The 72,089-nt window shown below is 39.1% G+C and overlaps 1 protein-coding gene across 3 annotated transcripts; it reads left to right on the forward strand.

Moving 5' to 3' along the window:
• Positions 1-22,889: 22,889 nt before the first annotated feature.
• Positions 22,890-50,645, forward strand: DYRK2 (dual specificity tyrosine phosphorylation regulated kinase 2). Of its 3 annotated transcripts, XM_070947852.1 has the most exons (4): positions 22,890-23,404; positions 24,194-24,339; positions 24,669-24,701; positions 41,723-50,645. In XM_070947852.1, the coding sequence occupies exons 1-4, from the start codon at positions 23,323-23,325 to the stop codon at positions 43,316-43,318; spliced, it is 1,857 nt and encodes a 618-aa protein (XP_070803953.1). In that variant the 5' UTR covers positions 22,890-23,322; the 3' UTR covers positions 43,319-50,645. The 3 variants fall into 3 exon arrangements, with proteins under 3 accessions (XP_070803953.1, XP_070803954.1, XP_070803955.1); XM_070947853.1 differs by lacking the exon at positions 24,669-24,701 and having other exon boundaries at positions 22,891-23,404; XM_070947854.1 differs by lacking the exons at positions 22,890-23,404; positions 24,194-24,339; positions 24,669-24,701 and adding an exon at positions 24,712-24,781.
• Positions 50,646-72,089: the final 21,444 nt, after the last annotated feature.

The following is a 72,089-nucleotide window of genomic DNA, read 5'->3' on the forward strand; positions in this document are numbered from 1 at the left end:
ATTGTAGTTTAAATCTTCCGCCAAAACTATATACATAACACCCTTCCCCTCCCAGAAGGCACTTAGTCTATACATTTGCATACAAAATTGCGCAGGTGACCAGGGCGTGTCCGGCCCTAGTTGACCTGCGCAGTTCAGTCTGAGGCGTGGCATTGAGCAGGTCGGAGGGACCTTTTGTTTCTCCCAGCTCTGCCAATGGAACCTCCTGGATCTCATCGGGGGTGTTGATGTCCTCGGCTGGGAGTGGCATCTCGCTGGGGCGTTGCTGGATCCCAGAGTTTGCAGCCAAGTCTTCCGACCTTCTCGGTCTTGAGCTAGCTCTTGTGGGAAAACTTGGTTAGTCAGGGCTTGGTATTTCTGAGTACACTTCTGGCTGTCCGGTCAACCTTTTTCTGAGTTGATTGATGTGCCTACGCCAGATCCTTCCATCTCCCACATCTACTGTATACGATTTTGGACCCTTGATGTCAGAAATCACCCCAGCCACCCATAGGGGCCCCTCTGAATAATTCCTTGCGAACACCGGTGTCCCTATCTGAAACCCCCGTAACTTCTGGTTGGCTCCTTTAAATCTGTCCGGGGAGTAATTGGGGTGTAATCGGTCCAAGGTTCACCTGAGCTTCCTACCCATGAGGAGTTCAGCCAGACTGCGCCCCATGGCTGTACAAGGGGTGGCATGTTGGACTGCTAAGAATTTGTCTTTTCGGGCCTGCCAGTCTCCCGCGTCCAGCCGAGCCAGTGCCTCTTTGGCCGTTTTCACAAATCTCTCAGCCAATCCATTACTAGCCAGATGAAACGGGGCCAAGAGTGCATGCCTAGTTCTGCCAAGCATCCCTCGAATTGGGTGGCAGTGAATTGGGGTCCATTATCCGATACTAGGGTGTCAGGCAATCCGTGGGTGGCAAAGAGTTCCCGGAGTGCTTTTATGACCGCTTCGGCAGTTGTGGATTGCATGAAAATGATCTCGAGCCATTTTGAAAAGGCATCGACAATCACTATAAAGGTTTGGCCATGAAATGGTCCTGCAAAATCTATGTGTATCCTTGACCAGGGCCCCTGGGGATGCTCCCATTCCATGACCGGTGCTGTGGGGGGATCTGGCCTGGATTCTTGACAAGGGTTACACTTCCCCACCCACTCGGTGATGCCGTTATCCATTTGGGGCCACCACACATAGCTTCTAGCTAGACCCTTCATTCGTACAATTCTGGGGTGTCCTTCATGTAACATTTTAAAAACTTTTTCCCTTTAGCATAAGGGCACGACGTGGTCACCCCGTAACAAACACCCCCCTTGCATAGACAGTTCATTCTTTTTGCTGGCAAACGCTTTGAACTCCCCGCCCTCAGTCTTTGCCAGCCAACCCCTCGTGACCCAACCCATTACAGTCCTTAACATGTGATCTTTAGTGGAGGCTCTCGCCACTTCCATGGAAGTGAGAGGCCCTGAGACCAGAACATCAATCAGGAGTACTGGTGTCTCTGGAGTTGGGTCATCTAGGAGGTATGGTAACGGACAGCGGCTGAGGGCATCAGCGTGTCCCAAACTTAGTCCCAGGCAGTGGACAAGTTGGTAGGAGTAAGCTGTCAGGAAGATGGTCCACCATGTCATGCATGGAGACAAGGCAGCAGGTGTGGGCTGATCCCCGGCCAGGAGGCCTAAAAGAGGTCGATGGTCTGTGACCAGGTCAAAGTGTCATCCGAATAGATATTCATGACATTTTTTGACCCCTGAGATGGCTGCAAGGGCTTCTCTGTCCAGCTGGCTGTAATTCCGTTCCACGCTGGACAGGGTTCGTGAGTAATAGGCAATGGGTGCCTCTAGCCCGTTCAGTAGTCTATGGCTCAAAACGGCTCCCACACCAAAAGGGGATGCTTCACAAACTAAGACAAGCGGTAGCACCGCATTATGCTGAATCAGGAAACTGTCCGCAGATAGCAGTTTTTTCACTGTGTTGAATGCGGCAGCTTCAGCCTTCCCCCAGACCCAAGGTGCATTTTTGGTCAGTAACTGGTGTAGTGGTTTGGCGACCGTTGCCTTGTCACTCAGGAATATGGCGTAAAAATTGAGGAGACCCAAGAAGGCCTGTAGCTCCAATTTGTTTTTTGGAGTGGGTGCATTTTGAATGGCCCTTATTTTGCTCTCGGTGGGGTGTATTCCCAATCCGTCCACCTGGTACCCCAGAAACTCCACAGAGGGGACTGCAATCATGCACTTATTCCGTTTAACACGAAGTCCAGCCTCCTTGAATTTGGCCAAAACTCGCCTTAGTCTGTCCCCTAGCTGTTCTTTGTCTGTTGTGCTAATGACTACATCATCAAAGTAGGGCACTACCTCTGGCAGTCCCTGTAACAGACGCTCCATGGTACTTTGAAAAAGTCCGGGGGCTATGCTGACTCTGAATTGCAGTCTGGCACATTTGAATGCACCTCTGTGGGTGACTATAGTCTGTGCTTCCAAGGTAGCGTGATCTACCAGTAGTTGCTGGTACACCTGCACAAGATCGAGTTTTGCGAAGATCTTGCCAGGGCCTAGTGAATGGAGCAACTGATGCACAATTGGGACAGGGTATGCGCTCTGCTGAAGGGCCTTATTTAATGTGCATTTGTAGTCCATGCAGATGTGCACAGACCCATCTGATTTGACCGGAGTCACTATTGGGGTCTCCCATTTAGCATGATCTACTGGGACTAACACCCCTTGCTTGATTAGCTTATCCAATTCCAAGTCAATTTTGGGCTTGATCGCAAAAGGCACTCGTCTAGCCTTCAGTCTGATCGGAGCTATGCTGGGGTGTAGGTTAAAGGAAATAGGGGTCCCCACGTACTTGCCCAGCTGGTCGTCAAAGATGTCCTGGAACTCCTGCATGAGGTCATCCTTCAGGGTGCTGCCGCTGGCGCTGTGGACGCCGGTGAATCCCATTCCTAGGGCCTTGAACCAGTCCAGCCCTAGGAGGCTTGGTAGTGTCTCGCTGACCACGGTGAGGGGTACCTCCTTCCAGTACTCGCCATAGGTGACCTAGAACGTGCTGACTCCTACCACAAGGATGCTGTTCCCCTGGTAGTCTCGCAGCCGAATACGTTGCATCTGGAGCCGGCTCTTCTTGATGTTGGGAAGGGCGGCCTTCAGGGTAGCCCAGGACATGATGGACAGGGATGACCCAGTGTTGATCTCCATCTCACAGAGTTGTCCTTTGATCTCGACTGTTGTGTGGACTTTTTTCTCGATAGTCGCGCTGGCCTGGCCGATCCTGGTGCTGCAGGTCTCATGGCTTTGCAATTCACGCCTTTTCCTCTGGTCGCCATCTTTACTGGTCCGCTTGTGCCACGCTGGCTCTGATTGGCTGAAGTTGTCCCGGGGCTTGTGGTTAACTGGTAGGCTTGCCCTGCAGACTCTTGCCAAATGCCCCTTCTTCTCACAACGCCTGCAGATGGCATCCCTGAACTTACAGGTTTGTCTCTGGTATGCCCCTCCGCAGCTCGAACAGCTTCTGTGTCGCTCTTTCTGCCCCCGAGTCTGCCTCTCGGTTTGGAAGACGTCCTTCTCCGACTCTTCCTCGCTGCTGGTCTGGGTGGCTTCTCGGTGTACTGGCATCGACAGCGGCATTCCTTTTGGGTTGACTGGTTGTTGCAGTGTCTCCACAGCCTTAGTCGATGATTCGTGCACCCTGGCCTCATCGAGAGCGATGGGTAGCATCAGATTCTGTCTCGCGAGCAACCTTCTCTGTAAGTGTATATCTCTTACGCCACAGATTACTTGCTCTAGGAGTGTCATCGAGGTCCCGGTATTCGCAGTGCATCGCAGCCTTACGCAAGGCAGCCATGTATGCACTGATTGGCTCTCCTTCACGCTGTACTCACTGCCGGAGCTTGTAGCACTGCACAAACTTCGATGGTACCAGGGCATAGTGTGCCTTGAGCATGGCTTGTAGCACTTCCCACGAGACGGTCTGGACCAAGGTCGGTTCTGAAAGTGACTCCGCCATGTCAAAGACCTCCGGTCCGCAGTGGCTCAGGAACAGAGCCCTCTTTCAGTTCTCAGGGAGGCCCTGCATGTCGCTGGCTTCCAAGGCACACTCGAACCGGATCATGTACGATCCCCACTTCTCTCTGGCCGGGCCGAAAGGCTTTGGCGGTACGAATGCAGACATTGTGGCAGTTCTGCTATGTCCGGCTCGTCAGCCTGGCTGAATCTGCTGTAAGTAGCTCTTCCTCGGCTTGCTTCTCACCGCCTCAATCACATCCTCGTCGCCAATGTTAAGTTGGGCAATTGAGGAGGCAGAAGCAAGGTAGTGACAACAGCTCTTTAACGTATAGTGAGATTTCAACAAAGGTTACAGGCAAACAGCTCTCCTTATATACCCGGGCAGCCGGGGAGGTGACCAATCACAAGTGACCTATTGTAGTTTAAATCTCCCACCAAAACTATATACATAACAAAAACCATGTGGTAAGACTTCATTTTGGTAAATAATGTCATTTCATTTCAATAGAAATAGACCCATATGAACACTGGGTTAAGTCCTGTGCAGCTGATGGCTAGTCCAAAAGATGACAGGACCTAAAAGAAAGATGGATACACGGAGTTCCATTTTAGTGTTACTCTATGCATCAACTCTAGCAGATGCAATATGGCAGAAGTTGATTTTCAACTTATTTGACTTCACTATCAAAGAGAGTTTCTTAACCACCATGAATGGAGTTACATAAGTTGAAGGAAGAGATGTAAAAATGGGGCTAAGCAGATGGCTTTTGTGATTAATCTTTCTTGTAAAAGCTTTCATCAAAGAAAAACATTCTACCAGGATCTCAGCCAATTACTCTCATCCTCTTTTTTTGTAGGGATTTTTAAAAAAGTTTAGAATGCAATTATGCGTCTCTATTCTAAAATAGGACAGTCCAGTCTATTAAAAATTATGCTATATTTATAGATCCCAGTACAGAAATGAAAGAGATGGAAATGTATCATTTCTGCTGTTTGAAACTATGCTATCATGATCATTGTCAGATTAGTAGTGCAAGTTAACAGGAAATGGATGTTGCACATGCATTACCTCAAAAGAAAAAATGATTCAGGCTGAGTAGCATATTCCTATTCTAGATAATTGTAATAGCTCCAATCACCTACTCCAGAAAGGGGGGTGGGGAAATTGGCAGGTTAGACCAGCTGTCCATTTCACCTTTGAGAATTAATATTGTCACATTGATGGATTATAGCCTAAATTTTCAAGCAAATTATCTACTAATACTATATCAGTACCATTTTTTAAAAAAATTGTGTATGTTGATTTTTTTTAAATTTTATTTTTGTTTTATCAAATAAAAATGACAATGCTTTAACCACTGATTTAATCATTTTGTTTTTAAATACTGCTTGAGGGAAAAAATTCACAGCAAAAATCAGAGCTCACATGATACATATGATTTTATATTTAAGAGGAAAATAATCCTAAGAATATCTAAAGCAATCTTGTATCTAAAAAAAAAAATCTCTGAGGATCTGTTTATCACTGAGACAGAACAATATCTTCTTAAATTTTTACTTTTTGCATAAAATTGTCTTGCAAAGCTCTTTTAAATACAGACCATGAATAAATGAACATTAAAAATGATGTTTAATTATAACTGTTGTTCTGTATTTTAGCTGAAGACCAGAGTATTTTCATTGAAAAAAAAGAACAAATTTATACTATGCAAGTGTCTTTAAATAATTTAAAGGTGATTTGTTTACAAATTGTCAACAGCTTGTATTTGTGGAATGAGGAAGAAGAATAACTTGCTTGTAGTTTTACACACAAGTTTTCAAAGCCATAGCAGCTACTTGCTGTGTATCATTTTCAGAGCCATTAAACCCTTAGGGCCAAGTCTTTGGCAATGCCCTTGGACTGTTTTTTTTTTTTTTTTTTTTTTATTCTTCAGCAATTACTGTCACTTCAAGGCCTTCACATCAGCACTCAAGGGAAAGGAAGGTGATGGAAAGGCTCCCACTTGGGAGATTACACTACTCAAGGTTAGATTCCTCTCTTAAATTAGCATAGCTTTCACTCAAAATATACATCCAAACTTTCCTTTGCTTCCCAGTTTTGCAAGATTTTTTACTAGTTTACTAGTTTGTTTATATTTCAGGATTCCCTCTTAATCTGAAAACTAAAATACTCATAGTTTAATACTGTAAATTAGGAGTTTAGCTCAGACTGTGGTTATGTATTCTACAGATTTATAATACAGACCTCCCCAATCAAGCAATCTCTTAAATACAATGGACTATAACACAGAGAATTCACAATTGGCACGTCGCAAACTGGGTATGATGGTACATTAAAAACATCATACCCATCATTGAGGGGGCCCACAAGTGGAAGATAAACTAGGCCTCAACAACCAAGTGGCACTTCTTGGCATATCCTGGTACATCCATAATCTTCTACCAATCCTCTGTCTCTTCAACCTAACACTTGGAAAAGTAGAAAGGAATATGGTTTTGGATCTTTTACCCAGGGTCAGCAATACTGAACTGAACAATCTTCTGCAAGTCCTGAAACACAAAGGATAATTTTAAATATACAGGCTTCCTTGTAATGAAATATATCATTATTAAGTCAATGAAACCAAATCAGTAAATATGGAAAAGTGTATTATGGAAAAGGGAGTTAGGAGAAAAGGAAGAGAAATAATCACAGGCACACAGACACAGACAGACACAGACACAAATTCCAGATAAGATTAATACTGTCTATCTTTCCTGTGTGCATAAAATTTCATATTCCAATACAACTTTGTAACCATCTAGAACAGGGGTGTCAAACTGGCAGCCCGCTGGCTGGATGCATCATGCGCAGGCCACGCCCACCCCAACTCTGCGAAGGGAAAAAATATCACAATACGTCACGCAACGGCAATGTGATGCAGTGAGTTTGACATCCATGATCTACAACATGCATATATCCCAAACCACAATGATAAAGTGACATTACAATGCAAATTCTTCCCTTTAGTACCTGTGCTGCAAGTCTATCCTTACATGAAAATATGAAAAGGTGAACATTGCTTCACAATGGCTCAACATACATTTAATCACTTGCCCTACCACCATCCTCATGGATGTTATGATCTGGTTCTTGTTGCTTCAGTACTGTCTTGCTTCTCCTTTTTTATTTCTTTCCCTTGAGCACTAAATCCAGTTTTAATCTAGTATAGAGGATATTTGACAGCTAGCTTCTAGTGGAAGACCAGTGATTGTTTGCTCAATTAACCAGTTTTCACAAGTTGGCTATTATATACAAACATTCTACACATGAAATATTACTGGGGAAGTAGAATATGAATTCTGTTTTTTTTCCAAACTTCTTGGCGTCAAATTGTTGGATGATTTAAGTGTCAGCTTTGTGCTCCCTGGAATACTTGTAATAGGCTAGTTAGAGGTTGTGGTACCACACAAGTTGGGGTGCACAATGGGGAAGGCTATATTTATATTTTTGATTACTAGACATCTACTAGGAATAAAACTGGGACATTCATTCATTTATTTATTTATTCAACTTCTATTGCCACCAATTCAACTAAGTGACTCCGGGTGGTTTATAATTCTAAATAGTTATAATTAAGTTCATAATCAGCCTGGAACCTTAACCAGTAAATAAATTCAATAAGGCCTTTACTTTGCTATGTTTTGATATCTTGCCATCAGCTATACATTGCAAAAGGCTCTTATCCATGCCAGTCTGAAAACAATGAATCACTGGTCCATGCATTACTCTATTGTGACTTCTATAGAGATAGGCCAATTCCTAGACAACTAGGTGGATTCTGTGTCAATCTTCTGGTAGAGAAACATCCTAAAATACACAAATGGTTGCTAATTAATGGCAAATAAATTTTGGATTGATTTGGAATTATAGTTTATAGAGCTGAGTGTGCCATCATTTTTATCTGATTTTCCTGCATCTTTGTTTATCCTTCCTGCTTACTTTCTTATCCCATTTTACCGTATTCTATTTTGCTTTGATTTTGATATGGTTTCTGGGTCTATGATCTTGAATACACCATTTTGATTTGAGATTAGGCAATGACATTTTCTAGCACTTCCTAAAATTATTTTCCAGACATTCTAACTGCTGCTCGTAGATAAGCAATGATCCAAGTCATTGAATATATTTCCATATGAAAAAACAATTTCTATTTCATGATAGAATGAAGCTGCCATTACTACTTTTTTAATTCCTAGCTTTATTAAAATGTCACCTGCTATGGTCATATATTTTTCTAAGCATGTTATAGTAATAACATTACTTCTGCCAATTTTCTTGGTTCATAACTCAAGTTAATACTCATTTAAAGGGGGCAGTGGATAAAAAGTTCCTAGTCATGCATTCAAATATTCATAATATCATTTGAAAATATACTTTATTGTAGCAAATGGAAAATTTTAAGTGGCAGAGGCCAGCAGTTTATCACTTAGATTAATGTTTCTCAACCTCAGCAACTTTAAGATGTATGGACTTCAATTCCCAGAATTTCTCAGCCAGTATAATAAAACCGTATAGTTTATAATAATATAAATAATAATACAATACTATAAAATCAACATAGCTAAAAAAAATTGTAGTCCACAGATCTTAACATTTCTTACGTTAAGACATATTAGATTTTTTTATTGAAAAGTTTTATAAGAAATACAAACAATTTTCTCCCCCCACCCTTTCCCCCTCCCCACATAATAGAAAATGTACATTTTCTTATACATGATAAATCCTACATATACATGTTTCCCTTAAAGAAAGCATTAAAATAAGACATTTTAATTTGGAGTTGCTCTTCTTCTCTTTCTTCCCTCATTCCACAACAAACCTTCTTCTCCTCCTCCTTTCTTTCCCTTCCCTCCCTCCTCTTCTCTCCTACTTACTCCTCCCTCCTCTCCTACCTCATCCTACTTCCTTTTGCTTTCCCCCACTTCTCTCTTCTTCCCCCCTTCTCACCTTCACTCCTACTCCCGTCCCCTTCCCTTCCTCCTCTCCTTTCTTCCATTCCTCTCCCTCCATCTCCTCTTCCTACCCTCTCCTCCTCTCTCCTTTCTAACTTCTTTGCTGTGAAATATTCTCCTCCTTTAGTATCTGAGCAACTCCTGTATTCTAATCGTAGATACTTTCTTCTGTTAAAACATTTCTCTATTCACCAGTTTTTCCCCACCCCAACCCTTATCCCACCCTCCCCACCCCACCCTGACTTCCCAGAGCAAAAACAGGGTATAGCATCTAACAAACATATGCTAAAATAAACTAACTAATTATAAAGTTCAAAACTCCCACACGTTCTTTAACTCCCCTTGCTCCAATTCACCAACCTCCCTTTTATAAATTCTCAAGACCAATTAAATTAAATTCATTCTTCCTAGTTATAAAAAAAACTTTTTCTTGATGTATAATCCAATACTTTAGCAGTATTATAAGCAATAAAAATCATGAATAAATTTCATTTCCTTACCCTCGAACATCATTCTTTTTGAACATTACTCCCTAATAAAATTCTGAATTTAATATTAATCCTCTTTCCTTCAAAAAATTGGGCATCTTGAAATCTTACACATTTTATCTCATATATCTTTTAAAATAATATAATCTTATGTTAAACATTTTGAAAATCTCTTAATACCATTAAAACACATATTTGCCAAATGCAAATTTCAAAATCTACAGGATGATATCTTTCTTAATCTTCTGTTCTTCACTTCTTTCTATATTTTTTCCAATCCTTTTTTTTATAAATTCTTTCAACATTCCCCCCAATTTTATTTTTGAAAGTTTTAAAATGTTGATTTGAGGTTGATGTTTCTGAAATACTCGCTCTCTTCTTGAGGTCACGTTTTCTAATTTGAAATCCCCATTTCGACTCTTCTTGCTTGTATAATCATTCAATCCATACCTTTGTCCATATAGCCAAAATTTGTTGCCATAAAGACTGTCAGCTTGCAATAAAGAGTCTATTTGTTGCTTTTCTATCAATTGAATGGAAACGTCCGCCAAAACCTTTATTTCAACTGTGCCAGCCTGCCTTTCAATCCTGACATCCTTTTGATCTTCCAACAGCAAACTCCTCTGAGTAATTTCCTGCTGCCCCTCCAGCAACTGCTTATGTTTTTCCGAGCTGTTTTTTGAAAAAATCGTATCCAAAAGAGCAGAATTAAAAGAGTCTAAAAGTTCTTGAAAAACCTGAACAGTCACCGCTTGAGAATTTGCTGATTCACCAGCCCTGATGTCAGCCATATTTCAGCCACTTTGTATTCATCCAGCTATCAGGACAACAATTCCAACTATTTTCCACACAATATAAAGGCAAACTTTTAATTAAAGTCAGTATCAAATTCTTTCCTCAGTACCAAATTCTTTTCCTGGACGCTTCCACTTTAAAACTTTCTCTCAAGGTGTAATCCAGTAGCTGTATCACTGTTGCAAACGTTAACAAGCGTTAACAAGCACTTTCCCTAGTAGCTTCCTCCTCCCGCTCTCAGGTGCCATTTTCTGCATTTTAAAACGGAGTTAAAGTGTTACTTGCGATTTTTCCTTTTTTTCTCCTGATTTGCTCTGTCTGCAATCAAAGTAAAGATGTTAAAAGTCCCCCCAGTTGTTTTCAGCAGATTTTGGTCGCAGCTTCTAGCTCCGCTTTAGCGGAGTCGTCCCTGGTCCGGAGCAGCTTGACAGGCTTCTATAGGGAGCCCACACCCTTTGCGCCCCAGGATTTCTCCTAGTGCACTTGGGGGGCTCTACCTCTGCCTGTCAGCTCTTCTCTCTCCCCTTTGCCCGGGGAGAGGGTTCCAAGCCTTCAGACAGCTGTTTTTCGGCTGTTCTGGGGCTTTTACGGAACTGGGGATCGGGCGCTTGTAAAAGAGCGTCTTCGAGGCTCGTGGAGCCAAGCGGAAGTCCAAGACATATTAGATTGATGTGGAGATTCAAACACATACTAAGGAAGAAAGAGAAACATATGAGGCTTTATATATATCTCCAAATTCTCAGTTCATAGCCCTGGCAAATCCTATTGGTCTTTTCTCTTTGGAAAGGATGAACAAGGCTAAGGAATGTTAGAATGGGAACATGAGAGGGACAGCAAACAACCTGAAAAGAGTTATCCCATCCAACACGTATTGTATGATGTGCTGTAAAATGCTCAGAGTCATATGAGTGAAGTAGGATAGAAACATTTGTAATCAACAAACAAATAGAGGTTCCAAATGCATCTATTATTGAAATGCAAAAAGTGCCCATCATTGAATGAAAAGTGGGGAAGGAGATTTCTACTCTTACATGCTCTCTAGAGGCTAAAATGCTCTTGCATTACAATTGGTCTATTTTATAATGTAACTATCCAAATATTGCAGCATGCATCATCTTTTAGCCATTTTCATTCAAGTAGAAATAATTAAAACTAATAAAAATGAAATTATTAGTCTACAATACAATAACACTAACTACAATAAAGCTAATTAACGAAGACTTCAATCGCTCATAGTCATACTTGGCCAGACATTTATGGAACTATTTTGTGTAAATATCACTTGGATCGTGACATGAATATGACAAAAAAACCTGCCTTTTTTTATGAACACTATAGACTCATTTTTTTACTTGATATTTTCAACTAGACAATATATCCCCTCTGCAGCAACTAATGTAGCTTCAGATGCACAAATCAAAACACTCACAATGAAGTCTCCTGAGCACTGAAACATTTTTGCAAAAGTTGTTGAGGCATACCAACTATATCAGTCAGTCTAGCTGTTCAGAACCTGGTGAATAAAAATGAAAAAGGGATCCAGGTTTGGATTTGGCTTTTATTCAATGACATATAAGAATGACTAAAGAAGTGTAATTTTGAAGTTCAATCCCTGAGCTTCAATTCAGTGTAAAATCCTGACTATTCTGGCATCTCCCTTTCAAGTAGAGGCATTATGAGAACCAGCTACAGATCTCTCAAAACTACATCGGAAATAAGAGGCAATAAAGGAAAAATACCCTGCAAGTAAGAAATGCCAAATCCTTCTGTTCTGTTTCCGAGTCAATTGCATGGATGTGCCCATGCAAATACTATATCAAGAAATAGGGTCCACCAAGGGCTGTTTTTACCTTTCATATATGAAATGGGGGAATCCCCAAAGAAAGGGTATTTCTTATTGAGCCTCATAGCTACCATGAAGAGCAAATGCTGCACCCAATTTCTCTTTGACTGAGTTTTCAGCCATTCTCATTTGATGAAAAAGGGATCTGCTTTCTGAGAAGAATTCTTTGGTGGGTGAGGGGTTCATGTACTTATCTTTCTGATGAGATGGCTGAGGGGAATGGAGTAGCATCTTTTCTTTGACTACCTAATCATGTATTCAACAAATTGCAGCCTCCCTGGCTCTTCACCCTTAATTAAGTCCCAAGAGGAGACATCATAAGGGGATCCTCAGGGATGCCGTAAGGGGACAGAGAGATATGTGACAGAAAATAACAATAGCCTCTGCCCCCTCATAGCAACAAATAAGCCTTTAAAAAATCCACTGAAAAAATTCAAAGTTCAGTAAGAATAAGGAAGAAAAACAGAGGCCTGTTTTGCAGGGGAAATTGATTTTTAAGGAATTAGAGGATATATTTCAGAAGAGTATAAAGAAAACCCTCTATACTTCTGAACATCATTAGTTGAACCAGAGCATTATAAAGCATTTTGACTGTAAAGCAAGATATATTACTGCTGTCAAAGACACAGCCTTTCTTTAGTGTTATACCTTACTGCTTTCTGCCCTGAGCCGATGAACTGTGAAATAAGAAACAGAGTAATCACAAATATCCAACACAAATCCATTTTTTATAAATGATTCATACAAAAACAAGAAGGAAATAATTTCTGGAAAGCAAGCAGGCTTACATAGATTGCTAAAATATAGTGTGATAATAGCTGAAGAAAAGGAAATGAAGCAGTGTTCAAAGGCTTTTAAAGAGAGAGAGAGAGAAAGCAGCAAGCGAAACTTAAACTTTCATCCCTGGTGTCAATTTCTTACTCTCCTTCCTAGTTGAACTTGATAAGTGTTTGGCTTTTTATTGCGTCTGCCCTTCCTTTGCTTTATCTGTAAACAAGAATTGTGGCATTAATTTGCACAGTATTTGATCTAATAGGCAGGGCACTGGACCAGAAACCAGGAAACTCTGAGCAAGTCCCACCCTAGGCATCAAAGCCAGCTGAGTGACTTTGAGCCAGTCTTCTCTTTCAGCCCAACTCACCTCACAGGATTGTTGTTGTAGGGAAAACAGAAGGAGGAAGGAGTATCAGATATATTTGCCACCTTGAATTATTTATAAAAACGTAAAGTTGGGATCAAAAATCTAAAAAAATAATCTTCCTTTAAGATTGGAAATTTTGGGGGAACGTTAGATGCCCAAATTCCCCTTTCTAAAATCCCAAAGGCTGAGGAACACAGCAGTTGGCAGATGTACATAGAAAAACTTTTCATCTCTCTCCAATATCTCTCACAAGAGGAAGAGAAAAACTCTAGCGCCAGGATGCTCAGAATGATTCATTGCTCTAGCATGACTTTGGGAATGAATGTGAATGAAAAGATCTTTGTTGCTAGCATGCACTCTGACTTCTATTCGTTCAAAGAACAATGACAATCATCCAACAACCTCGGTTTACAGATTAATTCACAAGTTTGAAAAGAAATTCTTAGTTATGGTTTTAAAAAAAGCTTAAGATCTATGCAACACCATTAGTTTATATGAAGAAAGGAAACTAGTTGAAAAAGAATGTAGATATCAGTTTCTCTTTTCTCTTTCTGATAAATTACAAGGAGTAATAAAGATTACAGGAGTTACTATTAGAGGGGATCAACTTCACTAGATTGAACAGGTGGCATTGAAACAACCTAATAAATATAAAGCGACAACTGTCCTAGACCAGTTTAGAAAGGATAGAGAACAACAATTTAGAAGGGCATATCTGCACATGTATTTAAAATGTGTATGATTTCAATTGGATGCAACTGAGAATAAAAAAGTGAAAATGGATAAACCTTCCCCAAAGAGTGTTTTTAAATAATATTCCAGGGGATACATCAGATAAGGTGGTTTTTCCAGGTTGATGCTCTCCAGATAAGTCAGAAATACAATTCACAGAGTTACAATATTTTTTCTTGAGTAACTTATATACCTTACCAAACACACTATAACTTTTTGGGATAAGTAACATTATGTAGAACACAAAAAAGAACAGAAAAGCATGGAGATGGATATAATAGTATTGATATAAGCTAGATTTATTTGCTTTCTTTTTCTCAAGCCTTACTAGCTCTTATTCCCATTCTTCACTTTCTGTGCATTCTTTATACCAAAATCAATGGCACATTTTAATGTAATATACAGTAGTGACAATAATAATACATGATTAGATACTTGGATAAGGCTGACCAACTTTGGCAACTACTAGAATTGGAATAAAAATAATATAATTCCTCAGTGTTCTTTATATGTTGCTTGTATAAGTAAATTAATTACTGAGGCTGTTTATCATCCATTACTATTCTTTCAGCCTAATCTTTTCTAAACTCCTATAAGCTATCATGGGACCCTGACTTCCACTATTCTCAGCCACTAGTTGTTCTCCAAGATGGGAATTCTGAGAAGTATATCTCTAACTTATCTGGAAGGCATCAAACTAGGGAAAGCTATTTTACTGGTATATCTTTCTGAATATTCTATAAAAACACTCTTTGGGAAAGGTTTATCAATTTCTTATGTGTATTTCTATATGGATATTCTATGAGGAGAGTTTCTCAACTCCTAGTTCTTTAGATCTTAAATGTATATTTATTTTGGAAATAAGCAAAAACTAATACTGCTGGCTGGAGAATGTTAGGAATTTTAAGTCCACACATCTTAAAAGTACCAAGATTGACAAATACTGACATAGAGGTAAAGTTATGTAACATAATTATTTGAAGAAAAATGCAACAATCCTTTGCTATTAGCCAGCATGTATTGTTGAACTCAGATAAATTGTAGTTTGTTTACTCTTGTCTTAGATTAATGACATTGAGATGGGAATTATAAAGTGCTATTATGAGAATAATATTAAATACTTTTTCCAATTGCTCACTTTAGAGATTCCAAGTACAAAAAAAGTATTCTTGCATTAAAATACAGATATACTGAAAAAAAGATATAGAAAGGTTTTATCCAGCAGGGCTGAAATAAATATGAACCTATAAAAGTGGATATTTTTAAGTAATTCAGAAGCTTAGGTACTTAGAACAAGCATCATCATAGACAGGGGAATATTTTCAACAGTTTTGTCCTCACAGGTTGGAAAAGTAATTATTAGGAGACGAAGGGATGGCAAGAGTCTTACCAGACTAGTTACAGTAATACCAAAGTGTGCCTTTCTGATCAGGAAATTGCTTCTTCATGTCTGAGCACAAGCTCAGAAGCTGCCTGGAAGGGTCAATAGTGAGCCTTAGATTCATATATAATGGTTTCTAGAGAGAGTCCTCATGGACCAGTTAAATACCTATTTAGCTCAACTGTGCTATAAAAATGACAGCTTCTCTAAAATGTCGAGACAGTCAGTTTTCAAATAAGCTTGAAATGTGAGAAAATGCACTCTGGGTCTCAACCACTCTGCCACTAAAACAGTGAATGATTGCCCTGCAGAAAGTTATATTTCTCTACTATTTGGTGTATTTCATCCTTTCAGGATTAGTAACGTTTTCAGTGTCTAGGAGCAATGGCTCATAAGATTCCTGATACAAATAACACATTATAGGTTTTTGCTCTTCAACCAGTATAGAGTAAACTATTTCAGATTTGTTTTTATGTGTTTCGTGAGAAGAAAGGGAAAATGGGACAGAAGCGAGATTAAATGCAACAATATCTCAAACACCATTTGGTATTGATCTGTAGATTTGGTATTTTCTGTGGATTTTAGCAGAATCAGTAATGATGACTGAAGGAAGCTATGCATAGAGTTTAACTTCCACCTCAGTAGTAACTTGGAATTTATAAACTCAGTTGCCTAATGGGGCTCCTCCAGCTAACACAGGGTGGGCTGCTGGGGGTTCGCAGGGGTTTGGGAGAACCTCTAGCTAAGATTCTTTGTAGTTCAGAAAACCCCCAAATCCCACTCCTGGCTAGCTCCACCCCACCCCACCCCGCCCCTCCCAGGAGTCCCCATGCAGCCTGTTTTGGATGCAGGTAAGAGCAGGGCACGCACGGAGGCTTGGGGAGGGCAAAAAACAGGCCTACCGGAAGTTTGCGACGGCTGGAAACAGGCCCGTTTCCAGCCTCCAGAGGGCCTTTGGAGCCTGGGGAGGCCATTTTTGCCCTCCTGGAGGCTCAAGGAAAGCCTTTGGAGCCCAGGAAGGGCAAAAATGCCCCCCCCCTGTGGTGCAGGAGGCCAACTAGGCCATGCCCACCATGGCCATGCCTACCCAGCAACCGGGCAGAGAACCCCTTGCTAAAATTTTTGAAGCCCACCCTTGAGCTAACAAATGTATTTTGTTCCATTTTTTTTTAAACAAAGGTGCAGAAGCCTTGCATGGGATCTCTACAAGTCCTCCAAAACATACTAAATTGTAATTTTTGTTATTACAGAAGGGGAACATTTTTAAATCATGGGAGAATATTCATATTAACAGTTGAATAATTAAATTTTAATTAAATTTAGTTTTTATCTTCTCCCTGCCTATTTCATTATCCTAACCATGTCAATATTTTGGAATGTGGCTCTTGGTATGATGGTCAGTTGTTAAATGCAACTATTAGTCCAAGGTTTCACATTCCTGGTTTAAAATATGCTAGCCTGGCATTTTGGCTTCTTCCTCTTGCTCCTTTTTCTGAGTGAGGCTTTGGACATCTGTCTCCAGATCCTAGCTTAATGGCATAGCAATTCAACCATTAATATTTATATTTCAGTTCTCAGAAAAAGATGCCTAGAATTAAAACATGCTGGCAAAATACTGTTTGTTTGTTTGTTTTTAGCAAGAATTCGTTGTCCTCAATTTGGTGCCTTCCAGATCTGTTGAATTGTTGTCATCTCTGGCTTATTTGACCATTTCTCATGAGAGTCCAGGGCACTTGCAGACCACTAAATTGTACAGGATTGAATTAGAATGTAGTTTCTAAAATGAAACTAATGAAGAACATACAGTTTATACTGATGAAAATAACAGAGCGTTTTTCAGCACATAAAATACTGTACAAGCACATTTATTTTGACTTTGTAACTTCCTTTTAGTAAAACTGCTGTTTGTGTATGAAAGAACTTAGTCTATTTCTGTTGTAAGTAGCTTCCACTGGAGTTTACTAAGTGGCATTTAAATAATTCGATTCTTGCAGGCTTCAGTCTTTCTAGAAGTGGAACATGGAGGTCTGCCAGATATTGTTGAACTACAGCTCCTAGGATCCTGTGACAAGACTAGCTTCACTGCTGGAAGTTGAGCTCAGTAACATTTGGAAGACCATCGGGTTACCCTGTCAACAAGCTGCAAGAGATACATATGTGCCCTGTGACAAAGTATCATGAGAAGCATGAAATGTTTCATTCAAAGTAGAATATTTGCTGTTTTATTTTTTTGCTAGAGCTGCACTAGCTGTTCACCCATTACAAGTGTACTTTGTAAACAATGAGTTCCTAGTTTAGGGATTTATTAGATAATACTTATAACTTTAATAACCAATTGTTGCAATCTATTACATCATGCCTTGATCATTTTAAAAACTAATGCATCAACTAATTTTAATTTCCAACCTATTCCTTATCTCTGTAATAACTTTATAGTTTTTTTAGTTTCAACTGACATTATGCTTCATTCTTGGTCCAATCCCATCCATTATTGTTTGACTAAACATTTGTTGACAGATAAGATTACTGGGTGTTGCCACTCAACTTGTGTGATTTCCTCTTTAATCTCTCTCTCTGAAGACCAGGTCACTATGGATAGCTGTTGTAGTTTGAATTTGCTAGCACTTTAAATTAATTGATGTACATCAGCTTGAAAGCATCATCATGAAGCAATGAAAAATATATTAAATATATATTCTGTGAAATTACTACTATTCAAAAGATTCAGACTGAATTTATTTCAAGTTTGAATCCTGGTTCAAGCAAATGGAGCAAGATTATTCAAATGATTAATGTATTGTGCAATTATCCTCTCCAAATCACAGAATGTTTACATGGCTGGTGGTCCCAAATGACACCTTCTGTGTTTTTATACATTTTATTTTTCCTTCCAGCAAAAATCATTAAAGATTAAAAGATGAAATATCTGCACAATGCTGTTTTTTTTAATTTGTTCATTATTATATTTGTTTACCCACTAAGGCAGATTCTCTTTTCCTCAGACCACTTTTGAGTGGGGACTGCTGGGAAAAAAACCCTTCAACAACATCTCAGGTATATAACATTTTCCTAGTGGAGATTGTTAGGATGCTGCAGTTCTTGCCCATCTATCAGTGTTATTGCTATGTGTTTCCTGGAATATCACATTCTGTACTGCAAATGCCATGAAATGTCATTTGGTAGATACTGCATGTGATATCCTCAATAAGAACATTTACAGTTCTAGCTATCCACTCTTTTTGTGACCATTTCTTTGCTTTTTAGGGGCTGCATATTCCATATATCAGTGGAAGCTTAAAGCCTCACATAATCCTTTACAAAGGAAACCAGTTACAAACAAGTTACCTCTTGATAAGATGGGAAGCACATATCAGACAGATTGATTGATAGATAGATGATAGATAGTCAATATCATATGCACATGTGTCTCAATATTTTTATATTTCATTTCTTACTTTGCTTTGTCTTTTGCTGTGGACTGCACATTGCCCATGAATCTTTCTTTGAAATCTGCTTATAGGCAAAAGCTATTTACTCTCACTTTTCATGTGGATATGATTTTGCAGTATGGTCAGAGTGTGAGATTTATATAAGATTTATATGGAGAGCAAACCCCAAATGTAGGGTTTTTTTAAAGCATATTCTGAGACAGCATGGCTGATTTGAGGGTTATCAGAAAGCAGTTCCTGCTGGTCTATCATTAAAGATGTTAAGTCACTTGTGAATGTCTCACAGGACTGCATATCTGGCACACTGAGAAGTATCTCAGCAAAGCTGAGAAGTATTAAATAGGGACAGCTGAGACCTAGTAGAGGAGAGGGGCTGTTCGTTAGAGAAGGGGTTGCTGATACAGCATCACAAAGGCAGTTGAAGATCACTGCTGGGAAAAAGGAAAAAGAGATCAGAAGTCATAAAGCCCATAGAAAGTAATCACTTCAAGACATTTCAGATGAATGAAGATGAACTGCCGAGCTGTAGGACACTGCTGTTGGAGGTGTGTGTATCTGCAGATGAGAACAGGAGCAGAGAAGTTGTAACCAGCAACCTAGCAGATCAAAAGTGTCAGGAGTCCCAGGCAAAAGATGACTTGAAGAATACAGATTCAAAGGAAACCGTTGTCATTTATAGTCCATTAAGGATGGTGACAATGGGGCAAACAAAGAAAAGGGCCATTAAAGAGCTGTGCAAAATCTTACAATGGGCTAGAACTACAGCAAGGGTGAAAGTTCCGACAGATGCCTTTAAGAGAATGATGAAGACTGAGGAACAGTAGAATACAGAAGTCATTCCTCTTGTAAGAACTAAACCCAAACCCAGAAGCTTGAAGGAAGAAGTAGAGCAAGTCACTTCAGGAGGAGAAAGATATACAAGATATAACAAAAGTAATAAAAATCCAAGATATTTGTGAAAGAGTTAAGAAAATGGTAATAGAGGTAAAAAAAAATCAAAGAGTAAGGAACAAGAAGGATGAAGTGAAGAAATGTTCCAGCAGCATAAACTTGTTATGCAGAAAAAGTTTCAAGGTTAAAAACTAAAAGTAACTAAAAGGAATTGAGTTAAAATAAGATTGAAAAACAGGAAATCCTTAGAGATGAATAGGTAAGGTTTTAAAGATTGCACAAATTAGAAATCTCAGTATTCAACATTAGTGCATCTGAAGTATTTTGCATAAATTTGCACAATAAAGAATTGTGGCAAACCTGATGTCTGCTTGATAATCATAATTCCTTGTATAAAAAAAGAAACTACAGCAGGTTTCCTCATGTCAAATTTTACACAAATTTTACACTCTAAAATTTAAACCCAGTGAGGACATCAGGATTAACAACTATTTGTTGTTTGTAAAATTTATTGGCTGCCCTTCTTACCCTGGGTTAACTCTGATACTATTTTTTTTTTAATTTGATTTATATGCCGCCCTTCTCCGAAGACTCAGGGCAGCTTACAATGTGCTCAGCAATAGCCTTCATCCTTTTGTATATTTATACAAAGTCAGCTTATTGCCCCCACAAACTGGGTCCTCATTTCACCTACCTTAGAAAGGATGGAAGGCTGAGTCAACCTTGAGCCTTGGCGAGATTAGAACCCTGCAGTAATTGCAGGCAGCTGGTCTTAATAACCAGCTTAATAACAGGGTGCCTTAAACCCCTGTACTACCAAGGCTCTTTTAATGAGTGTCCAATTATTATTAAACTTACATATTTCAGAAGACATTAAAAGCTTGAAATATCTTATTTGAAATGTTTTGTTCCAGGTCTCTGGACTTTTTTGACCAAGAGCTGTGTAAATTGGGGGAGGGGGGAACCTTTGGAATAGTTTCAGTGAATGCTGTGCCAAAATTGATCTCAAAATCTACTTTCATTTCCCAAAAGTCTTCTTTTGCAAAAGAATGTTCATCTTCTTTTCTTACAGCTTTGTCTTCATAGTATTTTTAATTTAGGTCATTACTGAAAGTTCATGTTTTTATTTCCTATTACGTCTTAGATTTGTTAAAATATAAATGTTTTAAATAAAAATAAAATCATACTGAAACCTCCCTGGCTGCCCCCATTTCTCAGGCTGAGAATGCCCAGTTGGAGAACTTTCCTCACAATGCCTTCTTCAGCTTGGGATTCAGCTGCACTGTGGGAAGCCAGGGAAGCTGCAGGCCACTGTACTGGCGATTGTATAATGAAATTGTGTATGAAAATATTCATACACATTTTTTGTCCAACTGAGTAAATACAAGAACCACAAGACTTTATCTTTTGTTTTGAAAGGTATTCTGAAAGCATATTCTCTTTAAGTTCAGTGAGAACTGTTTTTATGCATAATATGTATTTTTTTTTACATATTTTAACAAATTATATAGGGTCAAACTTCATTAATAAAAAAATAAAGTTGGATTTTTTTTTAAATTTCTTTGAGAATTCTATTCATGTACTGGCCTCACACCCTACATATCTGGGTAAAACAGCTGCTTCTCTCATTTGAGAAGTTAATTCAGCACACATTTGTTACCCTCTGATACTGGAATCCTGGCCCTACATTGACTACTACTCCCACAGCTGTTATCTATTGGTTTAACACACACACACACACACACTCCCTTCTTGGTTGGTAGCATAAATGATCACTGTCTGTACATTTATTTATGTACTATAGAAACAAAATTTCTATGTTGACACTCTCATTTTCTTCTTCAAAAGAGAAAACCTCCCATTAAAAACTGTACTGTAACTAAATTCTAATGTTCTCTTCCTTCCCGTCAGCTGTTTATCAGTTTCATCTGATCTTTTTCTGCTCTGAACTCTGCTCTGCACAGAAATGTGTTTCCGTGTACACAAATATCTGCAGTCAGCAAGGCACAGAAGCCACAAGTCAAAAGGAGTGTTTTGCTCCTTGCTTTCTGAGGAGGAGGAGTTTGTTTTAACCATAGAGATATAAGTCCATAAGCACCAAAAGACGTTTGTTTCCATCATTATCACGTTCTTTTTTTTTTTTTTAAAGGAACATTAAGGACATACAGTAGTGAGATTAGTGATTTTGGAAGAGAAGTTCCATTCTTTTCTAAGAATTTCTTATCATCAGAAAAACTGCAGTACAAAGCACACTGTCTTTCAGACACATTCTCCTCTTCAGTGTTTCTTAGCCTTCACTTAAAAGCACTTGCAGTTGTTTCTCCTTAAATGGGGATTGTTGGCTTAATGTTTTCCAGATGTCTTCAGCTATAATTCCCATGCCTCTTAAGTACAATGACCCAATAGTTTAAGGCAACTGTCGTCCATAACCTGAGAGCATTCCATTTCTTTCTTCCTTTCCTCCCGTTCTTTAGCGTCATCTGTGTTATCTTTCATTATTTTTCTATTCTCTTCTTTTCCTGGGTTTTCTCTTCTCTCTCTAAAAAAGGAAGGCTTACCTTTGCAAGAATGCCAAGGTGGAGGGAATTTCTGAGAGAAGCTGGATGGGGTGTTAATTGTTATGTCCCACCAATAGAGTATATAGCAGGTGACAAGGATCTATTTGCACTAAAGGCCATGAAACAAGACTAGAGACAGAAAAGGCTGAGATTTCCGACATATTGGCTCTAGGCGAGAGTAGCCTCTGCTTGTGCATTAAACATGAGGAGGGAGCTGGCCATCTGAACTCTTCTGTCGGGGGGGGGCGCGCTGGTAATGGAAGGACCGCCAAACATCGCCATTGCAGTGCCTACGCTCCTTCTCTCTTCCTCGCTCCCCTCCCGCTTTTCAGAGGATGAGGAGGGGACGGTCACTTCTGCTCCTCACCCAAGCGGAGGACAGCTGCAGTCCTCGGTGGGAAGGAGGAGGGCCCAGACAGGCTCCAGGGCGACAGTTCTGTGGGGTGGAGACTGGCTTTGGCGGAGCCTCAAGCCCGTTTTTTTTTGAAAGCGAAAGTGTCGTGGGCGCGCAGAGGCGTCTGAAAGGGCTTGCGCGACTGCGTGGGCGAAGAGGGCAAAAGGAGACCGAGGAGGGGGAAGGGAGAGGCCGGCGGTCTCTGTAGCCGTCTCTCCGAACGGAGGGGAGGAAGAGGGGTGGGTGCGTGAGTGTGGGTGGATGGTTGGGTGGGGGTTGTTTTCCGTTCCTCCACCACTGTTGTTTAACGTGAGGGACCGGGGATCCTGGAAACTGGCGAGGTGATGTGTTTCGGGCGGGGGACGGCGGCGGCGTTCCTGCTGCTGCCGCCGTCTCTGGAACCGCTGGAGAAGGAAGACGAGGAAGAGGCGGTGGCGGCGGGGGCTGGGATCAAGGATAGCTGCTGCCCGGCGGGCCCGGGCTCGGCGGCGACGGATGCCGCGGAGGGACGTGCGGCTGCCCGGTGTAGCTGCTCTTTTCTGGAAGAGGGCTGCCTTCGGAAAGACGGTGGGGACCGGCGACCGCGGAGGCCGAACCACAGAGGCGGCGACGATCCGGAGAAGCCACGGCAGCCCTGAAATGTATTCCCCTTTCCCTCCCCGTCAGCGGCCATGTTAACCACCAGGAAACCGTCTGCCAGTGTCGCTGGGGCTAGTGCCGGTGGGGCTGCCTCGGCCGCCGCTTGCCCAGCTGGTAAGTAGGGAAACGGCTAGCCGCAGCCAAAGCGGATTCGCCGCCTTGCCGCCTTTCTCCCCGGGATCCCCCGCTCCCCTCCTCCCATCCCAAGGCCGGAGAAGGAGAGTCCGAGGGGGTGTGAGAGCGCGCGGCCGTCTGGGTGAAAGATAAACCGGCCCCCTCCCCGGCTGAAGCCCCTCTTGCCAAAGCGGGCAGCCTCGAACGGCCTCACTTTTAACCCCCGTTCTAAAATCTCCCGGAGGGGGTTCCTTGAGCTTCTGATTGACAAGCTTTTCAGCGTGAGAACAGGCAAGTTTAGGCAAACGAGAAGCGCTTCTTGCGCTGGTGTTTAGAAATGGTCTAGCAGGGGGGTCGTGGCTGGGGGAGCGGAGCCGAGTTCTCGCGCTCCTTCGCAAGAGGCAGAGAGGCCAGGCAGCGGGCAGGCTAGATTGGATGAGTACTGCAAAACTCCTCCATTTGCGGCCAGACTGGATTCCCCTTTACGCTCTTAAATGCTGGGGGTTAAGCATGGGTGGAAGGTTTATCTGGGTTAATGGGCGAACGTGTTCCCCCTTTATGGACACTCTTGATGTGTCCCCCCCCGCCCCGCTTCGACGCCTCGTTTGGGATCAACTCCTGCTGATCCCTCAGATGATACTGCAATGGCAGCCGGAGGAACAAGAGGAGGGGCGCTGGGGAAGGGACCACTTCGGCGCCACTTTTCATTCCCTCTGCCCCTTGTCTTCGATCCGGACCCTGCTCGGTCCCCCGTCGTTTTCAGCTGGTTTCTTTTGCCTCCCTCCGCAGGGAGCAGGGGAGGAGGAGAAAGTAGCCGCCAGTTCCAGTCTTCCCCGAGGATCGGGGCTGGACGGATTTCCCGGACGGGCGCTGGGACCAGACCGCCATCCCCGATCGCTTTGCCGCCGCTGAAGTCCAGCAGCGCAGCCCACACGGTGAGACTGTGGGTCAAGGGAGTGGGTTGGAGAAACGTATGGCTTGCGAGGAGACGTGGATTATCTCTTAACCGCTCCATTTCTGCTGCTCCGCCCTCCTCCTCGGCTCAAAATCCTGTGCCGGCCCCTTAAGCCCCCTTCCGTCCCCCTGCCTTTGCCATCCCACCCCAATTGCTCCTCCTCTCCCGGGTATTAATAGCAATAAATGTGCTAGGTACAGTCAGGCTGTCAGCCAGCCTGTCTGAGTAGGATCTGTGAATGAGTGAGCGAAGGCCAACCCAGTTGGTTATGGAGGAGCCCTCTTAATTATCCCTGGCATGTCTCAACAGGTCCTGGTCCTGTTCCCCGTCTGGTTTCAGCAGGTACTTGGGCTAAGGAGAAGGAAAGGCAACTTTTAGAACCACTAAGGAATTTTCTGCCATGAAAGTAATGTGCAAATTAGGTGAGGGAAGTCGATGAAATGCAATTAACGGTAGTTCCATGTTGTTGTATGAGGATGTAAATATGGGATTCCTTCCTTCCTCCCTGGGAAAAACAGGGAGGGTCATATGTAGGAAGTACTGTTCATGCTTCTCAAATGAGAAAGAAGTCTCTGGGTTATTGATACTGGAAGGCTAATGCAAGTTGAGCTCTGTGGAAATGAAATGAAACAAAACAAAATGATAAGTTGCCTTGCCTGGACAACAGGTCCTTGTAACCAACAAAAATATATATAGCTTATATTTTATGTTTATAATATGGGATATGGGATATATGCATATATCCCATATATGGATATACATAACACACACACACACACACACAGAGAGAGAGAGAGAGAGAGAGAGAGAGAGAGAGAGAGAGAGGACCCAAGATTGAGGAAGATACATACCATTCACTTTTTTCTTTAATAACATTTCTGTTCAGTCTGTTGGGTAGTTTTCTTATTTTTTTTTTAAACTGCTTTAAAAAGCAGTTCATTTTGTGATTAAGGGTGCTTTTCCTCAAAGTGAAAAATTAAAAGTGTTCCCTTAATTATCAATAACTCAGAAGAAAGGCCTGTTTCCAGGGGTACAAGTGCAGAGGCATTTAATGGGGAGCTGAGTGACCTTTACAATCTAACTAGATAACAGGTGTCTCTTGATGGTATTATTTAAAGGGCTGTGGTTTCTCACTTCCATTCATTGCCATTCTTCTACTAGAGATGGACCTACCCAGGCATAATGTTCTATTTAGGGTACTGAAGAAAAATACACTTGAATATTTAGCTAGTTTGGTGGACATTATTTAACATCAGCTTTGAGCTTGAAAAAGAACGTAATTTGCACTTTATATGAAAGAATCCTATACATTTAATTCAAGTAAGTTTCTTTATGGGGAATACTTACAGATGCAATGGAACCTTATAGATGCTTATACCATAGATCTAACTGGACAGAATTGGAAGGCAGTTACACATTCTTAATTGTGGCTAAAATCATTACTTCTAAAATACCATAAGATTTTAGGAATCACACTTATTTACAAATGGCATTTCCCTTTACCTGAAAGGCTCATTTTCTCCAATATGCATGGAAAACTGGTTGTTGCTGTGGGAAGAGGACAAACAATCTGCCTCATTTGGGACTCTCTTTTTATTAGCTTATATACTTTGTATTGAACGCTTATCCTAAAAATCAGTAGCAGAATTAATCTAGTAAAACTTTCATGTATTAAGAGGTAGTTACAACAAAAGAGAAAAGCTATGCGAATTCCTATATTTATTGCTGTACTGATTTCATATGCTCCCGTGGTGTTCATTATCAGTTTTAGAATCTAATAATATTACTATGCACATATTCAGCAGGAATTGCACTTATGTCATAAGGTGGCTAGAGGTAATTAAGAAATGCTGTCTCATCAGACGTGCTACTATGTATGTATGCATAAGTAGATGTAAATATATAAATGTATGACAAGCAAAGTGCTGTTGGACTGGCAATGGGGGAGACTTTGATTCAAAACCACCCTCAATCGGTTCAAAACACACTCTATGTGGTGTTGCAGGGGGAAAAAATAGAAGACAGGAAAGCTAATAAGCTACCATAACCTCCTGGATAAAAAACAGGATATGTAACAAAAATATTTTAAAATATGCATGAACAAGTTATGTACCTATTGCATAAATCCAGTGAAAAGGTTATAACCAGTGTATATTCAAAAAGAATAAATACTGTATTTTCCGGCGTATAAGATGATTGGGCGTCTAAGACGACCCCCGAATTTTCCTGTTAAAATATAGGGTTTGGGCTATACTCGCCGTATAGGACTACCCCTCTTCCAATGCACACCAAATAAAAATTAAAAAACATCAACTGGCTCACCCACAATGTAAAAGCAGCTGTGCTAGACCCAAAATGGCCCCTGCAACAAGCAGGAACCTCACACAGCTACAAAAAGCCCAAAAAAACAACTTTCACACTTTACACACACACAACACAACATAACACAACTAGCTCACCCACAATGTAAAAGCAGCTGTTCTTGACCCAAAATGGCCCCTTCAACAAGCAGGAACCTCACACAGCCACAAAAAGCCCAAAAACCCAACTTTCACACTTTACGCACACAAAATTCCACAATTCCATTGTGAGATTTTGTGTATTTGTGTAGTTAGAGTGAAACACTACAGAAACATAGTAAATCTCAGAAAGCTGCACAAATATTATTTTATTTTATTTTATTTTTATATGAAAGCTAAATTTAAAACTTCCTAAACTTTAAATGGCTAGGTCTAAAAAAGAACAACTAAAAAAAAAAACCAATTAACTATTTTTTTTAAAGATCCCAAAGGGGAAAAAATCTTACCCAATAGAACAGGGGTCCCCAACATTGGCAACTTTAAGACTTGTAGACTTCAACTTCCAGAATTCCTCAGCCAGCTTTGTTTTGCTGGCTGAGGAATTCTAGGAGTTGAAGTCCACAACTCCCTGCCTGCTTGATTGCAGGCAGGGAGTTGCTTGCTGATGGAATGGATTCAGGCAAGCGAAGCAAGGCAAGCGTTGCGACTAGCAGCTAAGGTAAGCAAGCTGGAGGGGGAAAACTTTTTTCCTTCTCCATGGTTCTGGCGATCGCAGCTGAGTTGCCTGATTAGCAGATCATCAGAGCTTGGATCGCCAGAGCCATTTAAGGCTCGTCAGAGCCTTTCGGGCTGGTCTGCCTGGTTACAGGAGAATGACACCCGGCGTACAAGATGACCCCCGACTTTTGAGAAGATTTTCATGTGTTAAAAAGTCGTCTTATACGCCGGAAAATACGTTAATATGTAAACTTGAAACTTGTTCTTGATTTTCCCAAGTTTTCTTAACTGTCTCAGAATCCTATTATTATCAAAGTTTTCTGTGAGAATATTTCTGATCTATTCTTATCTCTTTTCAATATGTCTAGCTCATCTTACATAATAATCTGACCATGTTAATACATGTTTGTCCTAGATATGCACATTTGGAAAGGCTGATATATCACAAGGAAATACACTATGAAACACAGACTTTCCATTATATAAAAGTAACTTAGTAAATTTTGCCTCTTTAGTGGGATAGGTTCTTCCTTGATTTGTCTCCTAAATAAGACTCTCTGAGAGTTTGAAGACACAACAGAAGATTTTTCAGATGCTCAAGTGAGCATGTGTGTGGAAGTGTATATACTGTATAGTAAGGGCTGGCTTGTGTTTTCTATTTATGGCAGTTTGTGTTACTAAGCAGATGTATTGATGGCTGTTACAAGTGGAGTAAACTTAGGCTACACAGCTGCTTTCCAGAGTCCAGACCTTACCATCTCCATTACAATGTAACTTCAATTTACTTCCCTGAGAAGCTCATCAAGTTTCAGACTCTTCTATTTCTTTGTTGCTATACTTCATGACATTCATTTCTAATTCAGCTCTTTTTTCTTACTTACCTTGATCCAGTGGGCAGAATCCTGTGTTTGGTCTCTGGTAGTTGGGGTTCAGTTAAAATGGATAATTAAAATCAAATCAAATCAAATCTTTATTAACATCATAAACCAGTAGTATGGGTCATTATCTCTTTCTTCTCCACTGCTTTTGGTACAATCACACAAAGATGTCATTCTGCCTCTTATTTGTTTACATAGGGTGCAGTCTGAAACTGAGTCTGGTCACTGATTCATCTGGCCCAGTCCTGTGAACATTTATATGCTTCAGGATTTCAGTAGCTGCCCCAACACAAAATCCTTGCGTTCTTCTGCATTTAAAGCCCTTACTATACTCAAGTAATGACTTCCCCTATATTCCCTCTTCTACTTGTGAATACTACAATACCTATTTTCCCTTTGGACAATTGTATTGTTTTATGCTCATTGTTCTCAGTGATATTTATGAGAAAAATTCTGTGAAGGTATTCTTTTTGAATGCCATTGTTGAAACCTTTCCCTCAGTCCTGATTTTTTTTTCTTTTATCTCTGTCAGTGTACTAAATTAAAAAACACTGGAGCCATTTCAAAAAACATTACATACATGGACTTACTCTAGTATCGCACCATAAGGCCTAACTGTTTTTAAAAAGCAGCTATCTGATGGTGATTAACATGGAATATGTGACCTATTGCTTTGGTGTGAGGACATTTTGTGCTGACTGTCATCTGTTAAGGCAGATGTTCAAGGTGAAAGTGAGGCATGGAACAGAAAGAAGCTGCCAAATCCATAATCAACAAACTACTCAGCTCTCAGTAGCAAAAAACTACCAGCACCTCTGATCATTGTACTGTATGGCTGATAGGAGTTTGATACCCAAGACTATAATGAGGTTCCTAAATCTCATTAATGCTTGGTCACTTGACCTGAATGTAAAAAGAAATAAATTCTGCTTTGCAAACTATAGAGAATGGATTTTTACATCAGCCCAACCCAACCCAATCACAATAAGACTTAACATTATTCAGTGTAAGCACACAACAGTGTCCTCATCATCTTTAAATCATTTACAATATGCTTGTACTGAGTAAGAAGTTTTCGGCGTTGCCAGATCATGTTTTAATTTTATTTCAAACATGATTCAAAAAACAAAGATTAATTTATTTTAACATCTATGCAGGTAGCAACAGTTTTCTTATATAAAAATGTTTATGAAATAGAATATATAATTATCTATTACTATAACATAAATACATCAGATTGCAATTAAATCACACTTCTATAAACCTAAAAACACAATCTAAAACTTCTGGATTTAGATCATTTACATTTATTATAATATCATCGAAAAGTTATGCCTTCTTGGAAACACAGAACAGATTTTGATCCTGGATAGCAATTGTAACAAACTTTTTTTTTCTATAAATACAAGCAAAGTAAGTAGTACTGTTTAGGATTAAAACTGCAATCCCATGCTCATTTATTCAGAATATCCATTGTTCAATGTGAGATTTATTTCCAAGTGAATATGCACATAATTAAGTTACAACAATTGCCTAGAACTTTTTAGAGGCAGGGAGTAGTGGAAATGAGCCACATGATATTTTTCCATGGGAAAAAATGTGAATGCTTTTCATTTGACTAGCAGTTGCATTCACAATCTGAGAATGAAAACTCTATGAAACTCATTAGAAGGCATAAAGTGGAAGTGCACAAGAATATCTGAGATAATAAATTATCCTAATATTTGTTGTCATTGGTTGAATAGGAGATCATGATCTATATATCAGATAGAATTTTGACATCATTTTATTCCTATTTAGTTTTCCACTTTGACAATGTTCTATCCAGGGATTCCCCATTCCCTTTTCTTCCCATTTCTCCACCCCCCCCCCAATTCAATATTTTGTGACATTCTGTTTCCAGTAGGCCTTAGTGGGCTGTATACAGTTACCCATCTGAAGGGAGAATAAGACATGATGATAAATCGTTTATTTATTTATTGAAAATAATTTACTTGCCTAACCACTGAAGTTATTTTATTCCTCCCTGTTTCCTGTTACATAAAAAAGTTAACTTGATTACCTGTTCCTCCTTTGGTCTGTAGAGACTAAAAGTGGGCAAATACTTGGGACTTGAGCTGGAACAAACCAGTGCATTCCAGGGGTTCTGACAAATTGCTTGACAGGCCAACCCTGGTTCCCCAAGTACTGAAAGCTTTGGTTGTTATGAATTAGGCAGGCAAATAGGACAAGTAACAAGGCTGGTAGATGTCCCCTTCTTCCCCTCTGTGGCTCCCAGGATGGTATAGCCCACCCATCATCTTCCCATTGCCTTCTTTCTTTCCCTTCCTCCCCCTCCTTCACTACTCCTACTGCTGTTTACTACTCCACCTGCCTCCAATTTTCCTAGGACCTTTTTTCCCTCTCCTCAATTGCATTGTATATCCTCCCCAGTCACCTTTTTCCAATCTTCCCAGCATCTTCCTTGTCACCCCTCTATTGCTGCCAGTGTCCCAGCACAGCCTATCCTGTTGGGCCCACTCTACTAACCTACGCTTACTTTCTTTTTTCTCAGCTTTCTTTGCTAATATCCCAGTCCAATACATCCCTCTGTCCCTACTCCCAGTCTTCCCAGTGCTGTCCCTCCCCTCATTTCTTCCTTCCAAAGCCATTCATATCGCAGGCATTTTCCTTCCTGCTCTTAGCTTAAGCAAAACAGTTCCCTTATGGTCTATGCATGGTAACACGTGCTTTCAATTCTTGATCAAACCACCCAAAAACAGCTGTTCTGGCATGGACTCCTTCATACACAAAATGTTTTGCTTACCCTGGTAGACAAAAGAAATGTGTTTAGTATTTTTCTTTGTATAATATAAAATTAAATTATATTAATTTTGTTGCTCATATTACAGAGTTTATTGCCCTATTATATATGAATTCCATTTTTAATTTTATTTTAAAAGAAATCTGATTCATTTTTAAAATCCAATTATTATTCATTACTCATTTTTTAAAAAAGAAAATCCTTTATATATGGTAAAAAAAGTCCAACTATGAGTAATCAAGTATGACAATAAAAAGAACCTACCTTGCATTGTTTATATACAAACACTACCTTATACCATTGTTTCTTTTACCCTTGTTAACCAAATAACCATAGTTGTCTGAGTTCACACAAATCACTCAACCATCCCCAACTTACAACAGTTCGTTTAGTGATGGTTTGAAATTACAATAGCACTGAAAAAATGACTTATGATCAATTTTCACACTTATGACCGTTGAGCATCCGCATGGTCGTGTGATTTACACTTGGATGCTTGACAACTGACTCATGTTTGTGATGGCTGCAGTGTCCTGGGGTTGTGTGATCAGCTTTTGCAAACTTCTGACAAGCAAAGTCAATGAGAAAGCCCAATTCACTTAACAACAACCCTGTTACTAATTTAACAACTGCAGTGATTCACTTAACAAATCAGGCAAAAAAAGGTCATAAAATGGGGCAAAACTCACTTAACAAATTTCTCACTTAGCAACTTAAAGTTTGGCTCAATTGTGGTAACCCACAGTCATTTGAAACTCTGTTACAACGTATGTCAGGTCACAGTCGCTGAGTTTACAATTATGCTATACCACAATTTGTTTCAATCTTAGCACATCGAGTAAATGCACATAATTCTGAGTCATAGTCATGGTTTACTAAATCCGAGATAATAAAGAGAAAAGAACAATAAATATGGGCTACACAATATGGGAAATAAATTACTTAATATCATTTAGTGTATAATCATTTAAACCATTTAGGATAGGATAGGATAATCCCGAAGGACTCGGGGCGGTGTACAGCCAGGTAAAAACACAATACAAATATCACAATTTAAATTTAAAAAATTATTAAAAGTATTACATTTAAGGCCAATTAGCTAAAAAACCCAAAAAATTAAGAATTCCGAATTTAAAACTCAAATTATGAAGCTAGCCCTGCCTGTCGGAAGAGCAGGGTCTTAAGAGCACAGCGGAACACTCGGAGGTCAGAGACCTTGCGTATGTCCGGGGGCAGTTCATTCCAAAGGGCAGGGGCTCTCACAGAGAAGGCTCTCCCCCTGGGTGTCGCCAGCCGACATAATTTGGCCAACGGCACCCAGGAGTCCCTCTCTGTGGGAGCGAACTGGTCGGTGGGAGGCTATCGGTGGCAGAAGGCGGTCTTGTAGGTACCCAGGTCCTGAGCCATGGAGTGCTTTAAAGGTGATAACCAACACCTTGAATCGCACTCGGAAGACCACTGGGAGCCAGTGCAGCTCGCACAGGAGAGGTGTTACATAATTACCCGCGCGGCCGCATTCTGGACCAGTTGGAGCCTCCGAGTGTTCCTCAAGGGGAGCCCCATGTAGAGAGCATTACAGTAGTCCAGCCGGGAGGTAACAAGGACGTGAGTGACTGTGCACAAGGCGTCCCAGTCGAGAAAGGGACGCAACTGGCGAATCAGGTGAACCTGATAGAAAGCCCCCGTGGCCACGGCCGTCATATGCTCTTCTAAAGACAGCCATGCATCCAGGACGACGCCCAGATTGCAAGCCCTCTTGGGGGGGGGTAGATTCATCCCCTATAGACAGCGATGGCGTCAGCTGACTATACCGGGATGCCGGTAGCCACAGCCACTCGGTCTTGGAAGGGTTGAGTCTGAGCCTATTTCTCCCCATCCAGACCCGTACGGCCTCCAGGCAGCAGGACATCATGTCAAGGGCATCATTGGGGTGGTCTGGGGTGGAGATGTACAGCTGAGTGTCATCAGCATACTGATGTACCCTCATCCCAAAACCACGGATGATCTCGCCCAGCGGCTTCACATAAATGTTGAACAGAAGGGACAAGAGGACCGACCCTTGCAGCACCCCCCAAGTGAGGCGCCTCGAGGTCGACCTCTGCCCCCCTGCCAACACAAATTGCGAGCGGTTGGAGAGGAAGGAGGAGAACCACCGCAACACAGTGCCCCCATTCCTAACCCCCTCAACCGCTGCAGCATGATACCATGGTTGATGGTATCAAAAGCCGCTGAGAGATCTAATAGGACCAGAAAAGGGGAACAACCTCTGTCCCGAGCCCTCCAGAGATCATCCACCAATGCGACCAATGCCATTTCCGTGCTGTACCCCTGTCTGAAGCCCGACTGGTAAGGGTCCAGATAGACAGCTTCATCCAGGTACTGGGGGAGCTGTCGTGCCACCACACTCTCAACAATCTTCACCACAAAGCGAAGGTTGGAGAGTGGACGGTAATTTGCTAATACAGCCGGGTCCAGGGAAGGCTTCTTGAGGAGGGGCTCACCACCGCCTCCTTCAAGGCGGCAGGAAAGGTCCCCTCACTCAGAGAAGCATTTATAATCCCCTGGAGCCAGCCTCGTGTAACCTCCCGGGAGGCCAGTACCAACCAGGAGGGACACGGGTCCAATAAACATGTGGCAGCACTAAGCCTACCCAGAATTCTGTCCATGTCCTCGGGAGCCACAGGGTCAAATTCTTCCCAGATAATGTTCTCAAGGCCTACCCCCATCTCCCCCCCTGGACTCACCCAGTCGGAGTCCAAGCCTTCCCGAATCCAAGCGACTTTATCATGCAGGAACTGCACAAACTCCTCAGCTCGACCCTGCAAGGGGTCTTCCCGCACTCCCCCCCCCCCCGATGAAGGGAATGGGTCACCCTAAACAGAGCGGCTGGGCAGAGCGGCTCTGCAGATGCGATAAGAGCGGAAAAATAGTTAGATTTTGCCACTTTTATCGCCACTAGGTACGTCTTGATATAAGACCTCACCAGTGTTCGGTCAGATTCAGATTGACTAGTCCTCCAGACACACTCTAGGCATCTTTTCCGATGTTTCATCTCTCTCAGCTCCTCGGAGAACCAAAGAGCCAATTGAGATCGACATCGGGTCAGAGGCTGCAAAGGCACAACGTGGTCTAAAGCCCGGGCGGCCATTAGGTCTTCAGTCGAGTCGTGTGCCAGAGTCTCAGGAAATGGCCCAAGTTCCGTCAGGAACCTATCAGGTGATATTTACTGGTGGTGATAATTACTACAGATCTTATTGAATCCAATATGTATGGCAAAAAAGTTGGTAGAAAGGAACTACTTGCCTTCTCCTTCCCATGCCTCCCATTCCATCCCTGAAAATGGTACATAGGTTTTGGGAACAGTGATGAATTGGGAAGGCAGTAGAGTGATGTAGGGGATTCTCCAAAATTGACTCAAGCACAATTTTTGATAGATTGCCTCATTGAAATTGCCTAAATTTGCATCCAATCCATATTAATTATCATCATCCACTTCATCATTTATATTGTATGTTTCCTTCAAGGTGGCATACATCGTTATCATCACAATAGCTCTATACAGTTGTTTAGGATGAGAACTATTAACTGCCCCAAGGGCCACTCAGTGAGCTTTGTGGCTGATTGGGAATTTAAATCCAAATTTCCTTAGCCTTAATCTAATATGTTTATGTGATGTTATTCATTGTAGGAGGCAACATATTCATATTGGGTTAACGTTTTTCTGCTAGTTTTGTTCTTTGTGGTTCATTGTGGACATTAAAGAAAGGACAGCATATTTGATCCAAGTAACAGTCATATTTTGGTCATTCTGAAATCAGTGAGGTATGTTTGTCATTTCAGTGGGACCAACATGTGAGTCTGTACAAACCAGCACCTTTCGACATAAATACATTTGAAGAGAAAATTATTGCCTTTGCAAATCTAAAATTGACAGAATGAAGTTGTTGGTTCTACTATATTCGTGATGGCGAACCTATGGTACGCGTGCCGGAAGTGGCACACAGAGCCATTTCTCCAGGCATGCAAGCCGTCGCCCGTTGCTCTTTCAGGTTCCAGTGTGCCAGCCAGCTGGTCTTCACGCGTGTGGGAGCACCAGAAACCGGAAGAGCAGCTGCCCGGTGCGCATGCATGCACCAGGAAGATGATCTTCCAGTTCCCAGCATGCGCACCATCCACCTGGTCTTCTGGTTTCTGGTTTCTGGTGCACATGTATGCATGAAGACAGCTGGCCAGTGCACATGTACGCTCCATAAACCGGAAGATCATCTTCCCAGTGTGCACTCGTGCACCGGGCGGCTGCTCTTCTGGCTTCTGGCATGCGCATGTACACCGGCCAGCTGGCCTTCACGCACTCATGCGCACCAGAAAACAGAAGACCACGTGACTAGTGCACTGGGCGGCTCTCACACATGCGCTCCCATTTCAGCACTCAGTGCCGAAAAGGTTCGCAAACACTGTTCTATATAATTGGTTGTAATTTCTAGTTCATTGTGTCATTTAGGGTAGAGATGGATGATTTGCATTTTTGCATGTAACTGACTAACAAAAAGATCTGTGCAGTGCTTTTGAGTTGAATGGGAAAAGAAGCTTCCAAGGTTGCACATGTAACTCATTAAAGCAACTGCACTTTTCCCTGTGCTTATGAGGCTACTCTTTGCAGCTACAGTGAGATCCCAGGAAAAGACTTGAGTTTTCTATAGGTGCTATGCACACTAGGAACCATCTTTTCTCCATATGAAAAACATTCATAGCCTGAGTAGTAAAATATTTGAGATGAATAAGTCTGAATTGCAGCACATTTGTTTTAGTGGCATTTGGAAAGAGCATCAACAGCAAATTAGCAATACGAATGACAGGGGCCTATCTACATTTTCCTTCTTTGCACTCAGATTTATCAGAAAATAAAATAAAATAAACTTTACAATTAATTATAGTACTTATTTTTTAAAAAAGAAAAGGGGAGGCATGGAACAAACTATTAGTGTTGAATACCCCCACCTGCACCATCGTAGGCATACTGGAATATAATTCAGATCACCTCCATCCAAGATTGTGTTAGCTAGACATAATGAAGGTTATAGTCAAACACATCTAGATACCACAGGGCTTTGAGAAGACTCAAATGCTCTTAAGATCAGTAAAGCATTTCAGACAGGACAAAGAAAAACCAGAAACAAAATCATTTTTTTTTTGTTTTTGAGCACTATTTCCATGAGTCAGAGGAAGAAATTGCTGCGCACAGCGATACATAGATAGCATCTGAGTTAAACTGCAGTGAAATTTGTTTCATTCACAATCTCATAGGTACTGCTACATTAGAAGTGGCATAGCTGCAAGTATAGGTAGTGCTCGACTTACAACAGTTCATTTAGTAACCGTTCAAAGGTACAACAGCATTAAAAAAAAATGACTTATGACCATTTTTCACAGTTATGACTATTGCAGCATCCCCATGGTCATGTGATCAAATTTCAATGCTTGGCAAGTAATTCATATTTATGACAATTGCCGTCTGCTGGGATCTTGTGATCACATTTTATGCCCTTCCGACTAGCAAGTCAATGGGGGAGCCAGATTTATTTAACAACTGTGTTACTAACTTAACAACTGCAATAATTCATTTAACAACTGTGGCAAGAAAAGTTGTAAAGTGGAGCAAAACTCACTTAACAAATGTCTTACTTAGCAATATAAACTTTGGGCTCAATTGTGGCATAAGTCAAGGACTACCTGCAGCTACTTTGAACGATCTTGGAAAGAAAGAGAGAAATAGAGATCTTTCCAAGAATTTTGCTATTGTTTTTCTCCAGATTATTTGGTGTCTACAAAAGCATGAGCCCAATTATCTAATGAGGGATTCTTTTCAATACAAATTTTTAAAATAAGATCATTGCATACAGTAATTTGGCGGTTGGGAGCAAAAAAAAATAGTAACCAGAAGACTAAATTGGACAGTTGTTCTATACCAGCCATACAGGATTAACTTATTATCATATCTGAATGAAACTCTTTTAATAACTATGCATTTAAGATAATACATAAGTGATAGTTTGAAGTAATATGGATTTGTAATGTCACATGATTTCTGATGACTGCATGTATTTTCATTGGGAAAACCTCTATATAGTAATGTCATCTGTACTTCGGATGCTTACTTAAGTAAGATACAAGCTGCTAGACATTTTAATTTACTAACCATTAATAGACAGGGTCTTATTTTCAGGGAAACACGGTAAGCACATTGCATGGGCCAACCTTAATGATTCTACTGGGCTTTTCTGTGTTCAAAGATTATTCATTTAGCCCAGGGATCTGCAACCTTAAGTACTCAAAGAGTCATTTGGGCCCATTTCCCACAGAAAAGAAAACACCGGGAGCCACAAAACCTGGGTGGGCATAGCCAACTCGATGTCACTCACTTCCACCAGTCACATGACCCCCCCTAGCCACGCCTACCCAGTCATTAGGGCAGAGAACCAGTTGTTTAAAACACTGAGAACTACATATCTCTCTCTCCTCTCCCTCCCTCCTCCCTCTCTCCCTCTCCCTCTGTATCTCTCTATGTCTCTCTCTCTCTCCCCCTCTCTCTGTATGTCTCTGTCTCTGCCCTGGCCACTTCTCCATCCCCTGCCGTCACCCTTACCTTCTCAGGCCAGGCGAGGAGTGACTGGGAGGGGAAGTCGAGGGGTGGGCCCAGCCGGTGGTGGGATCACCCGACAGGGAGCCACAGCAGAGGACCCAAAGAGCCACATGTGGCTCTGGAGCTGCAGGTTGCTGACCCCTGATTTAGCCATTCTGTCATTCAACATGTAAACTGTTTTATAGCCAATGCTCTCAGAATGATGAACATCATTTTGAGAATATGCTTGAAGAATATTTAACTGAGAACAATTATGTACTGGTTAATTTGAAAATAATTGTAGTGATTGCTCTGTGTTTGCTGTAATCCAGCTCTTTCTTGGTCTGGCATGATAAATAAGGATTTAGCAATGAATGAATTAGTTTCCTAGCAGGCCATAAACTCACTAGTCTGTAGTACTGTCAATAGTGCAAGTGGTTGCTATGCTACACAATCCTTGTGGTCACTTGCAACTGTGAAAATTTAATCAGAAACAAATTGAAAATGAGATGGTGCCGCCATATATAAGATCACTTTTATACCTGAGATTGTTAGACATTGTTTCCTAGATAGTTTATGCATTTTCATTAAATAAAGACAAGATACTGATACAGCCCCACAAAGTTCTCTGTCCTGAAAGGTTTGGGTGAAATTGTAATGGGAAGCATATTGTTTTCTCAGTCTTTGACTTACTTAGAGAGAGAATTCTCCTCTAGCCACAATTGCAGTAGTAAATGTTGACAAACATTTGAATGATATTTTTTAAATCTTTCTAGCTGAGAGTTGTTAATCCTTAGTAAATACAGAAATTTTTCTAGACATCCTAACTTTGTGTCAGTTTGGAAATCATAACAAAATACACCTTTAGGGAAGTTTACTTTATTGAAATTAATTTGCTTGCTGATGGGTAGCAGACTAATATGAGACATTTTTCCCTACTCCCAACCCCTGATTATTTCAAACACTACATATAGGACATTGAACTTTGCCTATGAACAAGAGCTGCACCAGCTCTCTCCTCCTGCAGCTTCTAGTAGAACTTATGTTCATGCTAGCAGGTGAAACATACATAACGGAAGTTTCAAAAACAGCAGTTGGTAGTTAATGTTTGTAATAATAGAGGTACAGTTTGGCATAGAAGAGAGTTCTGGTATAATAAACCAGGGGATTACAGGTAATTTATAAACTCAGCTGTGTATAATTCACAAGATATATCTATATTAGTTATTAACCAAGGCTCATGGGTATGGTGGGATATTCATCACATAATATATGATTCTATGTTTCATATGGCAGTCTGGGCACATTGGAAGCTAGTTTCCATTTTTCCCTTATGAAATGATGTCAGTATAACACTATCTTTTAATTTCTAAGATTTCAGGTGTTGTGCTGTTTTTGGAAAACCTTAGTGGGAAGAAATAGGGAATTATTTGAAACATTTACAAACTGATATTTACTGGATGCTATTTTTCACATGTTTCTTTCATAGGCTTCTTGCCTGTGTGGTGTATATATTATGGTATTATGTAGGTTATTTAGGATGTGTGTGTGAGAGAGAGAGAGGAGGAGGGAGGGAGGGGGGAGAGAGAGAGAGAGAATAAAATATCAATGGCAGGGTACCACCTTGATTTTTTAAAAAAATTATATAGGCCATCTAATTTTTATAGATTAGGATTTTAGTCCATCTTCAGAACAGGCAGCTTGACAAAATAAATTTGCAGTTCCACCTGGAAGAGTTAAACTGAGGAAAATAAGATTAATAGTTCAGAAATGGCAAGAAACATTGAATTGTCAGAAATGGACATCTATAAAGAAGTAAACATTTTTTAAAAAGGAAGGTTAAGGAATTAGAATACTGTTATTTCTTTTATCCATGTAATTTTTATTCTATTTACAATATCTAAAAAAAGAGAGAGAAAAAAAAACAAATAAGATATTAAACAAAAAAGATGCACTGTAAAAAAAACATAAACACATATTATCCTCCCTAGTTGAATACTGATAAGTATATTGCAAAAATATGAGTTTCCCACCGCTTGCTAAACAGCCTCCCCCCAATTTCAGACTTCTACTTGCAAATTATTAACCTGTCATCACCATACAGTATTAATGAAAAAATAGTTAACGGATAAAGCAACAAAAAAAGGCAAGAGTAAAATATCAAAACACTCTGTTAACAAACTATTACTGTATTCAACTCGTAGAAAATTCACCACAGCTTCTTATCTATCCCAAATCAATCCAACAGTTTCCACTAATTCGTCCTGGATCAAAGATCTATGTTTGTTTCTTAATGCCATCTCTTAGTTATTGTTGTTTGGTTAAAAGAAATAAATCCATTCTCCAAAGTTGATCTATCTTCCCAAAGGAGTCCAGATAAAATTGTTTTCCAAGTTAATATGATAAATCCATTCCCAAATCTCTTTCAATCTTCTTAGGGGAAACTAATTTATCACATATCTACCCAGTCAGTTTTTTGCTCTTGTAAAAGATTGCAGGCCTGAACTTTGGGAAGTCATGTACAATCCACTCGTTCTAAGTCTGTAAAATCCATATTTCTTTCAGTCTTTGCTGAATCTACCACTTTCAAATCAAATTCTTTTGTGAATCTGCTTCATCTACATTTACTTGCAACTGTTTTTTTTTTTTTTTTTTGCAACCATATTTGTCAAACTTTTAAAAGAAATTTTCAACTTGGATTTGTATGCTACCAGTCTTTTTTTAAATGCCACCCAGTTTTCCTTGTCTATAATCTGATACGTTGTTACTCTCATGGAATTTAGCAGAGAAAGATCTTCAGAAATAGAGAACATAGAAAGTATATTTTCAGAGTGAAAATATAACTAGAAAAACAGAGAGGATATTTTTGGATATTTCCAAATAATAAATAATCTCAAACCTTTTACAAGTTAATAAAATGCAAAATCCCTGTAGAGAAAGTCTAATATAAATGTAAATCAAGTCCAAACACCTTCACTACCCAGAAACACCCTGTGATTTCCTTGAGTCATTCAGTGCAGCCAAATAAATCAAAAGACAAAAAAACTCCAAATAATATCCAGCAAAGGGGGAGAAGGTTTAAAATAAAACAGCATGCAACCAGTTAACTTTTAGAGATTAAAAGCATAAGGTTTGCTTAAGAGAACAATCTGCCCAGAGGAAAAGATGGATAGGTGACTGGGGACTTTGTGGCCGTACCCAGAGGGAGGAACTACAGTCTTTAAGATTCTTCTTCCTGGGAAGAGGGGTCCATGACCATCCAAAAATCGTCTTGGGTCATTCCTAAGTCTTCCCATTCATATCCATGGAACAATGCTGTCAAAGGAGCAGCTTTGGTAGCACAATCAGGAGATTGTCAACATGAGAGAAAAATTCCCTTACCATTCAGCAGCCATCTTGGGGGAGGAGTGTGCAAGAATGCTGTTATTTTGATGTAAGCTTACCTGATTTGAAACTTCTGGACTAAAATGTGTGCAGTGATTTTCTTTCAAAAAGAAATTTGAGTTCACTATTCATTATTAAAACTATATATTTATTTAGTAGTTTTGTAGAGTTGATAATGAGAGTTAATTTGAAGCAATAAATGTTAATGTGAAATGTTTCCAATGAGTTATTAATAATATATTACATAGCCATGTATGAGGAAAAGAACATGGGAGGTCAAGCCAGCGCATAAGATATTTGAAGTATAATGGATTGGATATAGATTTATAATTTATTATTATGGAAAAGATTGGGAACTATTTGAAGTTCCCATGAAAATTTTAGTAGAGCAGACAATTCCTCCAAAAGTAATATCAATTACTATTTTGGAGTGTTCTGTGATCCTAGAGAAGCTTTTGAGTGGTCACACAGAGTTGTCTTCCTCTAGCAGAATTCCACTGGTGATCTGGTTCATTGTTGGTTTCAATGTACAGTTTAGGAAAGAGAAGGGTATGTAAGTCATATAAGTCCGGAATTAATTTAATCATATTTTTTCATAGAATTTTGGAAACCTTTTATCAGGCTGCAGTTTTTTAACTAGAAAATCATGCTTTGTATTTTAGGTTGGTGGAAATAAGCAAACCATGAATGAGCATCTACATGTTACCAGTCATGGGCAGATCCAACAGCTCTTTGAAGATAATAGTAACAAAAGGACAGTTCTATCCACACAACCAAATGGGCTTGCAACAGTAGCAAAATCAGGACTGCCGGTGGTACAAGATAGGCAGCTCGAGAGCTGTCATAGGCGTCAGGGGAGCTCCAACTCCTTGAAATCTACCGAAGGCCCAGGAAAGATAAAAGCTACTCCCATGACTCCTGAGCAAGCAATGAAGCAATACCTGCAAAAACTAACAGCCTTTGAGCATCATGAGATCTTCAGCTACCCTGAAATATATTTCTTGGGTCCAAATGCAAAGAAAAGGCAAGGTGTCATTAGTGGTCCAAACAATTGTGGATATGATGACGACCAGGGATCTTATGTGCAAATACCCCATGATCATATAGCATACAGATATGAAGTTCTTAAAGTTATAGGGAAAGGGAGTTTTGGACAAGTGGTAAAGGCATATGATCACAAGATGCATCAACATGTTGCTCTGAAGATGGTGAGAAATGAGAAGCGTTTTCACCGCCAAGCTGCAGAAGAGATTAAAATTCTGGAGCACCTTAAAAAACAGGATAAAGATAATAACATGAATGTTATACACATGCTGGAGAACTTCACATTCCGCAACCATATATGTATGACATTTGAGTTGCTGAGCATGAACCTTTATGAGCTCATTAAGAAAAATAAATTTCAGGGCTTTAGCCTGCCTTTGGTTCGTAAATTTGCCCACTCCATTTTGCAGTGCTTGGATGCTTTGCACAAAAACAGAATAATTCACTGTGACCTTAAACCAGAAAACATTCTGTTAAAACAACAGGGTAGGAGTGGTATTAAAGTGATTGATTTTGGCTCTAGCTGTTATGAGCACCAGCGCGTCTATACATATATCCAATCACGTTTTTACCGTGCTCCTGAAGTCATCCTTGGTGCTCGATATGGGATGCCAATAGACATGTGGAGCCTGGGCTGCATTCTTGCTGAACTCTTAACAGGATATCCTCTCTTACCAGGAGAAGATGAAGGAGATCAGCTGGCTTGTATGATAGAACTCTTGGGCATGCCTTCCCAGAAACTACTGGATTCATCAAAAAGAGCAAAAAACTTTGTGAGCTCCAAGGGTTACCCCCGATATTGTTCCATTACTACCTTGTCAGATGGTTCTGTTGTGCTTAATGGTGGACGTTCCAGGCGGGGCAAAGCGCGTGGCCCCCCAGAGAGCAGAGAATGGGGGAGTGCATTGAAAGGATGTGATGATCCACTCTTCCTTGACTTCTTGAAACAGTGTTTAGAGTGGGATCCAATGCTGCGTATGACACCCAGTCAGGCTTTGCGGCATCCTTGGCTCAGGAGGCGTTTGCCAAAGCCGCCAACTGGGGAGAAGACTTCAGCAAAAAGAATAACAGAAAGCACTGGTGCTATCACATCCATTTCCAAGTTACCTCCAACTTCAAACTCAGCTTCAAAACTGAGGACTAATCTGGCACAGATGACGGACGCCAATGGGAATATTCAGCAGAGAACAGTGTTGCCAAAGCTTGTGAGCTGAGGTTTGAATAATCTAATGCTGATTAAAAAGAGAGAGAGAGAAAGAGAGAGCAATTATGTCACTGAGCCTTATTCACATGAAAAAGAAGCTCAGATTTCTATTTTTATTTGATCAATACCTTTAAACGTTTGTATTTTTTCATTGATTACTTTAAATGTGTTAAGCACGGTTTTGATTTTATAAAAAAACAACATGGGGACAATGCTTTAAGTTTTTACACTTTTTTAAATGAAATGTTTCTCTTGTAAACAGCAATTAGCCTTACCATGGAATTAGTATGGCACAACGAAGTGTCAGTGGCAGGCCACTGGTTACTATCTAAGCTTGGTATTTTTAGCTAGGTGAGGAAAAGAAGAGTAAATTCCTTTTCCTCAACATGACTTTTCTTAGGAGTGAATTTTAATACTTATCATTGCTTTTGTTATAGCAGTAGGTTCCATTCCTATAAACATTTATTCATATTTTCATGCAATGATCTAGAAAATATTCAGGGCTATAAGTTGAGGTTTTGCATGGCTGTTTGAGGTTCTGCCTGTAGTTTGGATTATTTACAGAATGCCACATAAAAATAGTTAAAATATTCTAATAGAGCATCCACAAAGGGCTTACTTCATGCTCATAATGCTCCTTTAACAATTCTCTGTCAAATATCCAGGAAGAAATACTGAAATTTGATGCAAGGTTTCTGAAGATGCAATAATTACATTTAAAAGACCTGAACTTATTCCACTATTTGGCCAATGTAAAAGTAAACATTTATAGCATGAAATTGTGCTATTTGGCATATTTATGAACCTCAGAGAACAGTCCTGATTCTGTTCATTTGGAAGTAATTTCCACTCCTTTAATGGAATTTGTAAAAATAATAAAGGTGGGATAAAAATAAATTTTAAAAAATAGAGGTCAAGAGTTTAAATACTTTAGACTGCAACTCACTCAGCTGTTCCCCTGAATTAGACTTATTCCTGAACAGGCAAGCACAAAAACCCTGGCCGAGTATTTGAATCACAATTGGCACCATAGATGAAAGAGAGCAGCCATACTGGAGAGGACAAATAAGAAGAATAGGAGGACATTTCTTGCATTTCTGTTTCTAAGAAGGCTTATTGGGAAGAGCTAATAAGTTCTTCTGAAGAAAACAGTAACACATTCTTAAGTACTGCCAGCAACATTGGGATGTTTCAGAATAAATTATGTCAGAATATAGCAGCCAATGTGATTCTGGGTAGCCACAAAGCATCAAGGTATATGAAAAGTCAAACTTAGAGGGAGATATGTTTATCTAGCCCCCAGTCCCTCAAAAATTTTGCCTTGCCTTCTCCTTCCCCTGCATGGATGACCCGATCACAAGCTAGGCACAGTATTTTAATTCCCTGTACATTTTTGTTTTACAAAAGAAAAAAAATCTATGGGGCTATAAAAACTGAGAGACATTCTTATAAATTCTGATAAGTCTAAAAAACGCCACTTTGCAGCATGCTAGTTTCATTCATATATACATCTACATATGTGTTTGTGTGTGTATATGAACACACACATCTACACACATGCACACATTTTGGAAAATATAATTAGAGGAGACACAGAACTTCTGGGCATCAAAGAAGGAATCTGGGCATGTTGATGACTTATAGGCACCACCCAGCTTGCTCTTGCTCTAGCTGTAGGAATGATACATAATGTCTGCAGCAGCCTTGTGATTCTCAAGCTATTCCCTTTGGAGGTGTCAGTGGTCATGCAGGCTAAGAACTGTAGGAGCTGTAGGTCAGAGTATCCCGAGGGTTTAGCCTGGGCATATGATCTATCTTTTATCCAAAATTACTATCAATTCACTTACACATACGCATTAATATAACATGAATGCATAAAACCTTGTCGTTAATTTCACTCATTCCAACACTGAAAATGTATCATAGGAACAACTTCAATGTTTCTCAAACTTCCCAAAGTCAACAATAGGAAAACCAAAAGCAAAGCATTGTGAGCTTTGCCTCCTACATTGCTGAGAATTAGACTGTACTGGGGAAATAAAGTCAGACAGTTTTTGAATGTGATTCCAAGCCAACTGTCAAGGTAACCAGCTTGATAGCCAAGTAGCATTGCTACTCTCCTGCTTTTTTCCAGCTGTTTGATCTGCTGATACAAGCAACAAAGCTGCTTTGACAAAAGCTTTCTTTCCCCTCCCTCTATATAACTGCAAGCCTCAAAATTAAATGAAGCAGTTCCTTTCTTAAGGCTATGAATATTGAGCTGCATCAAATAAAGAACAAGGTTGATTAGTTACTGTAAACTAAAATCTTATGCTTACCTATATCTATGTTTCATTTTATCCTGTTCCATACTTAAAATGGAAGTTCAGATATGAAGGGATGGAGAGGCAACATTGATTTTGCTTCAGAAGCAATGTAAACCAACTGGATTATTTCTTGCCAACACTCGACTAACATACCATGTTTTGGCCTGTGTTCATTATATTCTTCACCTACAGCAATAATCCTGGACTTGGCTTACAACTAATACAGTCCAATTATTGCGTTCTGTCTTTGTATGTTCCCAGAATTCATACATTTTCACCATGAAAACAAAAAACATTTTCCCACAAACCTATTTCAAATGGAAAGTGAGGAAAGGACGGAGAGAATGCTGGTCAAAAATTTTAAATGATTTTCATATCCAAAATCAAGCGGTTGGACGTTAAAAATGCAAAAGCATAACGTTCATATTTTGTTCTTTCTTCCTTCCTTTCTACCATTTGCAATTGAAACTATTCTGTTGCCTTTATTTTTGGAATATTATCAGGAGCAAAGCTGTCTCCTTTGTGCAAAATTCCATACTCTGAGAAAATGGGACAAGTTCCTTCCAATGTGTACAGTGGTGTTTAAATCTCCATGTATATAGTATCATTATTACTTCAACACTTAGTGTTATATTACTGGAAACACCCATTCCATCTTATTGTTTCCTGTAAAATTGTATTATGTAGCTATGTCATCAGAATCTGGACTTTTTTAATTGCTTAATGAAGATGATACATGAGAGATTTATTAATGAAAATGCCTCTGTTTTCTTAAAATTATTCCTTCAGTCTTTTCAAAGTTTCTAACTGCTGAGAGGTAAAAAAAAGATTTTATGTCTTTATGTTTCTAGAGCAAATGAAGAAGTGAAAGAACCTTAAAAATGAAATGAAAGTAATTTCTAATTTACATATTTACTCTATTTAAGAGGTCTGCATGGAGAGAAAATCAAAGTACAATTTGCAATGCCAAGATGTTCTTTATATTCTAATAATATTAGTATAGATAATATTAATATTAGAGTTTATATAGAGCAAGATACAGGCTTTTATGGGCAACCTTGGGTTATAAGTAGAACATCAAAGGCCACATTCCAAAATGTTTCAGACAAGAAAAATAAATGAATATACTAGATGTATAAAACTACTAATATCAACTAGATCTACTCCCTCTGTTTTTATTAAATTAATTTATTTAATTCAGTATAAAATGCCCAATTTCACAATTAAAGTATGTACATTGATTCTAAAGTATAGAAATAAATTCTTGTTGAATGCATTCTTTTCATATAATCACTGATGCACACCTTCATATGTACAGTACAACTACATATGCATCCTGAGCAAAAGGATTTTCTCAGGCTGCCTAGCAAACTCTTTGTAGATTTCTACTTTCTCATAGTGGAGTATTGGAGACTTTCAAATGGAATCATCTTAATAGAAAATTATAAGGGGAATGGGAATCTTAACCCAATCGGTTGCCCAATAATCCAGGAGTCTTATGGAATATGAATTTTACACGTGGCAGATAGAGCTGAAATTGTCCTTTGTTGGGCTGAAGTAGATTTATAATCCTTTATACTGGTGGATGCTCTGTTTCCAAAGTCAAACCATTAAGAAAGAAGTGAGATGGATGAAGACAGGTATGAAGGAATAAAAGAAACCCATAGCCTTCTCACCCCATCTTTTTTTGTAGCCATTACCTCTTTACTAATTAAAAAATTAAAAACAGGAAAACACATCCAATGCTAACACTGAATAAGTAAAAGAAATGGGAGATGAGAAGGAGGGTGGTATGTCAGTGACAGTTTGCAGAATCACTGAGAGTACACCAATAGTCTTCAGAATGTGAAATCTCACCATTTCTGCTGTCCAAGAACTAGGATGATTTATTACTGGCTCAGCTGTGGTATATGATTAATCACAAAAAAGCTGGTCTTTTCACTTGAAGCACAGCAACTCTGCAGAATTTGTGAGTGGTCCATTCTAGCGGTGGGAACTCTTCCCTCACTCCCGACTATTCCTCTCCTTCCCCAGGTTTTGACCAGCGTAACATTTTTCTTAACAATTCAATATGGGGGAAATGACTACCAGATTGTGATTTCCAGGTTGGGAGAAATAACTATGATTCAGAAAATATGTCCTTTTCAATATAGTTTTTCAAAAGAAACAAATGTTGCTAAAATGGATGTTACATTTAGATTTGAAGAGGGTTGAAAGGACTGTCGATGCTAGCATAATGACAACATTAAGAGTGCTAAAAACTTCAGTAAAACTTTATAATTTGTTATTATGCACAAATCTTATTATAATACTGGTAATTGTAAAAATGTTTAAGTACTTAAAGCATGTTCCCCAGGGAGTCAAAAAGTTTCCGGTCAGTTTATCTTCTTTTTATGCAGATTTTTCATTCAAAACAAAGAAACAGAAGCAACATATTTTGTCTAGCTTTTATGTTTTGAAATTGGCATAAATGAAAAATGAAGAATTCTCAGGAAATAAACAAAAACCTGTTTGCCAAAAATATATCCAATTGGGGGAAGGAAAACCTAAAGAGGCCCTTTTCTCACTATTAGTAATTTTGGCTAGAAAAGTCTATTTAATCATCTTTAACAACTTCCATAATCACTTAACATTTGATCTCCCTTTTGTGTAAATGCAGCTTCTATAGTGTGTGGCTATGCAATGTGTGTATATTAGTAAAAGTGAAATAGGATCATTTATGATCTATCATAGAATTTATTGTAATCTGTGGCTCTAATAGTAAACTCAACTGACCCATAAAAGCTGAGATTGAGACCTTACATTTGTACTTTCCCATTTACTTAAAAGCTAAGGCAGTTTCCACATGAAAATATTATACATAGAAAACTGCATCCTGAAATTAATGAAGAGATTTCTACTCTGATGAGGGTTTCATCAGCATAGGAATACATCTCTGTAAGATGGTAAAGCTCTATTTTTCTCCCAATAATTGGAAAAAACCTCAATCACTGGGCTAAATAAATGGTTGTATCTATTACATTTGTACTTGAATTTGAAGATGTTAACAGATTTCATAGAAATTGTTCATAATTTTCATGAGTCACTCATGAGTTGAATCCACCAGTTTAATCTCTTACAAATAAATGAGATTTAGAATGCCAATATTGCATTTATGATTGACCATGTTCACAGTTCTACCGGAAACTTTTTGGCCACAATAACCAGGTGCAGAATCATTTAGGAAAAAAAGTTTAACCAACTAGAGACTGCCATTTTCAATGACTTACATGATTCTTTTGTACCGTTATTTTTAACTGGGGAAACGAAGTGAAGTAGGAAGAAGTTAAAAGTTGCGTCCTGCTTTGACATGATTTTGTTTCTAATTTCCAAATTTTAATTTGGATGCATTGGTTAGAAATTTTGTTCAGTGTAAAATGTTACAATTGTCTGGAAATTCTGAGCATCTTTGCCAATTTATTAATGATACAGACATCGTGTCTTGGCTGTAGTCTTATTTTACTCAGTTCTTGCACCATGAGAAGGTTGAATAATTTGCATTGTCAATGTGTTGGAATAATCAGGGGGCAACAGTTGTGCAAAAGAACCATGAAGGATAAAGTTGTGTCCTTGATATTAACAATGTGCCTTTTGTTATAAACAATGCCATGTGATGGAACATGCAACTTTGTCTCTTTAACCCTCTGAATACTGTACTATGTAGTATTATTGAAATATATTTTTGAAGTACTACCGTTCTTTTTAATATGCCTCTATGAGCATAATTCACTAGAAACCTCCTCTGAGAACACCATGATAAATTAATGATTGCTTTTGAAGACCACTTGGGTTTTCTAACTACCCAGCATATGAACTGGACAGAAATTGGAAAGGTTTCTGGTTCATTTTGCCTGCTATTTTCAAGGCCTTAATGTATATCATAAGGCAATCATACTACTTAGTAGGGAATAGAATTCTCTGTTGCAAGGATTTTCATTTTTATTCAAGGGTTAAATAGGGTGTTACATATTACTTAGCTAAAATCATAAGATCTGATTAATTTTTTTTAAAACAATATTGTGTTGGCTGTTATAACAGCACTAGACAGAGTCAACTGTATTTATATAAAGGGAAAATTACCTCAAACTGTTTAATTTTATAGTGAGAATTAATCCCAGGGCATTTGGTATGAACCAAAGTGCATTCCTTTTTCTATATGTCTGGCTTCAGTAAATGTGGCCAGGGATTTTTACAACTTGGGTGCAAGGCATTTAATGCCACTTTTACCTTGTGGTTAGTCAGGGAGTCAGAAAGGACTCCTTAAGAATTTTCTTAAACTATTATTTTTTAAAAGCACTTCATGGAATGATTCTTGGGGGAAACCAGAAGTAGGTACCATGAAAATCCATGGGGACTGGACAGTGACAGAGCTCAAGGAATTATGTCTACTCAAGTAGCAACAAACTGGATTATTCGACTCTTTAAATACATGTCAGAATTCTTTGAATCCATCTATTTTTCCTAAGAATTTTTTCCCCAAACAGAAGTAGCTGTTAAACATTGTCAGAAAAAAAGGTTTAGGGTGATGAAAATCGAGCATTATCAACTGGATAAGCTATGAGTAAGATTTTTAAAAATATTTGTGAATGGTATTGTTTCTAGGGATATTTACATCTGTGCTACAAAATATGAAAAAGATGTATTCACAGCTCAATAGCTGCTTTCTTTCCACTTTCTTTAAAATGAGCAACAACTTAGACATGTGACTGGTATGCTGCAACTCTTGTGTACTGAAAACATGTGAAAAATGATTGAATGTGTATTGTGTATATATGTATGTAAATTTTTTATGTGAGATGCTGCTGCTGTCACAGCCACTTCACATTAAATATGTTGTAGGATTTTTTAAATTCAAATTCTTGTGGCCAGTTTTATGATACTTCTGTATTGTATTGCTGATGACAGGAGTTAAGACTGTTTTAGTGAATATTTGTTACATTCATTGTTGTGGCCAGAGATCATTTCAGAATAAAATTTTTATGTCCTATGTAATTGTTTCTTCCCCTGCATTTCTGAGTTTTATCTTGGTGAAAGTAGCCCTTTCCTTTTTTTAAAAAAAAATGTTTTATTATATAAAATACAAAGAAAAAACAAATAGAAATAGGAAATTAAGGAAGGAAAAGAAGTGAGAAAAGAGGGTGTGAGATCCAAGGGGAGGGGGAGGCATTGAGTTCGATACTACTTAGCACAGTACAAGATACAAACACTCCAACCCCAACTTTTTGCTTTTACACATTATAACTAGCCATTTCTATGATGACCAATCTTTCTGATCAACAAAACCAAAACCAAAGTTTCATTTTTTTATCACAAGCAAAAAATCCAGAAGTGATATCCAAATGAAAAAATATTTTCCACTTTGAATAAAATAATCAATATAACAATTCCTGCTTTATCTTTGACCTTACTGAAAAAAACCCCATTTTTTCACTCTTTTTTTATACTAAACTTTTTTTCAACACTTTTTAAAGTCAAAACTTTCTAATGCATCTTTTTCTCTGACTTCTTGACATACAGTATTACATTTAGATCTGTTTCCAAACAACCCATATAGAATTTTTTTTCTTTCATAAACATCCTTTTTAACAGAGAATTTTTCTTTAAACTAGTACATGATTTTCTTTAAATTTCTCTTAATACAAATACTCTCAAATATGTTTTTAATAACATTTGCCTACTTTAAGAAGTGTGTGTGTGTGTGTGTGTGTGTGTGTGTGTGTATAAATTACATTTTTGAATTTTGGATTAAACTTTCCTTCAGTTACATATATCAAACAGAAAGATCCATCCTAATTCCAGTAAACTCATTGGGTTTAAGTCACTTCTTCCATCTTATCTTCATGGAGTAAAATCTTTTTCTTCTCTGGAAGTTTTATCAAGCAGTTATAGACCTCTCTTTTTATCACGGAATCTTCAACCTTGTCAATATCCTTAAAGAAAATCTCCCAAATTTGTCTTTTTCCTTGACGTTCTTTTAGCTGTGTTGAGAGGTTTATATTTAAACCATAATAGTGAAAGTTAATATCAGGTTCTTCCAAAACTGCAATGAATTCATCTGCATTTTCAGCTATTTGTGAAGTTGCCTTGGTAGTTTGGTCACATTCTCCACATATTTGCATCTCAAAAGTTTTAATTGGTTTTTTAAATGATTGGGGTTTTAATATGTTTGGGCCAAATTTGTTTAGTTCGATTTTACTTTGTTTTTAAATTTTGTATCTATGTATTTTTACTGTTTGGCTGTTCACCGCCCTGAGTCCTTCAGGAGTAGGACGGTATATAAATTAAATAAATAAATAAATAAAAAGTTATTTGATAGGATTTTTTATCATCCTTGGAGCACAGCTGGTCAACAAATTGGCAGATTTTATTTAGAGACTTTCAAATATATCTCTAGTACTTTGCTCCACCATCTTGGCTTCCTCTTTTGATCAGGATGAGAAAATTTTAGCCGCCCACAGCAAAGACGACCAAACTACAAGTTACTACAATAATAAACTAAAATCACAGTCTTCAGTCTTTATATTTTGCCGGCAGCTTTTTTTTCCCCCACACTTCCTTATTTGGTTTGCCTTAGCAACCTTCTTTGAAAGGTGAATTTCCAAACGGCGGCTTTTCTTCAACCCCAAACAGATTGCAACCCTGCCCACCTAGCTTTTGGCATGCAGATAGCTTCAGAGTCAAACTCCAGAAGCCGTTTCAGCTGTATTTGGAGGGTTCCAATGGGAAGTTCTTTGACTCACTCTGATCAGGTGGGTCAGAAAAACTGAAGGAATGCCAGTTCCTTTGGTTGAAAAGCTGGAGAGCTACAACCTAGGGAAAAACCCTTCAGAGATCTATCCCCAGTTGTGTATTTCAGTTGGCCATCTTCCCAGAAGTGTCCAAAAATAGCCCTTTCACCCCTTAAAAAATGAACATACCAGTGGAACTATTGCAATCTGATAATTCATGTTAATTAATTCAATAATTTTAAATAAAAAATTGTGTATACAAACACTTTGATTTGATAATATTTTAAGGATAAAAGTTAACAACAAATGTTCAATTATCTGAGACACAACTTTCTCACGCAAAACATTTTAAATACTCAATATTTTCAGGCATTCAGCTATTTATAGATTCTGAAAAAAAAATTCTGGCAGTTTGGTCTAGTAAAACATTCCTTCCACAGCATTAGATCTCTATGTCAATGTTTTTCAACTTTGGCAACATGAAGATGTGTAGATGTTAACTCCCAGAATTTCCCAGCTGGCCAAAACTCCATTCTAAGTAATTTGCAAGTCCCTGTCCAATCCCCTACATCAGCAGTCCCCAACCTTTGTGGTTTGCCAGCCTGACTGGGGGAGGGAGGAATTGGGTCATGTGAGTGGTGGGCTGGTGCGCATGTGTGCGCACACATGGCCCTTGCATGAGTAGTGAGCTGGTGCGCACATGCACAGCTCAACTTGCATGTGTGGTGGGCTGGTGTGGACACGCCATGGCCTGGGGGTTGGGAACCCTACCCTACATATCATATTCTAGTATATAGATTGCTGGTCCCTGGCTGAACCTATGCTAAACTTCAATGCACATTACTACATGATTGTGGAATAATTTAAAATACCAGTCTACATGATTTACTCCTTAGATTATTTATATTGAGTTAGTTAAATCATACCTAAGAAAATGGCATTTGGAGTGTCCACAGTATGGGAGAATCAAAAAAGTTTATAACGCAGTGGTGGCCCTATGATTTAAGCTCTCTTTATACAAGTTGCGTGTAAAAAAAGGAGTAGGGATTTGATTGCACAATTGCAGCTACAATTTTCACTTTTCTAAAACTTTCCTTCCCAGACCCTCTCTTCCCAAGTCATTTTATAATGCAAGAATCTGTAGGCCATCACATAATTTATTCAAAATTAGATGCCAAAAATTCAAATAATTATCAAGTTAAAACAGAATGACAGGTATCCTTACTTTTCAACAACAATAGTTATGGTTTTCAAATATTTGGCCAATAACTTAAAAACTACCATATCCAGAAAATCTATGGTTTAAAAGTAAAGGACAACATGATTTTATGACAATAAAACTACCATGTCCCTATCAGAACCTAGCTGTTTGAAGCCTGATTTCTCTTTTTAAAATCTGAAGTTTTTTTTTTTCTATACACAAATTATAGCTGACGATGAAACAGATCTTAAGCCTTGGACTAGCCACATATTCTGAAATCTCACACCAGTAGCATTTAAAGTTGTTTCTCATAACATGTACAACTGGAATTGATTGAAATCTTAGTGGTATGAAAGTCTGACATTTATTTAAACTATGTTAATCAGGTAAATTTGATGCTATGATTCCAATCATGCAAAAAATGGGGGGAGGGGAAATCCAATTTCTTTGCTTCCCAGGAAAATATCATCAGCATGACCACGGACTGCAAATAATTGCAGTATATCATCCATGTGTCCTCTGGACCCTGAGACATTTTGTTTGGATGAGATTGAGGAGATTTTCTTTTGTATACATTCCTAGCCTTGGGTTAGGATGGTTGGGGCAGCTGTTGACTGAATTTGAGGTGTGAGAGCTGCACCTCGCACTTGCCATTAGTTCCTGTTCTCTTTTTCCTTATTGTTCTGTTCTATGATGTGTTGTGGTGGGATAGAGTGGTGATGGTGTGTGGAGGGGGGAGGAGGGTTGTATTTTGTTTGGATTTTTTATACTCCACCCGTCAGACTATGGAATTTGAGCAAAGGTTTTAGCCTTAATCAACTTTAGGGCTAAGATGCTAAGAGCTATGTTCATGTCCATGATTAGAGATCAAAGGTTTGCCATTTATACAGCAGCTTTAAACTCTCTTCAGTGCCAGGAAAAATATTGCACTGTTTGTTGTGTTTTAACAATTCTATTTCTCATTTCTTTTCTTTTTGAACTCTGTATCTCGTTTCAGCTTTCCTTCATGCAAACATTTGTTTCCCTCTTATTTTACTCCTTCATTAGCACATTTCAAAAAGTGTTAAGTAGCGTTTTCAATACAAACAACAAAAAAGTGACAGAAAAAGGAGGGGAAAATACAATTAAATGCCAGCCTTCTTGCTATTTTTGTCTTAAGCAGTTACTTCTCTGAGATGGCTTTTAATTATTTCCCACATTTAGTCTTCATCTCTGTGGTACATAGTAGAGGCGTAACAAATGTGGATTATAATTCTTCTACTATTTTATTATGCTGTTCTAAAAACTTCCCTCAAGTAAAAAGAAAAAGCACAAACGTTCAAGGCTTCAAATATATCAGAAGAAAATTAAATTATCCTTGGATAGAGGAGACCAGTACCTTTCAAGCATTCATAACCTGTTGATTCTGTAGCTATGCATAGGGAATTTGTTATTCTGGAACATGGATAAAGGGTGGATTGATCTTCAGTTAACTACCCACAGTGAACTGCTGAGAACTTTTAATCATCAGTGTTCTCTGAAACATGGGGAAAATCTAACCATGAAATGGATAAGTGTCTATTTCATTTTTTCTATCGAGAGGTGACTGCAGGATGCAAGCTTTGGTAAAAATGATAAAAGCAGCTTCTTGCCATTGTGATACAAACTCTGGTCTTTCTACGCATGCACACAATATCACAATCATATATAAGGATGGAGCTGGTGGTGCAGTAGTGTGCTGCTGCTTATGTCATTTTCTCTCCATCAATCATCTGAAAGGATGTTTCTTATATCATCCATTATTTTTGTTTGTAACTGCCAAATCCTTTATCAACATTTCTGAAGATTTTCATGAATTTGGGGAAATTTTCCCAACTCAAAACATATGGAATTAAATTTGCATGTTTGCATCTTCCTAGTTCTATAGGTATGAAGAAAAGGAATCTGCTGGTAGAAACAGAAAGTGGCAATAAGGGAAGTATATTTGACCACATAATTAGAACTGGGGCCCAATGTAAAAAATGAAGCTAAGATTGAAATGTTGAACAATTAAATTATTTCAAGTAGAGAATTTTTTTCTCTAGAGAAAATTATTATTTTTTGTGTATTTTTAAAACATGTGTGTCTGTTTATTACCTTAAATTGGGCAAAACTAGAAGGTATAAGGCAACAATTATTGAATCAGGGTAATCAATAGGTTAATTTACAGAATGTCTGGATCCTGGGAATTAAATTTGGGGAATTTATGGCTGCTTTAGCACCACCGTGCCTTCCAGTTATAGTTCCCAGAAACCCATAGGTTCCATCGTGCAAGGGAAGATGGGAGGGCTGTATCCTTGCCCTTTTTCCTGGCTGCCTCTTGCCGCTGTTCCCAATTTGCTGGTGGCATAGTCAAATGGCAATTGGCTGCTCTAGAACCAAGGCTGAAATCTGAAATCTCTTAATGGTGGTGGGCCATGAGGGAAAGGCAAGAGAGTGGCTCAGATGCCTGCTGGTGAAGTAGGGCTGTCTGGGAAATGCCAGGAGTTGCTGGGTGAATCCTATTCCTCCCTGGAGAGAGGTGAGCCCAGGATAGAGACTGGGGGTGCAGTTTTTTTTGCTTTCCATGGCTTCCATTATTCCTCCAGCACTCAGCAAAGTGGCAGGCATTTCTGTGGTTCAGCAAAGAAGGAGGAGGAGAAGGAATGATTTCTAAGCTCCCTGCTAGCTTCCCTTAAGCAAAGTCAAAGGGAAAGCCAGCTGGAAGTTGCTCATAGTTCCAATGCTTTTTTGCCTACATGTGGTTAGTCTGTTTCTTTGTTTAGGTAAGGAAGTATCTCTGAAATGAGTCATGGATTGCCTTATTATGTAAATTTATCAGCCACCAAACTCCAATGGATTCTGGATCAGTGTATTTTGTTGGACTACTGAATCAATGATCTCCATCATTTTGCAATCTACACAGTGGTTCTCCACCTTTTCTTCATCATGGACCCCCTTTAAATACCTTTTGTGGCCATGGACCTTGGCCATGGACCCCCAAGACTTAACCCGAGATTTAAAGCATAACATTTCTTCAAGCCTTCGCAAACCACCTACGACGACATCATGCCCACCCAAGGTCTGCGGACCACAGGTTGAGAACCACTGATCCACACTAATAATTAATGGCTAGTTTTTAATCCATCCTTACAAGTGTCACAGTACCACTAGTTTCCTATTAGGTGTATTTACCTTTCAGATAACTGTACTGTTAGTATCCTCTTTGTTGTATTTTACAAGAGACTATTGATGGAATATTGCAGTCTAAAAATACTGTTTGACTCTTTCTCATTTATACATTATTGCCTTCCCATGGAATGCAATGTTCATTGGGGATTATACTACTAAAAGAACAATTCAATAAGAGCAATCAGCATAAAATAAATAAACATTTTAGTTCCTAAATATTTCATTTCTAATTAAAATGACAATACAAATCAATATGTCAATATTTTCCTGCTGAAACAACTGAAAGTATATATATCAAGACCAGCATTGCAATTTTTGCAGCAATATGAGCTAATACTAAACAGTTTTGCTGCAAATACGTTTGTGTGTGTTTGTAAAGTTATCATGCAAATGCTTAACTTCTGGGGAAGGAATATATCTTTTTGGAATAATTTGGGTTTAGATCCAGCTTTTGATTCCAATATTTTCAAACCTTTAAATTACCTGCTCCTTTTTGGCATGTTCCACAGATGTTCTATCCATGTTCCTGATCAGTCTCAAGAGTCTGCTCCCTACAGAAGGATCCACTTTCCCTACAGCTTTGTTGCAGAAACTGCTGAGACAAAAACAAAACAGGAATTTGGGAGCGCTCACATTCCTGAAGATTAATGTTGGTTTTCCTGAAGTACAACTCAAAACTGAACAGATTTCATAAAATACCTTTGCCAAGATGTCTTGAAAAGCGTCATAATGTTCAGTTCTATACTGTAGGCAAATCTTTTTAAAAAATGAAGCTGCCAAACTGGCAGCCCTACCTGCTTCTCTCTTTGGCATGACATTCATTGGCTCAGAATAATTGTTTTTATTTTCACAGTGTGTATTTTTAACATTCTATTTATGTTCCAACTCAATCTTTATCTGGGCTGGATTTGTTTTTATTTCATGTCCAGTTTCAAACAATAGTTTGATTGCCAATGAATGTATCAGGTCCTTACTTTTCTTTCATTATTCTCTTCTCATATATCAGCTCATAATCAGTAGAGGTCCTGATTTCTTAAATAAGTTTCCCTACATATCTGAATCAGGAAATTGGATTAAGCAATCCTAGGGACACTTTCCTAAATTAGCAGTAGTTGGGAAACCTGCAATTCATGGTATTGGATTCAGAAGAAATTTGATTTAAGAAACAAGAACATTTCCTCTGCAGTTCAAGAGTAAACACAGAAGTGAAGGGATTTTACTTATTTAGAAAATGAATATGCAGCCCATATCTTTAATAGCTCCAAGCAACTAACATATTAAAAAATCCATTAAAGCAACATAAAAAACATAACTGATGTTTTATCACAATCGCAATAAAATTAAAAGACACAAAATAAATATAATTTACCCTTCTCTAGATGGCTAAAGGAATGTGGTGGCTCAGTGGCTAAGACACTGAGCTTGTCAATCGAAAAGTCAGCAGTTCAGCGGTTTGAATCCCTAGTGCCACGTAATGGGGTGAGCTCCTGTTACTTGTCCCAGCTTCTGCCAACCTAGCAGTTCGAAAGCACATTAAAAAATGCAAGTAGAAAAATAGGGACCACCTTTGGTGGGAAGGTAACAGCGTTCCGTGTGCCTTTGGTGTTTAGTCATGCTGGGGACATGATCACAGAGACATCTTCGGACAGCGCTGGCTCTTCGGCTTTGTAACAGAGATGAGCACCACCCCCTAGAGTCGGGAACGGCTAGCACATATGTACGAGGGGAACCTTTACCCTTACCTTTATATTGCTAAACCTAAAATGATGGATGGCTTCATCTTCAATGACAATTTATTCTATCATATGTGCCCTGCCATAGAAAAAGTTGAGTTGACTATTGATGCCAACAAGCAATAGGATCGACAAAATTTACACTACTGTTGTAGATTGACTAGGAGTACATGGTTCTATAAACTGCATAGGTCTGAGTAAGACTTAATGCACCATTCAGATTCAAAATCACCCTGGATTGTATTAGGCAGGCAATCAGTGAGTACTGAAACTATGTCAATATAAGGGTAAAACAGTCCTCATAGCATTAGTATTATGTATGCTATATACCTATGATGGTGAGTTTATGACATACAGTATGTGTCAAATATGACACACCAACATTCACCAATAACCAACATCTATTCTCGAAAGCACATCTTGTTCTCGTGTTGTGTTTGAAGGCTGCATAGACTGTGTATGAATGGGTTCCGCCTTTGTATGACTTCTTGATCCTTGAAAAACCATTGTGAGAATGGAGTATGCTTTTGAATAATTTTTGAAGGGTGCAGAGACTGTGAAAGAACATTCTCTGAAGCCACTTCAAGAACCAAGGATTATGAGACCTGGAGCTGAGTTGAGTAGGCCACAGAGGGCTATTAACAGAAAGAGAATACTGCCTAAAGGTAAATGAAATGAGCAGATCCTGGGGATCACACACAATTGGATTGTGTTATTTTAAATAAATGAATATGAAATGATATGTTTCTCTTTTGCTGGGGAGGGGGGGAGGTCTGACATGCCAGCAAAGTCAAGTTAGGCATTTTTTCAAATTTTTGATACATCCAAATCCAAAAGGTTGGCCATCGCTGCTATATATTGTATGCACAACACATTTTGCTGTTGTAATTTGGACAAAACTGTGAAAATCTGTGAAAATATACAAAAAGAACACAATGCAATAGGTTACATCTCTATCAAGTCCTCCAATAGGATATTGTGGTCAATGATACTACGGCAACCAGAGATCTCATCAGAATCATACTCCTCTTTTTCAGTAAAGCTCATCCATCACTAACCAGGATTTCTGAAGACCAAAAACTGATTCTAAACCCAACATTCAAAATAATGTACTTCATCTATTAGCTCCTGGAACTGCAATGGCGCCATCTCTTTACGCCTTGGTGGTGCAGCAGACTAAAGCACTGTTAAGTAACACCAGCTGCCTGCAATTACTGCAAGTTCAAATCTCACCAGGCTCAAGATTGACTCAGCCTTCCATCCTTTCGAGGTAGGTAAAATGAAGACCTGGATTATGGGGACAATAAGCTGACTTTGTATAAAAAAGAACACCGCTTGGGAGGGGGGGCGAAAGCCCTACTAAGCAGGTATATACAAAAGTATGAAGGCTATTGCTTAAAAGCATTGTAAGCCGCCCTGAGTCTCCGGAAAAGGGCGGCATATAAATCGAACCAACAAATAAATAAATAAATAAATTAGCTAAATGTAGAATATTGGGCAATTCAACCAGATCCAATGAATGCCTTTTAACAAGGGACTCACCAGAGCCTCCTTTAACATGGCAAGTAAGAGAAACAGTTATCATTGGCAGGATAGAATCCTTTCAGGCCCTTATAAGGAAAGCCAGTGATTACTATGAATTATTACATGGAAACAATCCATGGCTGGTTACAAAAGTCGCAGCATATATGACTACATCATAGAGCTTGGCTTGATATTTGTGTTTGTCAATCCATAAGACAATAGCAGAATCTATTTTTTAATCTTCAGTCTGAATTTCCAATAAGTACCCAACTAAATGTTTTCAGCTTCTTATATTATTAAAACATATATTACTCTTAATTTCTAAACTGAAATATTGGACATATATAAATATGCAGTATCTTTATGTTGAATACTGACAGCTATTGTAACTCAGTTTTAATCTATATTGTTTTAATTTAAACTCAATACCTAGATGTCAACTAATAATTCTATTCCTGAGAGATAAATAACTCTTACAATGAACTACACTGGATGGATCAGCACCAAAGGAGCACAGTTTGAAAACCATTTTTTAAAATAATGGTATCTATGAGGTGGGCAGCATATACATTTAACTAATAAACTGTGCATCATACCAAATTTAAAATCAAATGAATTGAATATTTGCCTGTGACATTTTTACCTTAATGTATTGTATCACTAATGAGGATTCCAAACATTTTCAGAGTAGAAGCAAGGATGCTTGAATAGATCTGGTAAAGATACAGAAAGGTCCTGTACTCACAACACGCATAATCAACCATTAAAAGAGTTGTGTATCTTTCTGTGGTTGGTCCCAGCATCAAAAAAATCGCACTCAATCAAAAATTACTATTCCAGGAATACAGGCTCCTCACCCAATTTCTGCTGAAAGCACCTAATATCCCAGAAGCTTTTATAGCAGGAAAATACTGGCAAGGCTTTATGACATCACCAGCAAGTAGCAGGTGTGGTTTAGCCATTGCAACCAATCAGGGTGTAGGAGTGTATTCTATGCTGCCAGACCGTAACAGTGAATTCTAAACTAGAACTCTGATTTCATCTACTGATACAAAATGTGGAGAGTTTCAACTAATACAAGGAAACTCTGCTTTTCATATGTGAACTATGGAATTTATTTAATATTTAAATTGGAGTCGTAGCCAAATTTCTGGCTTCTAGTATTAGGGGCTACCAATTTAAGTTTACCAGTTAAGAAGAAATAGCTAGAAGTGGACTGTCATCCTCATACTCTATGGCTCAGGTTCTCAAAAGCATTTGATTGCCTAGTGGACTAGATGGGCCTTCTGCTTGATATGCTACATTTTTGATAATGTATTAGTATATAAACCTGACATAAAATATATGTGTCCCGAGTCTCATCTTACTGTAATGAATTGTATCTCTTAAGCTGTGAAAACATCATCCCCAAGTGGCTACTAACAATGAAATCAGGATGCAAAATATTAAGTGATACTGTACTTCATATTATGGGGGAGAAAAGCATTTGACATATGGAAATTACTTTTGGTACTAGTCCAGTGTCCTAACTATTTATTTTGTTACCTTAACCAAAATGTTCTATCAATTTATTTCAATAATTATAAGTAAAAAGACATGGGGAAAAAATTAGCGAAAACTGGGAATGACTAATGTTCCATATTTAATTCAATTTCTCATGCATATTGTCTACTTTAATTTTCTGAACAGAATGTAAGCCTGATCCTATAAAGAAATATAAATCAATGGACTAAAAGGTATCTGATTCAAGCAATCTGCATTCAACTCACGAAGCATTCCTGATCTGTTCTCGAGTTGCCATAGGCAGGGGAATGGGAAAATCGAGCCTCGCAGCTGCATCAAGGAACTTGCATTTCAGTGAAAACAAAGCACATTCCAGCCATAACTGGATTTCTTCTGAAGCTTGGCTTGAGGCTCATGATTTAATTAGAGCATCAGTTGGAATCAAAACAACATGGATTCCTGAGTCCAGGGCTCTCCATTCACTCCCTGACACCTGGGGTGCATGGAGAGAAACTCAAGCTATCATGGCAGAGGGCAGACTATCTGAAGAGAGCCTGCTCCAGGCCACCCAGAGCATGGCAGAAATTGCACCCACCCAGGGAAGTCCAGGAGCCAGCAGCCCAATTGGAACCAAACTGCAGCCCTTTCTGGACATCAAAGCCGAGACTGACGAGACGCCCACCCCATTGACCCAAACAAAAAGGGATGAGTATTGGTGGGAAAAAGTCCCTAAAGTGGCTGAGGTTGAGCTCCCCCATCCTAGCGCCCAGGGCTTGGGAAAAGGAAGAGTGAAATGGATGAGGGACTGGGAACAGGTCAGATTCCCAAAAACTCTGATGGAACCCTTGAGGAGATCCTTAGAACAGCTGAGGGAGAAATTTGACAGAACCACCCTTCATGATGAGGGGCTATTGTGCCGCCCAAACGAGAGGGGGGTTGCAACTGAACCCTTTGAAGTAAGGAGATGCAGCCGGGAATGCAGCCCCCCTTCTCCACCCACCAGAAGGAGAATGAGCCCAGGGCTGCTGCCGATGGTTCCTCCACACAACAGGCAAGCCTCCCAAAGTGGGAGGCCCCTCTCCTCTCTATGAAGTAGAGCCAAGGGAGACCGCCAAACACACCAAGCAAAGGCATATGGGGGCCAACATAATGAGGGAGGAACAGTGCTGAACGAACCGCCCCGATTCAGGGGGAAATTTGATGGGGACTCAGATCAACTGGCTCTATTCCTTGACTCTGCTAGAGTCCATCTAGAGCACTATGGATAGCTTTATGCATCACACAGAGTCATGGTGAATACCATCACTGGGGGGCTAGAGAGAGAAGCAAAGGAATGGTCAGCAGCCCTCCATAAGAGGAGAGCCCCCCAACTGCAAGACACCGATGACTTCCTACAAGAGTTAGAAGCCAGATTTGAGGAGGTGGAGGAGGATCAGTGTGTGGAGGATAAGCTTTGAAACCTAAAGCAAAGAGGGCAACCCATTAAGGAACACATCCGTGAATTCAGGAGAGTCGTGGGGAAGCTACCCCCTTTGCTGGAGTGGCTATTAGTTCACCTTTTGTGAATGAGCCTGGACAAGTAAATTGCCCAAGTAACTCCCTATCGGGACATTCCAAACCAACTCTCTGAGTGGTTCCAAGTAGCCATAAAAGTTGACTGTGGATTGTGTGCCAATCACATGTGGAACCAACTAGATACCAAGGAGAGAGGACAACCAGACCGGAGACCATCTGGCTGATGGGAGGCTGTGCCAGCCAAAGGGGGGGGGACTCCAGCCAACGACAACCAACTGCCAGATCCTTATGTCAGTGAGGACGAAGGTGACAATGACCCAATGGTGAGTGAACCGTTCCACCCATTCATCCTCTCAATATGCCTCATAGCCCCAAAAACAGGGACCCAGGGTATTTTTCAAGCCCTAATAGATTCAGGCTGCACTAGATGCTTGATTAACCTAACCACGGTCCTGAAACTGGGGATTAGAGTGAACAAACTGGCCCACCCGATCAGATTCGAAAAGGTTGATGGGTCCCTATTGGGGGGACCCTACACCACCCACCTGACTGAACCAGCGAGGCTACAGCAAGTGGACTATTGGGAAGTAATTTGATTCATAATAGCCCCCAGAATGACAGATGCAATCATAATGGGGTCTCTTGGCTAGACAAGTGGGGCCCAACAATATGGTGTCAAGGGGGCACCTGGAATCTGAGGAAAGCAAGAGGACCCCAACCCCTTCCACACCAGCAAATGGAAGCATCGCCCATGCAGGAAAATCTCCCAAAGGCCCCACCAGAACAATTGGCAGCCACCTCTGACAAAACCCCAGAGGTTGAACAGATCACCAAAGAATATCAGGACCTTGCGGAAGTGTTTAGTGAGGCGGAGTGCAATGTCCTATCCCTCCATTGCAAGTCAGACTGTGCCATCGAAGTCATCCCTAGGGCAAAGCTACCCAAACCCAAACTGTATGCCATGATGCCCTGAGAAATGCAAGAAATGTGAAAATACATAGACAAAAACCTAGCAAGGGGGTTCACCAAGCCAGCCAAGCCACAGGTCGCAGCCCCAGTCCTATTTAAAGAAAAAAAAAGATGGAACTATGAGGTTATGCATGGATTTTAGAGGTATAAACTGTGTGTGTGTGTGCACAACCTATACACCCTCCCTCTCATGAAGGACATGCTGTCCCACCTAGCCAAGGGAAAAGTCTTTACTAAATTAGACCTCAGAGAAGCATACTACCAAGTCTGCATCAGGGAGGGAGATGAATGGAAAACAGCATTCAAGTGCCCCCTAGTGAGCTTCCAATTTAAAGTAATGCCTTTTGGACTGCAGGGCCCCCTAGCGGTGTTCATTCAATTACTAAACAAGGTGCTGCATGAGCACCTCTATAAGGGGATCCTTGTCTACCTGAATGACATCCTCATCTACACTGAGACCATGAAGGACCATATACCCCTAGTCTGCAAGGTACTGGAAAAACTTCTGGCTGCAAACCTGTATGTCAAACTGTCAAAATATGAATTTCATCATGTATTGCTAACTACTTGGACTACCTAGTGTCAAATGATGGCATAGAGATGGACCCAGCCAAAGTACAAGCTGTCCTAGGCTGGCAGCTCCCTCGCACCTGCAGACAGCTACAAAACTTCCTAGGATTCACAAACCTTTACAGGCAATTCATCCCCTCCTTCGTGAAGATTGCCAACCCATGACAGACCTCCTAAAAACAGGGGGCCCAGGGATGATGCCCTGCCTGGGACAATCCCTACAGTGGGACCTAACCTGCTAAAAGGCATTCGAAACAATAAAAGAACTTTTTGCAAAGGAACTGTTGCTGAAGCATCCTGACCTTGAACAACCCTTCATCATCCAAGCAGATGCCAGCAATGTGGCAGTGGGAGCAGTGCTACTCCAAAGAAAAAGTCAAAGAAAATTACAGCCCTGTGCCTACACCGCCCACAAAGGTCAGAGTTGGCTTCACTTGGATTGTGCCGACATAAAGCTCCTAATAAATAACTGGATTTTTTTAAAGCTTGGCTTGAGGCTCATGATTTAATTAGAGCATCAGTTGGAGCCCTGACACTGCATGCCAAATACTGTATTTATTTTTTAAGAATATTTTACTAGGAGTAGAACTGAATAAAAAGTTGACATATATATCTTTAGGGGCAACATTCATTCTATTTTCCACATTTGTTGTTCCAAATGTGGGACAACACATGAGACCTCATGGACCTGATGGACATCACTTTGCCAGGATTTTGTGTCAGTAATTGCTGCTTTGAGTTTCTGTAAATCAGTGTTTCTCAGCATTGGTCATGTGTGGATTTTAATTCTCAGAATTCTGATTGGGTGTATGCCTAGGTGGGGAATTCTGGGAGTTGAAATCCACACATCTTCAAGTTTCCAATGCTGAGAAACATTGTAAGCTTTGGTTATCTCTTCAATCAAAGAATCTAGCTATATTTTGAGACAGTTGCCTCCAGTTTTTTTTCAATGCCTTCATAAAGTTATAAACTTTAACTTCAGGATTAATGCTTCCAGGAAGCAATCTAGTTTTATTTCCTGATTTGGTGGTCCAAGATGTCCTCAACAGTTTTCTTCAGAATCACAATTCAAGGCATCAGTATTCATTCAGTATTTCTGATGATCCAGGTTTCATAGCCATTTGCTACAACTGAGAAAATTATAACTTTGACAATATATATCTTTGTTATCAATGTGATGACTCTGCATTTTAACATCCTCCCTACATCCCCCTACAGTCAACAAACCTCAGAATTTTTTAGCCAAGGAAGATATTACAGGACAACAATATTATTTTTACTATATAAACATTTAATATATCTCTACAGGATCATATAAACTGTATTAACTCACATATGCATGAATCATATTAGGCTTTGATCATTTTATAACAGCAAACCAACTCTAAATTTTCATGCGCAACTCTGCCTAGTTAAAATCTCCTCCTCCCATGGAACGGGTCACATTGTCCAATTAGGAATCAGCCTTTTATTTTGATAACAGTTGACTTCTTGGCCAACACCTGCAGAAGTGTCCTTGACACTCATGGTTGAAGATTGTAGCCTCTTCGTTTCCATCTCACTCTTCCAGTGGTGGATTAAGGCTCACTGGTGCCCTAAGCACTGACAAAGCTTGGTGCCCCCCTCTTTTCAATGAAGAACCAATCTTCATTGGGTTTTTTTCTTTCTCAACTTTGGGCCTGGTGCCCTAAGCACATGCTTAGTCTGCTTAATGGTTAATACACCACTGCACCCTTCCCTCCCCCTAGTTCTTTGGCAAATTGAAAAGCAATAAGAGTCACAAGAAGCTTAGGCGTTTTTCAATCTTGACAATTTTAAGAAGAGTCTTAATAAGATTCAAAGTACAGTAGAATGAATTGTGCTTATAATGATTCTTTAGAGTCACATTGGTAATAAAAGCAACAAACTCAGTTTAAGGCTATTGTCTTTTTCACCACCTCAGTCTATAATAAATGATTCAATTAACAAAGGTCCTAACACTGCTTCTTTTAAAGGTAGGCGCCATCTAAGCGAACAGTCTGAAATCTGTACACTTCTTCTGTAGCAATTGTTCAAAACCAGAAAATCTCTTGTTCAATGAATCCATTAGTCATTTAATTACAATTACATTTTTATTTTCAATGAAAATGGTATATGACATTTTCTCAGTAACTGCATATTTAGTTCTGTTGTATCTTTTTGTCATTCTGCTTCCACTGACTTATCATTTGCTGAAAACCTCTATATTATTTCGTTAATGCAGATTTACTTCAGTCAAATAAACAGTATAATGAGCAAAGCAATTATTTCATTTGAATATGTGCTATTGTGGTTGATTTGGAGAGCTTGGTGGACACTTTATGACTTAAAAAGGTAACTCAGTGAAAATATTGCAGTTTCTGCAGAAAGTATTATTAGAATTTATTATTTTAAGAGTCTGAGGAGATTTTTTGGCCATAGAACAAAAGCAAGGTTGGAGCAAATATGTTTCTTTACCAGCAAACTGAAGACTGGTTTTGGACAGCTCCCATCTACTTTTTCCTCCTCCTTCAAGCATGCATGCAAGTGCAATAAAGATCTATGTACCCTATCTTATTGGTGATGACCAATATAGAATTCTGTAGTATAATGCTTAGCTTTAAAAAAAAAGTAGAGCTATTTCTATCTACAGGTGGGAGATGGAATTTGATATAAGCAAAATACGTAAGAAGAACACATTGCAGTAATAGTTTGAGGAGGCCTAAAGGACGACAGTTAATTTACATAATAATCCATTCTCAGCCTACAATCTTACTTGATAAAATGCTGGTCTGAAACCAGAACTGTTTTAGTCTTCCTGTTTGTTTATCTCATGCTCAGGATACTTAATAGGTAATTTCAAATGTATCTTGCCATCTTTGCTGTACTCTGTTACACACTTTCCTATCACTCTAAAACTCTAAAACCTGTGCACACTTCCAAGCAGTAATGGGTTGCCCACAGTTTGGACCAGAAGTCATCATCAGCGATCTGCGCATGCGCAGATCCCATTGCAAACCAATAGTAAAGGCAAGTAGAACCCACCCCTGCTTCCAAGTATGAAAAGCTCTATGGGAAGTTGTCTTCCTAAAGCGATGCCTTGGGATTTAACTGGACAATGGGAAGCCAAGGATACTTTATTTGATAGTACGTACAATTGTAAAATAAAACATTCACATAAATAGTCCTGGCCATCTTGTGTTGAAGAACTCTAAAAACCACTGAGAAAAAAAAAGATCACTGAAATCATCATTTTTAAGAAAAGAATTTTTCAAAATAAATAGTCTTTTATCAAACTGTATAAGAACTTGTAAGAAAAAGGCAGCATTTTTCTGCCTAGTACTACTAAAGGGAATATAAGTAATAGTTCTCATCATGACAATTACCATGTTTAAGTACTATATTAAAATTGGGAGAGTCTAAATCACTTGTTTTCTTTGTTCACAGAACTCATTTGTTTTTCTAAAATGTTCTACTCTATGTCATAAGTATCGCTACGATAGTACACTTGCTAAGAAAATTGAATCAATATTTTACTTAAAAGAAAATTAAACATAACTTTGGTAGTGTTTTTATTCCCTCTGGAAGAAAGCAGTGACATGAGAAAATCAGGCTCCAAATCGCCTGCAGGGATTATTTTTATTCAGTAAGAGAAGGCACAGCTGCGAATATGAAAGCCTATAGCGAAATGTTCTTTGTGTTTCTCTTTAGTGATGCAGCTGTTTCACCAGTATTAAAAATATCAAAGTCCATTCCAAAGGTTGCTCACATCCAGAATAGCATTTGCAAGGGTCAGCTGAAGGGCTGACTAGGTTTTTTTATGGAATATGTAAGCCATAATTAAACAGCAAATAATGCACTACATCAACTAAATCATGCAGAACTTTGTGAAATAACTTTGAGTTGAGAGATACAGATGTTTGGAGGCCAACAGAGATTTGAAGCCATTGATAACCAGGAAGTATATTTCTGCTCCTGCCATTCCATACTCTCAGAACACTAAAGGGCAATCAACATAATTAATTGTATCTTGGTTTTCAGTTTCTCTTTTTGACTCCAGGTTGATCTCTATTAAAAGAATTTTAACATTTCAGAGGAAACCTCCTAGACATGGAAGGTGGACATATTATTATCAATTTGGCTATAACAAAGGGAGAAAAGGAAAGCAAAGCTCCATAAGATTTACCTAGTCCTTTTTCTCCTAAGGGTCCTGCAACAGCTGTTCCACCAATTTGCAACAAAGGGAGAAGAAGAGATTAAGTGTCTATATAATATTTCAAAATGCACAGTGGAACCTCAATTTAGAGATTCTTCATTTAGCAGACTTTCAGTGCAACTGGCAAAATTTTTACATAGGTATGCTCACTAAAGACATGTCCTTTGCAACAAAGTAGTCCAGATGGAGCACTTAAACATTTAAAAACAAATAATTTTATTCATAGCTATTGAATAATTTGTGTAACAATGTCATTGTGTAATTATATCATTTGCATCAATATGTCATTTAAGCAATGACATAATGATTGTAGATAGACAATGTAAATTAACACAAATGGTTGCGTTGTTTGCATCATAAGGTCTCATATAAATAATGTAAATCACCATGATTTAATGAAAATTCAAGAACAGATAACTCTCTCTCCCAAATGAGCCATTAAATTGACATTTTATTATGCCCGAAGACTCTTATTTTTCTTTTCCTCCTCCAGGTCCTTATCTGTTTATGTTCTGCCTTTTTATTGCTCTGCACACAGCACTGGAAGTCATTCCAACTGAAGCAAGAGATATAAATGTTCCAACTAATTAATTATAGATAAATGAAGCTCTACATGTCACCATTTCTGAGATAGTTTGGCCTAGAGAAGTTGGCTTAAGGTACTTACAGGAAGGATGCTTAGAGGCACTTTGCCTGGAACCTTCTTCTTCAAATAGAACAAATGCAGTGCCTTTTTTGATGTCAAACACTGTTTCTGTTTTTTAAAAGTGAATTAGGATAGCAAATGTTTTATCCATACCACTCTGAATGCAAATATCTAGGTAATAGCTGCTTCCCGCTGATAAAGAACAAGATTAGAGTTGACAGATAACAAAGATGTAGCAGCATGTAGGCATAATGAATGTGTACAATTCCTCCAGGTGCCACATCCTTGCCTCATCAGAACAACCGTTCTGCAATGTATTGCAACAGTTTCTGAATGAAAATTTAGCTATAACTCTGCTTGGATTTTCCATGAACAGTCTTTCTTTTTCAAGTCAATTGTATTATTGTGTTATAAAATGCAAATAATTCATTATAAGATACAGATAATAGCCAAGTACTATTTATACAATAGAAACTAGAAATCTTTAGCACTTTGATGATTCAGATAAATTAAACTTTTAAAGATGAGAGGAAAAGTTAACATCAGTCTGAAATATGATTCCCAGAGTATCAGTGAACTAAGATTGCTTGAGTTGTATAATTTAATACAAAGCATGATATTGATAAAATTACAAAATGCATTTAATTATTATATGATATGAAAAAGGTTTTCATCTTTGAGCTCAGTTCATGACTAGCCTTGATGGTGCTCATGTATCAATTTATGTCCTTAAAGGATTACTTTAGTATCCCATTTCTATATTTGTCATACATTTGCATGTACATTTGCCTGAGCCATACAACAGTTGTACCCTTCTAAATAGAAGATCCTCCTCATGAAGATAAATGTGTTTCCTTTCAGAGGGACAAACATTTTAGTCAAAGCTATTCTTGAGTTTGTGGAATCCTAAGAGAGACTTCACAATTCAATGCTGACCTACAATATATTCTTTTCTATTAATATTTATGAATTTGCCATTGTGACTTGCTTGCCGGTTCTTTCACACCAATCATTTTGGAATCTAGAATGTCTTATCTTGGTTCATCCTACTCTCAACAAGGCTCTTTGGTGTTGATCTCAGACTGCCCTACTCTGGGTTTACTCTTTTCAGTCTCCTGTCTACTAAATTTAAATTTAGATTGCCTAACTTTCTCTCATTTACTTTTATCCCGCATGTTATTTTCTCATTTGCTTTTGGCTCACTTTGGCCATAGCACTCTTAACAAATAAATGTTTCTTTTAATTCAGCACTCTTTAAAAATGGTCTCCTAGATTACAGAAGGCAAAAATTAGCAGGTGGTTGAACAGTCCCTTGGAGATTATATAAAAATTATCTATCTCAAAACTAATTGACCAAATTAGCAATTTACCATTCCCAGAATAAAGAATGTTTGTTCCATAGATCAATAACTGAAGGTGTCTTTATAACTTCTTTGTATATTGTAAACACAGAAAAGAAAAGTTAAAACACAGCTTCTTGTTTCTGTCATCTTGGATTCCTCTACATCATCACTGTTTTTTTTCTTTTCAAACACTCAAAAGTTTGAATCTGTCCCTGAATGATTTTCACTTTTCCTAACTTTAAAATGCTACAGCTATGCAAAGAATATCATATGCCAATCAGTGCTTCCTATAAATGACTGATAAGAGAATGCAAAACAAAACAACACCAGCTGTCTATCAGTGATCTGCTTCATCATCTATCACATTTTCAAAAATATCAAAACTCCCATCTCCCCACCACATACAAAAGAAAAGGGAAAGAAATGAATTGCTACCCATTCCCCCATCCACATGTTCAATGCATCTTGTATTCATTTGTATGACTCATTGTTTTAAAAAAAATCTGTATTCAGTAATAGACTGAAATAGTATTATTCTTTCTATTTTTCTTTAAAGCCGATTGCAAGATATAAAATGGAAGGGATCCTCCATTATTGAAATTTATTTGCAGGGATTAAAGCTGTTTGCATATTTTTTAACCAGCCATTCTTTATATTTCTAGAAATATGCCTACCATTTCATCAAGTCATCCTTTTCTCATTGCAACCAACATTCTCTCCTTGATTGCCCACAAAGGTAACTTGATGTTCAGAGATCAGAGGGGGACCTAAGATTATGGAAGCATCTTAGATGTGTGTGAGATGGTCATTTCAAAGAAAAGTCCTGTCACTGAACACTTCAAGCAATTAGGGCAAAACCTTAAAAGAAATATAATTTTTTAGGTCCTCAGATAATTTGCTTTTAAATAAAAGTTTGTATTCAAACTTGATTATATTGCATAGAAGAAATGAAGAAAAAATGTCTCTGACATAGTATTTTCATATCTAGAGGAAATATTTACCACGAAAAGCATGCTATTTCCCTGACGGTAGATTTATAATAATTAATTCATCATTTATCAGCTATTTTACCCCAATTCTAAGACCAATTACCCTATGGGGAGATGCATATTTGTATGGCATCCTTAAGCTGATCCTGCCTCATGCTCATGCTCATACCAGCTCGATTCTAAGCAGTTTTAAGAAAACCTTGTCCAGATTGAGATGCTTTGGCAACAGATAGAAAAATATTAAATCCAGGCTATAAGCTACCATGATCTCCTACTGGACAATTCCTCTGCTGACGGATATGCCTGCCTAACT

This window comes from Pituophis catenifer, unplaced genomic scaffold (genome assembly GCF_029215685.1).
Source record: "Pituophis catenifer annectens isolate HBS135680 unplaced genomic scaffold, rPitCat1.0.hap2 SCAF_7, whole genome shotgun sequence".
Classification (NCBI taxonomy): domain Eukaryota; kingdom Metazoa; phylum Chordata; class Lepidosauria; order Squamata; family Colubridae; genus Pituophis; species Pituophis catenifer.

Excerpts from the sequence above, each read along its gene's own strand:
- DYRK2 (XM_070947852.1), top strand. The coding sequence starts at position 23,323 with ATGTTAACCACCAGGAAACCGTCTGCCAGTGTCGCTGGGGCTAGTGCC. Across the intron at positions 24,340-24,668 it reads CCAGCAGCGCAGCCCACACG|GTCCTGGTCCTGTTCCCCGT; the intron begins GTGAGACTGTGG and ends ATGTCTCAACAG. Across the intron at positions 24,702-41,722 it reads TCCCCGTCTGGTTTCAGCAG|GTTGGTGGAAATAAGCAAAC; the intron begins GTACTTGGGCTA and ends TTTGTATTTTAG.